The sequence below is a fragment of the Ylistrum balloti genome, unplaced genomic scaffold (assembly GCF_031769215.1).
Source record: "Ylistrum balloti isolate Yb309-2 unplaced genomic scaffold, AGI_CSIRO_Ybal_v1 Utg369814, whole genome shotgun sequence".
Taxonomy (NCBI): domain Eukaryota; kingdom Metazoa; phylum Mollusca; class Bivalvia; order Pectinida; family Pectinidae; genus Ylistrum; species Ylistrum balloti.
The window spans coordinates 1,073-73,161 of record NW_026781985.1 but is presented as its reverse complement, the minus strand read 5'-3'; the positions used below and the strand labels follow the sequence as shown (position 1 = coordinate 73,161).

Below are 72,089 nucleotides of genomic sequence, written 5' to 3'. Positions count from 1 at the left end.
ATAGTGAATTAATCCACTGAAACATTGTACTACGAAGCCATGGCATTTTTTATGGATGAAATCTCAAGTCAAATGACGTCACATATAATAGTATTCACCTTCGGGACATTTGGACGCAAATCGCCAGTACCAACAGGCTTTACATGCGTTAAGTATCTTTTTAATGTGTATTTTCCCTGCGTTTGATTATGACCTGAGAAATTGATGAAGGAAAAATCACCAACAATGTTTATAAGGAGAAGTTGGTTAAAGAAATGAAATTATGCAAATGGACATGCATAGTATGAAGTGTAATGCAGCGAATTCAAATAAGGTCCCGAGGTAGAATGAAGAAGTTGTAGTCCCAGATATATATATTAAACAGAGATTTGATTTTATTATTGAAACTAAATTATGTATTTCGTCAAGCAACATTTTACATTTATTAAAATGATGTGTTTTAATTGTTTTACGATAAGAAGAAACTTTAAAAAAGAATTCGTTAAAAAAACAAAACGCTTCTTCTATATTAGTTTAATCTCACTGAAATTTCAATTAAAAACTTTAAATGAATGCTTTTTCAGTTAGAAATAAGATATCCCACATCCGGTAATTGTGTTGTATTTCCGGATGTTCGTGATGCATTTCCGGTGCGCTAAATTTGCTTACTAGAAACAACATTTTATTTTTTTTCTCCGAAATCATTGTTCCATAACAATAACTTAGACAGAGCAATGTTGTTGTTTATATTTTTACACAGAGTTTTTCAGACGTGTATTCAAAGTTTTCATTTATATATTTAAACATGAAAGACAAATTTATAATATGTAGTAATCGTGTATCACAACCTCCACTCTTTGTAATTGGAAAGTTAAGTTTTTGTAGGTAGTCGAGTTATGTCCCCATTAATTGATTTCGGTGCTACATTGATGCATGGGAAAATCTTTAATAGCAAGTCGATATTATTTGGAGCTTTCAGTGTCTCTAACGCCTATTGGATGCTAAGTCCTTGAGTCTATGAAATGTACGTGTTCATTTTCCTGAATTCTGCGATATGAAATAGTCGATGATGTCATTGGCATAAAATGTGTGTTTGTGGAATAATTTCAATGCGTTTGTGAAAACAAATGGAATAAATTAAGAGAGTTATAACTTCATATTTCGCAATAGTAATATCATGGGGAAATTTCCGGTAATTTTCGGAAATCTGTTCATTTCCGAAGATTGCCTGAAATTCTCCTTGCTGTTACCATTGCACATTTTCATGCTCCACTTCCCTCCCCTGGTGTGAATTTGTGATTCTAATACTTAAGTTTTATTTTTCCCGTGTGATCAATTTTTGCTTGATTTGGCGATCGAAACACATTTGCAAAAACTGATCACAGCGAATTAAGATGGAGTAAATAACAAATATTTTAGGATCGTAAATTTGTTTCGCTACAAATATGTTGTAATGCAGAAGATTAGCAAACAATCTGCAGGCGAGAGAAAGGTAGTTCAAAACGTATGTCAGGAGTAGATAATAGTTTCAGATATTTTTCAAATACAGTCTAATTTTTCTTATTGGCTAGATACCTGAATAGTACGTTAATGTGTCAAAAAGTTATGTGATTGTTAGTTACAAATACGAGATAATTTTTACACTATATAAAAATAAATCAGAACACCATCATTTTATAATTTTTAATAAAAAATTCTGACATGTGTATATCTTACAGAAGTTTTAGGTTTTTCATTTTCGTGCCTTAAGAATAACGAACTGCTTGGTTTGATTTTATTCAAAGTCCAATGATATTTGTATCCACCGAACATTGTTTTTGTAAACAGATTTTATTTAGCTAGTATTTGCCAGCTGTGATATTGATACGATGTCACAAAGCAGTATTATAAATCTGTAGACATTTCGCTGTATACAGAGATGTGAATAAACTCCTTTTAAAACAAATATAGGACTCTTTCAATTGTTCCCAACAACAAAGAATTTTTTGGTGAAAAACACATTCGCGATATCAACTAAATGCATTTCTGATTTTTTGATTAAAACACTAAATATACCATAATACGTACACATAAATTATTTACATGTAATTTTACTCAAATCATATATAGAAGAAAATTAAAATTTCACTAAATTATCGTTTATACCAATACTTTAACATGTCAGAAGAAAAAAAAATCTTCCATAACTTAGTCCTCTGTAATTTAAAAAAAAACCAAATGAATAAATAAATAAATACGGTCCACAGGATTGAGCCCAGCTACTTTCAATAGTTAGGTCGTGACGAAGGGAGATAACTCTTGTTGCCTGCTAGGAATTTGGAAAGCTATGTCGGATTAAAACTACTTTCATTGACTTAAATTGGCCTTCATCAATGTACATGCATGAACCAGCATTTAAACAGATGTATGTTCTGTGGATTGTGTAGAGAAAAATGCATAATTCAAAGAAAACATAGACGTTCTATAATATATTTACTTCAACGGCAGGCACTTCACTTCAACATGGCAACACAAAACTTCGGTTAAATACTTTGATAAATGGGAAAATATCAATGTTGTTACAAAATTAATGCACGTTTTAAAGAAGTGAAATATCTGAAAAAAAAATATTAAATTAACAAATCATGCATTAATGGTCACAAAGCATTATCTTCGAATCATATCCTTTGTACTGTAAAAAAAATGGGTTCAGACACCTTGGAAAAGCACAGACGACGCAGACGCAATCAGTAAAATTGATATAGTAAACAACCGATACTAGCTATCACTCCGAACTTTGGTGTGCATTGATTTTCAGTATAAATACACCAAGTTGTAACAATAACACCCAAACTATACATTCAAATCACAACAAACGGTCAGGAAAGTAAGTGTCTGTCCAATCACATTCGTTTTCTATCAAACAACCCGTATTTATAAGCTTAGTAAGAAAAAAATGTTAAGATGATGGACTTATTACCGGGCAATGAAATATAGGCCTGAGGGAGAAAATTAGGGAATGGGATTGTTAAAGTGCAATCGAATATATGTCCGAAGGGGCAAATAAGTGGATGTTTTTGTTAAAGGGCCATAGTATATAGGCCTGAGGGAGAAAATAAGGGAATGGGCTTGCTAAAGGGCGATGGAAAATATGCACAAATGGGCAAATAAGGGGATGAACTTGTTAAAGGGCAATGGAATACATGCCCGAAGGGGCAAATAAGGGAATGGACTTGTTAAAGGGTAACGGAATATTTGCCCGAAGGGGCTAATAAGGGAATGTATTTGTTAAAAGGCAATATAATATAGGTCTGAGGGTAAAAATAAAGGAAGCGGCTAATTACACGACAATGGAATATATGGATATGTTTGTTTTAACAAACGAGTTTATTGTCTGACTTTTTTTATACTACGATTCTTACATGTCAGAGTTACTTCCCTTTCACTTCGCGATAAGCTTGACAGCCAACGGAGCCGAAAATTACACGATAGGGAGACGTTTTTATCTGACATAAAGTTTCTATCAAGAGTGAAACGCTACATTATTTGATCAGGAATGACCGTGTATAATTATAACGACAAGAAAATTACAGTTATGTAATATTGGGATGACATTGTTAACAACTTCATTATATCTTAACAAGGCATGTACAACTGAGAGTCTATAATTAGACCAGCACGTGATCAGCCATACGGATATGTAAAGTCGGCCCTTTGACTGTGAATTTTCCATCAATAAATAACGATCATTTTCATCTTGTAATTGATATAGAGAAATAATGAATGAATTCCATTTAAGATGTTATGTTATGAATTAGCCCACAGTTTTTTTATCCTCTGTTGTAGATATTTCTAGCATGAAAAGAAACAATAACACCGACCTTGACCTAACTCTATCTAAAAAAATATATTGGTAACCCAGTTTTTCGACGCTCGAAAAATACCGATATTATTTTGTGATGAATTTCTACATACGTTTTGTGTATTATAATTATATAATTATAATTTTCCTATTTCTGCGTTTAATTGTCCTTTTGTTTTGCTTTTTTGGTTTTTTCTTTTTTCTTGAATGCTGACATGTTATATCTAGCGTTAAAACTGCTCTTTAAATCTTATTAATAAATGTATCTTCGTCTTAAACAAAGCTCCGGTTCCATTCCGCACTTGAACATTCACACCTATCTATTGTCAACTATCCGTCTATCTGAGTTTTTTTTTAACACTCCTGAATTTCGCCATATCACATTTGCTAACGTAAATTGTCACACGTGTTCCTCAAATGTTGTGAAATAAAGTTTGACAATTTGCAGAGTTAGAATATATAAAGAATACTGTTAAGAATACGATTATCTCTGCTGAATAAATTTACGATTTTGTATTACACAAGATTGTCGGTCTCTAATTTCAGGGATGGTCTTACAAACGTCATTAAAACAAATTATCCACAGATTACGTCACACAATACATGCCTGGTGTAGATTAGCAGCTGTGTAGTGTCAGTTGTCACGTGCATTGACCGGAAATTCATTGTAGGAGAACTATTCAGCCTGACACGCGACGTGCCCTTTTGGGGACGTAAATTCCAGCACGTTTACAACTCGATCTGAAGCCATCTATTGCACCATACACATCTCCGCGCACTCTGAAGATCGATCACGTCTCATACCTATCATTCATGTGTAAAGAGTAAACATGTGTTTTCTAAATCAAAGTAACTAAATACATAATGGAAGAAATATATATTGAAATATGGTAATTCAAATCGAAGTCTCCGTCTATTAAACTATATGTATACATACACACACTCATATAGATATATAACTAAAAAAAGATAAAAGCTTGGTGTATCGTATATATAGAAAATCAAAACATTAACATGGCAAGTAAAATCGTATGAAATGGCTAACGTTTTCCGGCCTTGTGGAAACGCCTGAAGACGGCCACCAGGCCGGAAAACGTTAGCGATTTCATACGATTTTACATGCCATGTTAATGTTTTGATTTTCAATATATACATATGTATATACACTTATGTATGTGTGTATATATATATATTTCAAGTGATTCATTTGTAAACACCATATCGTATAAATTATCACTCTTTTCATTTTCACCAGAATATCTTTAAATCATATTTCTTTTGATATATCTGTTGTATTTTGTTGAATTTTACTTTGGGGAGACACCTGACTCAATTTGCTCCCTTATCTTATTCATTTAGGTAGTAACCGCTACTACATCGAGACCCTGTCTGTTGACAGTGCGATAAACCCATCAAACGAACAAGCAAAATATTCCACTTCCTCAAAATAAGTGTCGGGATAACATATTACAACCAAGAGAAAAACTAAATATAATAATGCCACGTCCTCAAGATAAGTGCCGGGAAAACATCATCACAACCAAGGTACAAAGTAAATGGACTCATGTCAAGTCCTCAAAAATAGTGCCGAGATAACATTATCACAACCAAGAGACAAAGTAAATAAATATTGGGATGACGTCATCAAAGCCAAACCGACAAACTAAGGAGAATCTTATCGCATAAAGGAACACAAAAATATCACAACGAAATCATGATGGCCACCAACACAAAAAATAATCTGTTCCTAGGGAGATATTTTGTTCAATATTTGACGTCCTGGTGAACTTATCAGACATATGAAAATGATTAAATTTATTGAATTGTTGGTTAGTGATATCCCCATTAAGATCTGACCTTTCTTTCTCGATCAATTTTGATTTTCTCAGGCTTCTCCAATTCTTCAATGCATGATTGAAGGACAAATGATTGTATGATGCAGTTTAATGCATAATTTGACTGTATGGAATTGCCCAAGTGTGTTGAACGGAGATATTCATAATATCATTTATACATTGAGTCCGTTCACCCTTCCCATGTCCATGAATACTAATTAATCAATTAAAACGTTAAATAGGTTGTGATAATGACATCTTCATAGGACAATGTCTTTCGATAACGTAAACAAACAAACAAACAAACAAACAAACAAACAAACGAACAAACGAACAAACATTGCCTTTTAACATTGTGTACTTGCGCGGATACAAGATTTCAAGCTATAATGTGATTTGTCAAAAATGTGTGTTTTTTTTCATTGAAAGTTTACATTCATTTCGACCTTGAATTGAGCTATGTATTAAAATGCGTGCAGTACTAGGTAGAATGTTTTCCATTATTCAGAAAACTGCCACATCTTAAATGCTTCCTTGTCAACCACTTTGTAAATGTCAAACGAACCAGTATTAATATCGTTATGATTACTATTGTGGCCATAACGTAATTATCAAAATGTTTGCTATGAGCAACCAAACATTACTTAAATCAAATGCCAGAGTTGGAACTACCGATCTTCGCAAAAATGTCAATATTATCTCTGTAGTGGTTGTTTGCAGACTCGTGCCACTCTGGGTATTAATTACCCTGGGCCGTCACTCGTACAGTCCAACTCCCCCGCGTTGACATTTAAAATGACACGAAACACGATACGGAAAGATTTTCACGTTTTTTTCTCGGAATAATTTTTTCTGGTGTTTCACGTGGTATTTTGTCATTGATAATTTTGTCATAATTCGTCTGTTTCTCTGGAATACTTTTTTGTCCTGTTCATATTTATCATAAAGTGTGCCAAACCGTTGAAATATATGTAATTGTGGAAAAATCTTAAATGAAATACAAGTTTTTAATTGTTTGGAAGTCTACACGGGATATTTTCGCTCTTGTATCATTATACACAAATTCACACTTGTCCCTTTCGACCTCTGTGACAATCTCTCCCAGAGTGCATTGCGGTACCCCAATAACACCTCTGTAAACGGCTCCGGCCATTTCAAGATTCTTGAAAAACATATTTGAGTTCAAAATAAAGTATTTCATCATTTTCCTGTTTTGTTATTTGTATTGTTATTTTGAAATTAGATGTCTCTTGATCTGGAAAATGACTACATTAATTCATATTGTTAAAACGTAATGTATTATATCTCGGAAGGTCAAATTTGAGTAACCAATCACCAACAGTCGCGTTTAAATTTTGTACTTTTACTTTTCATATAATATAACGACGTCTTCTTTAGATACATGATGATATACTGTTACTTCGTTGGTGCTGTCAGGGATGCCGCATTTGTTGTGCACCACATCAAACTTTGACCTTGGTCGCGAGGTCAACTATTGATAGTCCGTGAGCCTACAGAGATGTAGTGTGACTGTCAAAGAACGACAACTCTGTTAGAGAGTGGTGGATTACAGGTTTTTCAAACGGAGGCAGACATTTCGCTGCGCTATTTTCAAATTATGACGTAACGTCATTGTCCATATTGTCAAATCATAATTGATTTCTGACTGGAACAGCCAATGGAAACGATCATCATCATCATTATCATCATCATCATCATTATACAAACAAAATCAACATTCATGACTTGACGATCATAATCATCATACATTATGATCCCTTTTAGAAATAAATGATAGAAGAATGATAAATCAGTATCTAGATTCAAATAAGACACTTCCATGAATTTATTTCTGTTTGATCAGGAATCGTTTCTACCACGTAAGGCTCCAAACAATATAACTCTTTTTCTTGTAAAGTCAAAATTTGATACCCCAATACACGAGTAAGAAATGTAACCCTTACCTGGAGTTATCGATATATATGGCAGACAGGTAATCGTTTTATATGACTGATCTGATAGGGCACAAGAGTGTGTTTGGTTTACATTATAAGAGAACATGAGACGACAATGTCAGCTGACCTTTTCACAGACTAGCACGAACTGTTGCAGGGGTACCTATTGAAAGGTCGTCGCTTGTTTCTACAACACTTCAATGATATTGTGATGGTTAGGGATAGAGATCTCTTATGTCGCCCACTCACGGCTAGATCAATCGCTTAAACATATTAATCAATACAGGAAATAGGTGTGAAAAAGTGAATAAGTTACCTACTTTCTCTTATCTTATTCATAAATTAAGCATTGTATACGTACCATAAGACGCTACTTTTGTAGTTTAAAAAGATATGAATATGCCACTTAATTAAAAAAAATTAAATGGTGTTTTAGAGCGAATAAATACTCTACCTATTCAATAATACATAGCAGAAGCTATATTGTACAACTGTAAACACGTGATCACTGTCTTCATGCTATTGATTTCTACCTTACAGTCGAACGACAGATTGTGTTCAAAATGAACTAAAATGGTAAATAAATTCAATGCTTTCTGTTTCAGATACCACAAAGATTTTATTAAAAATCATACTCGTAAATTTACATAGTTGGTTGGGTCCGTGATTAGATCGATCGAGCCTTCTGGTCGTGATTGTTTGAGCAAGCAGTGTCTCGATACACGCGTGTTCACGCTGGTGACGTCTTATCTGAACAACATACAGAAGGCCCGTCATACATTTAACATATAACAGGTACAATTTGGTATGAAAAAAATCAGAGTATACAATGTGGATGTTCCTATATTTCTAGAAAAAGGTCGTTATGTAAACAATAAGTATCCTCTCAACAGGAAACATCAATTAAGGATGGACAGAGTTAATGGTCTTTCTTAGTTTGTTCAGATTGGACATGTGGCAACACCTAACATCGTTCAAGGTCACTAGGAACTTGTTTTGGCCAAGAATTCACGAACTCGCAACGGCCATGGTCATTTGAGGTGAGTGGCATTGGAAGTTGTTTTTTGGTCGGTCAGAAGTTTGTATTTGCCGGACGTCCAAGGTCATGCGTGTCAGGTATCTGAGAAGTTGTTTTGGTTAATGGTTAACGTCCTCGGCAGCAGTAAAGGTCAATCGAGGTTAGGACGTTGTTTATTTAAGGGCTTAAACGGCTGTAAATACGTCACACAGGTGAATAACATCGTTCAAAACGAGGCTGAGATTAGACAGGGGATGTACAAAACAGATGTAGCACTTAATGTGCAAATGGAACTTGTCAGTGATGTAAGGGTTCTATTGCTTTTAAATCTGGAAAAAGCGTTCCGAAAATCGAAGTCAGCCGGAATAGGTGTTGTATGTTTAAATATGAAATATGTATAGTGAAATGTGCACTAACCCCGTAATTTCATTACACCTTCATTCTGAACTGCCCACTCTCAAAGTTGATATCGATTGCCGAACATAAGTCGGAAAATAGGCCGGTTTTAACTATAACCGCCTACGTCTGATCAACGTCTCTAAACAAGCCCTCCAATGACTATACACCAGCATTGGACCTTTGATATGACGTCAACAAAGCGCGTAGCACACGCGACATCTTGCTTTGCCTGTAAACATACCTGCTATTCCTGTACCTTTTCTGTTTATGACGAGTATGCAAATTGCTCGCGGTCTTTTTGAGGGGCGGCCTCAGGAATTTCGCATAACATCAGTTTGTCTTTTTAGCGGGACCCACTTTCATAAATTTTTATTTGTTTCGATGTCCCAATCCTGTGTTTTAAATACATACCAACCCTTAAACATGTCTTAATATTAATTTTTCATAATTGTCAAGTGAAAACTTTCCCAGAAACTTTCTAAATCTAGTAAATTTGCCAAAAGATGCGTAAATTGTTTTTTTCAAGCATCGATTACCGCCTGTACAAACAAAGGTTCCGTTTATCCGATTTTCACCTTTGTTTATGAGAACGTAAACTTGTCGGGGTATATATACGACTCTCTCTGGAAATTATATGCATCTATTTCATTTATTTTTATATTTCAATATATTATGACATTTCCTGGTATTTTTTTTATATATGTATTGAATTTGAATTAAATATATTTTATTGAAAATTATTTACAAAAGGATCGGGCACAAGTTATTTCAACTTATAGTTTCCCTTTCATCAATACATTAAAAACAAAAACATCACAATATAAAGTCATCAATAATTTACATAAATATTGGCTAAATATATTTTAAAGAGAATGGAAAGAGAGAGAGGGAGAGAGAGAGAGGCAGAGAGAGAGAGAGAGAGAGAGAGAGAGAGAGAGAGAGAGAGAGAGAGAGAGAGAGAGAGAGAGAGAGAGAGAGAGAGAGAGAGAGAGAGAGAGAGAGAGAGAGAGAGAGAGAGAGGTGTGGTGGGGGTTGGGGTGGGGGTAGGGGGTAGAAGCGGTGACGTCATTGGAAGTAAAATTATAACAGAGTTTCATGATTTAAAACCTGTTGCTACTTTTTATGAAATGTTGGACTCGTAAAAAAAATTTCAGAGTTTGTTTCAGGGGACAGTTGATCATTTCCATTAAGGAGCAGATCTAAGTCACAGTGAACTTGTTAATTCATATCATTTGAGCGTTGGAAAAGGACATTTCTGTGAACATTATAACGATGGCATTCAAAGAAAAAGTGTAAGACATTTTCACACATATTTCCACATACACAACTATGGGTGTCCACAAGGTTCATCCGAAATAAGTCGTAATTAAGGGAACTGCAATTATGTCTAAGCTTTGTATGAATGTTTTATATATGTGCCTTCTCGACTGCTTTGAAAAGTGGGCTTTGATTGGAAGATGTTTATTGCATAGCATGCATTTATTTATTCATTTTATTAATTTATTCTATTGATTTATTTATTCATGTTTTTAATTTTTTTTTCAAATTTCTATATTGTTTTATTGTCCAAAAAATCTCCAAAAATAGACACTGTGGTTTAGTCAGTGAGATTAACATCCGAGTATAAATGTCAAAAAAAGACGATTCAAATACTGCTCCTGTCGCTCTTAGATGAACGAACAGATATTTCTTCGAGAATACAAATCCACTCCTTTTCAATTTAGGAGAAAGCCTTCTCCATGTCGCCAGTATGGTTAGTCCAGTTAAACACTCTAGTAAATATTATGTACCTAATCTTCTATCCCATTGTATACAAACTACTACATGTTGTTATTTGGAGATTTTATATTAGCTCTCAAACCTCTACTTGGCATACTGATAGGGAAAATATGCCAATTACGCTACCACGCCTAGGAAGTACGAACGCAACTGACATTAACATGAGTGTTCTACGTGAACGAGGCGTAGTATAAAGCCACCTCCCTCCCCCAATAGACACACACAAAACGCAATGCTACGAAATATACACACTTTATCATTTCGTTCAACTAATAGTTTCAATTGATTTAACACGTAATATAAATTATAGACGCAGATACAGTACAAAACACCAACACGTCAACAAAATCATAACGCAAATTCAAGCTAGGGCAAAATATGTCTCTCATTTTCAAAAGAAAGAAAGGAAGTACGGCCATCAACAACCCAAACGAAACATTTGGTGTTGAAGTCAACTCCAACAACACAGATGAGTGTTCAAAGACGACGAAGTTTATACAAATATGTTAAATTTTATCAATAGAGGTTAAGTTCTTGTACGGAGATGTAATATGTAAGTAGCCTACATCCAGAACATTATTATCTTATGCTTAAACATGGCGTCATAATACTAATTATAAAAATATTATCAAAAACATCAATAAAGTAACAATATTGAAATTGGACCAATCACATTCTTACAAAGAGTCACATGATATAGAGGAAGTGTTTGTTAATACAAACACTGCCTCTAGATCGTGTGCCTCTGGGCGATTTGGCTAGTTTCTGCATTTCTTCCTTTGTACTATATATTCCCTTCTTCCTTCCTCACCTATCCTCCTTTCTTCTTTACATCCTTCTTTTTTTGTTTCAATGAAAAATATTATGATTCAATATATTGTTACATTGCTTGTAGTTAAGTATTGTTTTATCATTCATGTAATGGAGAGGGCTTAATAAGTTGGAAAAACTTGTGCCCAATCCAATTGTACAAAGTTTTGCAGTAAAATAATTATTAAATCAGACTGGTGCTTCATGAATAACTGTTGAAGTTTAATTCATTATTTGGCTCGACTGTATCTAATTCTTGATATATAATGAAATGTGCTTTTCACTTTTGTGTCTTTTGTACAAGCTATGAAATACACCAAACGTATTTTGCGACAAATTTTATATTTGACTCGAATTTAGAGTGTTCTAGGTCACCTTTGGTTGTGGCTATGAAAGTCTTATCTTTTTATATTGTACAGTCAAATTCTTAAATTGTGGTTGAAATTGCCGGTCTAAGGATTTCCATATATGTCACAAATTAAGACTCACTTTTTCACAGCTATGGTTGGATATGTGTAGTCTGTTGAAGACCCAATATAACAAAAATATAGAAACCCGATAATTCAGGGGTTACGATCACTTTCGCTCTCTGCACCTCTGGAACGAGGCGGACTTGAAGGCACAAGCGAAATAATTTTATTGGTTCCAGGAGAAATAAACTGACCAATCACAGGCTGATATGCTTCTTTTGAAGATTACAAAGGAGCGACACCCAACTCCAAATCCATTAGAAATATACCATTATGCGACCTCGAGATATGTAAGATGTACATCAAAGAACCAAACTAGTCTTTTCGTCTTGTTCACAGACAGTCCAGCTCATGGAACCTCCAATTTTGCCATGACATGTTCCAGGGATGCAGAGAGCGAAAAGGATCGTAACCCCTGGAATATAGAAGACGGAATACATATGACTGGCGTTTTGATAAATTCTCTTTTACGACAATACACGTGCATGTTGTTTTATTACCAAAAACAACTTGTGGGTATTGGTTAATTTCTTGTTTGTTTATCACGATGATATCAATGTTTTGAGTCAAGATTGATTCAGATGTGTTCATGCCAAGTAACCAAGTTCATTGACTCATTATCATAGTCCTTAACGACAGAGTATCATCTCTCAATCCACATGTTGATGTAAATGTGTTTATCATCTTATCAGTTAAAATCACCTGGTGTGTGTGTAAACATCCATACACAAATATCTAACCTTATAACAAACAAGAAGATGAATGTATATTACATATGAGTTTGTTTTCTTTCATTAACCAATGAAAACGGCGCTTTTTCCGCTGCATCAAATTAAGCATATTATTCCAGTCAGATGAAGAGGAAGTATTTGTTCTTTTTGTTTGTTTTTCTGGGATTGTTTTTGTTTGTTTAGTTGGTTTTTTTCATGTTTTTCGTTTCGTTTTTTTTAAGTTTTGTCTCATTCTGCTGTATGGCATTACCTTTTCATCAACGGACACAACTAATAACTTTTTGTAACAGAAAGTCTACCAGAAATTTCCAGTAAATCTTAATTGTGTCGTTAACTCCATAGAAAATATGCTACAAAAGGAACTATTGCGTCTTCCATTTTGTTCATGCAAGAAAACGTCTTTTCATTGTATATACTGTGAATTTATCAATAGATATATCACTTGTATGGCGAATATACGGATATTTTCAATAGTGTTTCACTCTCGTATAAAAGTTAACATCAAAACAAACACCATTCACAGCAGTGAAAAATACTTTCAAAGAGGCTGGAAATATATTATTTATTTCGGAATGTCTGTCGAATGAGATTATTTGTAGACGCTGGCAGCAAAAATGCCCGTCTGTGTGTCGTTTTATTAAAGAACATTTTGCTAAATAATCAAAATAAGTAAATGCATTATCTGTATTGTCACTTTAGGAATCATCAGAATTTCCCTTCAGTGATGACATAGGCATCCCTTGGTTACTATCCAATGTTTTCTAGCACAACACAGTAAATACAGACAAGTGAAAATAATTTGATTTCAAACTCAAATACAATGAAACGAGGGCAAAATATGAACAAAAGAAAGACTTACATAGAGAATCCTGAAAAAGTAAAACGACCAGGTGTTTCAGAAGGCAAGCGTCTTCGACAATGCGACAATGATGAAAGGAATAACAATGATAAAAGAAATAGCGATTATTTCTGTTATGTGTTATATCTGGTAATTTACCATGTACTGATTCACAACATACACTTGATTGGCTTCGTGTTACAGAGGTGATGGTCCGATAACCAGGAGAAACTAGAGAAATGTTTGATTGACACAATTAAGAAATTCACAGAGAAAATAAGACTACTGATTATTGATTGTTGATTATTATGTATGACTAAGTGTTGTTGAGAGAACATTTTAATTCGATTGTCATCGCATGCCTAGTGAATCCCCGTTTTTCTGTTCATTGTTTTATTGAAGACAAGTCAGTGGTCACTATGACGTCACAGACATATTTATATGATAATTTGGCACTGTATGACTTTCTACAGTAGTAAAATGCTATATTTATTCTTTATGAAATGGTTTTACTCACAAAATTATCAATATCTGTTATTTCTGACCTTTGATCTGTGTACTGATTGCTATATTTATAAATAAATGCCCGGATATATTTAGGGAATATTCAGTTTGAAAATTCGATCAAAAGTCGTAATGTAGTCATATTGTGACAGGTTATGTGATGTATACAGTGTGCTTTACGATATTTGTTAAGTTTTGTACAAACTTTTAACTTTTTATTACATCAATCAAATTCAAGGCTGCAGTGCTTATGAACTCGCGGTAAACACGACCCGTTGTCAGGTATTTGGAATATGTATTTGAAGGTTGATAGGTGCACTGGAAGGGGCCAGTATATAGTCACACACACGCGACATGGGGACGCTATCTTTACTGCACTAACAAGGTGTAAAATTACTTGATCGCTTGTACGTCTTATCGCTTATCAAATATAACTAGTGTTTATAGGGCTGTGTGGGTCACTAATGGCTTAAATTATCTCATAACGATTCGTTGAGCACGTGCACAACCATTGCTTAATATGAAACCGATCAAACAAACAAACGTACTAACCTTGACCCTTTAAAATTGTAGATGCAAAATTATCAAAGTCATATGACGCCTTTTTATCAATTTTGATAACATTTATAGATAATTTTTTCTTACTCCAATTGCAAAACTAAATATCAGCTTATGTTGATCTCTCTTGTTGGTCGGGATGGAGGCGCGTGAGAAAACCAGTGTCCGCACGGGGAACCGAACCCCGGACGCCTTGTTGAAAGGCGGATATGTCACACGAATTGAGATGTACAATTACAAACAATGATATGTATGTTTTGGAGTTCTCGCCTTTAAAATTCCTATTTATATGAATGCATCTTTCAAATTTACAACATTTGCCCGGATTTATAATTATAGGGAAATGAAATTTTTGGATCTCGCGTCCATAATCTGAGGTTCTTCATCAAATCAGTGAAAAGAATACTGTAAGTGGGGATTTTGACTGAAAACTTGATGCAAATTTGAAATGGACAACGACTTTTTTCAAAATCTATTTTTCGTGATTTTTATTCTGAATTAGAATAAAAAGCGAATATAAAGTAATTAAAAAATAGCAAACTTTAAAGTCAGTTAATACAGTCGGGTGGTATTTTATATGTGATTCTGTTGTTACAACTAAAGTGATATTGAACATGCAAATTACATTATGACCTCATAGAACGAGGGTAGATTCAAGGACAATTCGAATGACACGGAAAAAAATTCTAATGTTTGCCGACAACTTTAGTCACGTGACAATGATCTATGACGATTTCAAAGGAGGGATTGAAATTGCTTCTCAGGCCCTTCAGTCTGGTTCCGTTCAGTAAAAACGGAGCTGGAAACCATACTCAATTTTCGTTTAAGGTCCTGTCTAGCTAAAATAAAAAAGGGAAAAGAACATTGCGCATAGTTATATCTGAACTTAGTACATGAATCGAACCCACAACTTTACAGACAAACATTAAGATTATCATTGTCTTTATAATGAATTTTGTATTATGCCGAACTAATATTCCAACTCCGGTTTCGTTTACCTTAAGCGGACGAGAACCAGAAATTAGACTCATTCAATATATATGTTTCCTATTTATATACATCGCAAAAGTCAAATGAGCCCGATTTTTTTCTGATTTCGGTACAGAAATCGAACTCTTTCAGACAAACGTTAAGACAACCACGGTCTTAAAGATATTGGTCTTAAACGGAATTGACATTCACACTCCAGTTAAGCTTTATCTTGATCGGAACTGGGGCCTGTTCCGTTTTCCTTAAAAGGACAGGAACTAGGAACTAGTTCAGACTCCCCTTACAAAGATGGAACTACAGTTACCAGCAGAGATAAAACACCTTTGAAATTGTTCTCACGTTTTGTTTTAACAATATTTGATCAAATCAGTATTCGATCTGTCCTTTCTCTCTGCAACCGCTAATATGCACTTCGGCTAATCAGGTGTCAGCAACATTTGATGTGATGATGATGATGACGATGATATACTTTGTGTTGATACCCGTGAAAAATAAATCTAAAAAAATGACCTTGTACGTGTTATATTTTCTTATCTAAGACATGAAAATTTTTATGTTGTAGCGATTTTGCATGGTCTTTAAAACGACCGATTATCATTAAGGAAACGACAATGTCAAGACGAAGTTGAAAAAGGGGTGTTAAACTCACACGAGGTCACCAAATTACCTAGCATACTAACCAAACTAAAGAGATATCGCTATCTCTAGCACATTCTGGGCAGCTGAAGTGTATTATCTATCCCATTCATGTTGGCCATATACATAGTTTGTGACATAGTTACATGATTGCATCAGAAAAAAAACCCAAATGATTTCATATCGATTGGTTGATATTAATGGATTCAGAAAAGGATCACAATCTATAATGTATTTCGTCAAGTTCAACTCATTAGGGTTGTTAAGATAAATTAATACCACTGATTATGGTGATTCAAATGTTTATTAAGGATGAGTAGTAGAACGTGCGATGACGTCAGCATTTTAAAACATAAATATGATTTTCCGTTTTCTCCATTTTTTTTGTAAAACGGAATTTTCTCTTGGTTATCTTAAGCCGTTAGATAAATTTATTTCACTGTAAAATTTTATATTTTCACGAGGCTCAAACTTTTGTGGTTTTTGTTAAAAAAAAAAGAAAAAGTGGCATTTTGGCATTAATATGTCTTAAGTTCATGTGGGGCACACGAACGCGCTGAAGCAGCACTAACGATGTGAACGTTGACACAGAGCAGAATAGGTGGAAAGAATGGAAAGAAAAAAGGAAACAGTTTTTCAAAATGTTGTTTTTAGCGACGTTACGAAAAGGTGATTATTTTCAAGAAAAAAAGTTAGTATTACAAAGTTTTTGTGTTAAAGTTTCTTTTTTAGTGTAATGAGCCGAGAATGATTGTCATGGTAACATGATATGTAAACAAACTACACGCCCAGGAAGTGTCAATTGCCATTTTCCTTTCTTAATACCTCACGTTGAACATCTTATAAAGAATTTCAAATCTGACGCATTCTTTGCAATATTATTGCGACAAAGTACATATTTGGATACTTTGACAGTTTTTAGGTTGTAGTTTCATAATCTTGAAAGTTATCGTCAAACATAATTATAATGACATTAAAGATGTAGATTATAAAAAAGGATAACTGAGATATGTACGCAGGGTTCCCTATCAGTTAAATGTCTATGTACACAGGGTTCCTATCAGGGTTCCTATCAGATAAATGTCTATGTACACAGGGTTCCTATCAGATAAATGTCTATGTACACAGGGTTCCTATCAGAGAAATGTCTATGTACACAAGCTTCTCTATCACAGGAATGTCTATGTACACAGGGTTTTCTATTAGAGAAATATCTATATGCACAGTTTTTAAAATATATTTCTATAAGGGTTTTTGATGCTTTTAATAGTTTCCATCGTGTCTTTCACAAAAAAAAAGTATATGGTGACAAAATAAATGGTCACACTGTACGCTCCATATACAGGGAATGCAAATTGTCATAATCACCCGACATTATTTCGTTGTTGATATCTAATCAGTCATATGGTAGTAAGGACCAGTAACGAATCCAGGAAGGACGAGATAGAAGTATATTGCAGTTTAAAAACAAAATAACTATAAAAAAAGTTGAATTTAAACTAAGATTTGATAATACTTGGAATTACATGGAGTTCTCTGAAAAATTACAAAAATGGTGTCCCGGAAGGGCAAGCGTTCTCCGCCGTGATGACGACAATGCAGTTCATCTTAGGCTTCAACAATATTTAAACACTCGCAGTTTGCTACACAAGTACTTGACTTTCTTATCATATGTAATAGAAAGGAGTAATGCATCCGCTGGGGTTCAAACAAGAGATCCTTCGGTTTCCCGCCGGACGTTCTACTCGCTTGACTGCAGGGAAATTCCTACTAGACGAGGCTAGTAAGGCGACCTGTACTCTCAATGTCTTTACAAATATAATTATAAGATTAACACAATTTGTTAAATCATGTAGCTAGCACTCCTCCTGTTCTATATTTTGAAATTTATTTTGACCCCGTTTGACTGTCCTCATTCGTTTTTAGGGTATCTGTATTTACACTGATACTGACGAGTCCTTGAAAGACGAAACGGCTGTATGATGTTGCTTAATTCATTATTTTATTCAACTTTTTTATTATTGTCATACAAGGCTGAATTCTTGTCAAAACAGGTCACAAAGACCTTACAAAAATCTACAATTTCACTTTTTGATCATCCTCGATACTCCATAGGTTCCTTTCACTTCCGCTCTCTGTACCCTTGGAATGTGCAGAGAGCGAAGGTGATCATTATCCGTGGAGTATTGTGGATGACTTTCTGAAATACTGATTATATTTTGTCTTTATCTAAAAAGACATTTATTGACCACGTCCATCATATACACCCACCAGAACTGGAAATCAGGGACACGGCAAACTCTATATCAACCGCTTACCTCGATTTTGTCATTCATCGAAATCGACAGGGACAGCTTACCATCAAAGTATACGATAAACATGATGATGATATCCTTGTGAACATTCCATTTCCGGGAAGCGTGATCTCTACATCCCGAACATATGGTGTTTTCCATGTCGCAGTTCATCATGCAAGATGTCAGCTTCAGAAAAAATCTCAACACAGGGTTATGAGAATTGAAGGTTGATGAAGGTTTTAGTTCGCCAAAGTGACCTCATTTGAAAACATTCTATGTCCTTGTGCGTTATGGCGTTTGGCGTGTTTGGTGTATGTAAGTGTCATTGGTATATCCTTCGTTGTTTCTTTTTTTCATTTGGGAAGGAAGCATTACTTAAATGGAAGTACACAGATTTAAAATGGCGGGTGATGCCGATGAAGAAGAAGGCACTTTATCATCCCGGAAGATAGGTTTTCTTTATTACTTTTGAACCCGTCGCTAAGAAAACATATTAAAACAATGTTTCTATCTTTATTCAGTATTAACGTTGATCCCATGGTAACGGGGATCCCATGGATTTAGGGTGGTCGCAGGGCAAATTATAGAACCCACTCCACGCCGCGCTTCCGTCTGCGCCAACAAGAGAGATTAATAGAAGCTGATAGCTTGTTTTGCAATTGTTGTAATGTAGATAAATAAATAAAAAAATGAATATCTTATATCTTCAACACGCTTCTATCGAAAAAGGGTAAGTTCAAAAGCTCATAGTGAAAATGCCAAAATCTTAACAATTGTCTGAAATATTCTTGTTCTGATTAAAAAGACTCGACAAAGGCGTGTACAAACGACAGGCATTATTAATAGCGCCTTTCGACATTTAGAATCATACACACCATAGCAAAGTAATGAATTAAACTACATCAAACAATTGTTCCGTCTTCTAAGGAGGAGACCGCGGTGCTAGGGACCTATAGATGTTGAAAGCAACAGGCGCCGTAGGTAATTGAAAATTGTCCGATATTAAACGATTGAAACGTTTCGTGCAATTGATTGCTGATATGAAGGAAAGTTATTGGTATACATTTTCACAGATTCACGATCAGTTCGTCTATGTATCTGAAAATGAATTTCAGTGCTTCAATGAAGACGCTTACTCTTTTGGAACACGTGGTTATATCCTCCTTGTACTTTTTCATGTCTCCCTTGAGAGAATTTTAGTTTGGTTTACGATTCTGTTGACATAGTGATATTTTCTTGTTGTGATTTATGTCGCTTACCCCATTACAATCAAATCAAACTCTGTAAAATGTTTCGTATTACTTCGAAACGACCTTTTTGAAAATCTAATGCAACAGAGAATTAGTTATTTACAGACTTAAAATGTATCGTCCCTGATTACAAGGCTTTAATCCTTACTTTCGTGATTCTTAGATTGTATTTTGTGTTCTTTTTCCAATTCTCTCTTTATGCTTACACTGTTTATTCGTTATAAAATATCATTCTTGCGGTACACGCGACTGGTACTCCTGTCCCGATATCACATATCCTATTGCATAAGCCTTATCCTGATAACAGAGCACGTGGACAGAATCATCTGACCACGCACGAGACATTATAAAATAAAGATTTTCTGTTTGATATCAAGATAGAGTGTTCCCAGTCATATACAGTAGATAATTACCTAGCTTTACGTTAGAAGAATGTTCACAGCCTCTTCCAAATATTTTTATCGGTATTCTAACTTAAAGATCCTTTATATAATGGAATTATATACCAGAATCAAGTTATATAATCATATCGTCGATAGAGGTAACTCGTGTCTATGTGTACAAGGTTTAGTGGTAAGTTCAGTCGTAAACAAATATATAAATTAGATGTAGACACACCCATCAACTGGCGACCAGAGTGGTATTAACTCAAAGATGCCTTGCCCGCCCACGCACAGGCACACCGTTAGAAGTAGGGTTCACTGCTATTGTTACACATCCATAAATCACACAGACAAGGCTTAAAGTCAAATAGATAAATCAATAAATAAACAATTTATTGTTTTAATTTATCGTAAAATTTCTATTCAATTGTTAATACTGGTTTTATGTTACACAAAAGATGTTAATTCCTTAAACGATTTAAATGCATTTCGTCTCGTCATCAGACAAATATACGAATTCCAGGTGGCCACTCCAGGCAATGACGTCACAGTTTTCATACCCCTCCACGCACACCTTTGGAAAGATCTCACTAATGCGACTGCCTTTCCGGTTTTCTCTTCATACCCTATCTATTGTGCCAGTGTAACCTTCCGTCCTCTCTGGCTTGACCTGCACTTTCCTATTGTTGACATAAAAAATCATTATACGTGACGATGCAACCGCAGATAACAACAGAATCTGATTGGACACTTTTATCGTCAATCGTCTATATAATGATCTTGCGCAAAAGAACGTAACAGTATCATTAGCTCAGCGCGTTCCTTGACGGGGGTTGTATAAATCTACAGACCGATTTACCGCTCAGTCAATAATATATACATACAAGGCATACTTATAATCTCTTGTCTTTCCCTGTTCACAATGAGACTTAAGTGGAATGAAACTTTGGTTGTTTGTGTTTTGCTAACGCGGATGACTAGTGCGTTACCAAAGACATTTCGGGAGGCTTTGTACCCTGTGTATGGCGGTGATGATGGATATGTCGTTCGATGTTGCTTCGTTGATATATTTTGTTCAGATATGTGTCTAGAGTCGCCATATTCAAGACGACAAATACCATCATACCAAAAAAGAACTAACAGAAGAGGAAATTCTGCTTTCCATAAAATGAAACAACACAGGATACGTCATGGAAGACAAGGGTCAAGAACGATTTCAGAACAGAGTTTAAAAAGAAACACAGGTGAGGATATTTTTTAATCATACATCAGAATTGAAGTAAAGAGGAAGAAGAAGTTTTGTAAAATCGATATTTATCTCGATACATATTTAGAGGTTTGTTTGGCAATACACTTAATACGCAATAAGACTCTTTCGAAATCCTGCAATATTGATAATTCTCACTTATATCCTAACATGTATCGTAGTTTCAATACTTCGAAATACTTTAGGTCCTACCATCAATGATAGCTCCTAGGACGGTAAAACAGCTTTATTTTTCAGTTATGTAATTATTTGGCTTTTTCGTATAGTCATTATTCAGAAATTTGGAATTCAAATATCCAATTCACGGGTGAGTCCTTTGTATGGCCCTTAAAGTCTATGTTTCTCACCATTGATATAACTTCTTTCTACAATTCTTATGACCACCTTTGATTTCTATCTTCCGCCTCCGAAGTTTCAATCATTTAGGCCCTTAAAGAAACTGACATGTCGTAGAAGGTTGAAGCAGCAAAGTGATGCTTTAGAGTTTATCTTTATTTGGCAATATGGAACCTAATTCTGATATTATTTTCAAACGAGCTAATTACTTTGGTGCCTAATGTTCAATCTATGAAAAAAGAAAATTAGTCCTTAGACATTGCCTTCTTGTACGATGGAGTTTTTCGTTTTTGTTATATTCTCTTTCATCTAGCACTAGAGAGATATTCTACCTTTTAAACGACGTTTATCGGATTAAATCAAGATTCCATGTTCTAACAAGATTCGAAAAGAATAAACGACTTAAGAAAATAATTCCTTTCAAAATATCTAAACAATGAATATCGCAAGTGACCCTTAAGATCTTGCAGGCAAGCAATTTTCTTTCTAACGTTGAAATATAAATCTATGATATCTATAATTGAACGTGTGACAGGAAATGAAACTATCGATGACAAATATTACTGCTTTTTTTCTTTTATTGATTTTTTTTTCACTTAGATCTTTGTTGTAAAATGTGCAAACGATTTATGTTATTCTTCATTCAGGCAATGCCACTTAAAAGACGTCCTTTGTCACCCTATAAATTTAAATATGATATTCAGTAACTTGAAATATTATCTTTATCCTAGTTAGAAAACAATTAAAAAACATTTAATACTTACATTTTATTATTCTATTCGTTTTCCAAAGTAAACATACATGTATAATGACATATAGTTAATTAAGCCGATTATTTGATATGATTTTATCTTTATAAGATTGTATAACGTAACACTATCTTTAGATGCGACTCTGTACTTAAATAGGTGAAAAAAGAACTCCAAAGAATTTTTTTTAGCTAGAAAAGGAATAAAAACGCATAGACGTTCGAATGAAGAATTCGGTGCTACGCAATACACGCTAACCTATCGGAACTGAAATCAGCTTTGCATAAACATTTTTCCATACTATTAATTATCATTTAAAAAGACTATTAAGTTTATCGTCGACGTTAAAAGAGTTTTCTTTCGTAATCACTTCTTTTGATCACACCGAATTATTTTACAGAACCATTTCGATTTGTTTTTAATCCGCATAGCATAACTGATGGTATGCAGTGTTGTATTATCTCACAGAGGTCAGAATATGGAGCAAGTAAACATCTATAAATAATCATTACAAATGGTTTTTAGTTTGCTAGTTTATTTTTAGTTATGACTCTATAAAAGTATCCTAGTGCACATCCTCGTCTAGATTTTGACTTTTCCTTTGACCGCTTTAAATTGCCCCAGTCGCCTACCCTGTGTCAAAATTTAGGCCCTTAACAACACTGAGGAGTCCTAGAAGGATATTCATTGTTTGGCTCAACTATATCTATCTATAAAGTAGTGTTTAAAGGTGTTATTAGTTTTTACAACCATAAGCATATTTTTAAAAATAAAAAAAAAAAAAAAAAAAAGAAAAAGAAAAAAATAAATTAAAAAATAAATATTCAAAACACCGTGATAATCACAAATCCAACTACATAACGCAGTTGCACAAACTGAAAGTTGTAATCATTTCTTGGTTTTGGCGAAAGGGTAAGTGCTGATATTGCAATATCTCTTCATAATCTAAACCGACACAAGTACGATTTATGGTTCATGAGTGACACATATCGTATAACCATTATAAAGTTATAATTGTGACCATAGGAACGACAATGTTTCAGTCATAATGGGTGTTCCAACTGACGGTTTACACTGTCGACAATGAAATATTGATTTCAAATAAAAAATATAGTCGGTATACTACAGACATACTTACATATAAAGTGATTTCATCGATAACTGCCTAAAATGTCAAAATAAAACAATTTACTTAAGATTATTTTAAAAATTCCTATATTTGTTTTAAAAAATTTGAAATCGGCGTATGAAGTTATGTTGCTTAAAACAATGATTTCGATTGAAAATAGTTCATATCTGCCTTTGTATTTATAACGCAAAGCAAATCTAACTCTGGTTAAATTATAAGTTTATTAAGAATGTATTGCAATTGATAAACTCGTAAATATATCGATATAAAGATAAAGCCAACCTCGAGGATAAATACACAATATTTACAACCGGTAGCCTTGACGACGACAACGTCACCAACTCTAGAACACCAAGTTTTATCAGCACTTGAGGACACAAACAAATATCACATGTTTTAATAGGATTTCATAAAAGCATGCAAAATGCGTTTGGAAATTTTACAGAAGAGATACAAAAATTACAAAATGGCATTGCACTTGGAATCGCATAAATCATACCTTCTGTTTCAGAAGTGCAAGTGATTTTCGGTCGTGCCGGCATTAGTCGGAACGTTATTGTCATTACATCTAAGGGGATAAGTAGTTTGATGTTTGCGCGGCAGTAATAAAATAAGGCAGAGATTGAATTGTCCCCGAAATAGTCCAGTTTCTATTCCGGGTACAATGAAGCATTGAAGTATCTAAGGTTAGACGAAAATTTAATACGTACACTATTTAAAGGGAATGTAAAGGTAATTTATTCAGTCTAATATCTAAGTTTGTTGACTGAAGGTGATCCCTCTTGTCAGTCCACCTTCGGTGGGTCACACCTGTTTGATAAGTGTACAAATACTTACCACCCACACGTTTGCACTTTTAGAAAGTAGAATCCTAATCATCTTCTACTTTCAGAGTTTGAACTGATTACGGGATCTACTCAACCATAACCCGTTGTAGTATTCACAAAATTGCATTATAATAAAAATTTCGTCCTTCAAAACACTTATTGCACATCAAATCGCAACCTCTTATTTCATTTATTTTCCAATTTATGCGAATGACTTTTGTGGGTTGAACTTATCTCTAAGCATTCCCGTAGTCATAAAGGTGTCCGGACACCAATCAACAGTCCATACGCATTTTCATCTCCGGATACCATTTCTTAAACCGAATACAATGCATTTTTATTCACTTTCGAAACAGAAGAAAGTAAAGGTCACCCTGCATTAAAATATAATTTGGTAATATACTTTGATTAATGGGAAATATTTACCATCAGCCACACTACATGTAAAATAAGGCTTTCCTAGATAGATTACATCATCAAATGTTGTTTTTTAAGTTTTACATTTATGCATGTTCCCCATTCTAAAATGTTTCAGGTGTTATCTCCAGAAGCCGATGGCACAGACGGAGGACATCATCAAGTTAGGCTAAAGTGACGAGACGAATGAATACTGGCATCCAAGGAAATCGCCAATTTTACAAAGAATCTCATGTACAACTTTGGAAAGTCACTGCACTGGTTGTAGTGTGTGGAAAGTCACTGCACTGGTTGTAGTGTGGAAAGTCACTGCACTGGTTGTAGTGTGTGGAAAGTCACTGCACTGGTTGTAGTGTGGAAAGTCACTGCACTGGTTGTAGTGTGTGGAAAGTCACTGCACTGGTTGTAGTGTGTGGAAAGTCACTGCACTGGTTGCTGTGTGGAAAGTCACTGCACTGGTTGTAGTGTGGAAAGTCACTGCATTGGTTGTAGTGTACAAACCATGTACCATACGAAGAAAAACATATATTAAAGCATTTTATGGAATTTTGTGTATGAAACTGGCTCAACGTAGAGAAACTTTTCAATATGCAATGCATTGCATTTACATCTATAACCTATTCCGTGTCGGATTGTTGTCTGGACTTTCTTTGAACAGGACAAACAGGATTTCCGAATAAATAAAATGACATATGTATCATTTTGAATGTGCAACACATATGCTTGGGCGAACACACATATTTCGTTATGAGACCTTAATCACATGACCTGCATGTCTGTTGTCATTTTTGTCCGTTTTGTGTATAACCTAACTGAGTAATGTCTTGCCTACTTTAAACTGCAGGTTGGCAACAAGTCCCTACTGCATTATGTGAATTCATATTGAATCGGCTATCTACGTAGAAAAAAATGGTAAAAAGCCGTGAATCTCGACAAAAAGCGACATTCCTTTTTTTCTTCTTCTCAAAAGTATTTATTAATTTATTTATTCTTAATTTCATGATATGATTTTAAAATCATATTGAAATAGTGCAGATAATTCTGACATAGATTTATGTCAGATTTGTAGAATATCATCTGTAGTCAAGTGCCATATATGTATATAAAAACATTTCAAAATAGACAGTTTTATAATTTGTTTCAATGAAGACCAATTGTCTGTTATTCTTTTTATCTTGTCAACAAATAAGATTTGTCAAATTTCCGTTGAATACGCACGCGCGAAACTGACAATTTATGTATTGTTTATAGACAAGTGCCATTGGGTAAATGGATTGTTATATTTGTGTTGCTTTCAAAATGTTGTCAATATTTTTATATTGTTGTTGTTGTCACCTTTAAAGACGGATATGTTGAAATATCACATTAAAACGTCGGAATCGAAACAAAGTGCTGTTTTGTTTGTTTATGATACTGCTTTATGATTTCATCAAAATTCTTTCGTTTTATTGCCATTTCCAACAGCAGTTCTTAAACATTTGAATTCTTTGCTTACTGCCAAAACAAATCTCTTAAATGTAAGTTTATTATTATCATCGTCAACGAAGGTTGCTGTTCATGTTTGACCAATATGTGGTTACCCCAATAAATATATTTCGATGTACGTACAGACCTTTCTAATAATAAGCATCAACCAACATTACATTTCCCTCGTACAAAAACGTTTGTCTTCCTTATCCTTTTCCAGAGAAGGAAATAATAGCTTACCATTCGTTAGTATGATAATTATTCACATTGTCAATTAATGATAAGGATATGGACCTTCCTCTTTGGTATTGGATTATTAAAAATAATCGGATCAATCAAAGTGTAAAAAGTAGGTTACAGTAAATCTCGAGAACAAAAGAAAAATGAACAGTGAAAGAGGTATATGTATATGGTTGAGAACTACACTGGCGAGAATACTTCAAAAAATTGGCTTAAAGCTGAAATGAAATATACCAGGGATGAAAACATGAGGATCATGAGTTTGGTGGTTTGATGATTCAACAAGTAAGTGTATACTATTGGAACTGGCTTTGCGCCTCATTTCACTGGCTTTTTCACGATAATCCTATTGTGACTTTTCCATTTTTACCTACAACAACCCTGCTTCTCCAACAGTGTACAACATTGGTCTTCAACAGATGGACGTTGTTTATGACACATTCTTTTTCTTTGTTCGTTATGAAATTGATGTACTTGAGCTTGGTAATATGACTGGTGGTGTTTTAAACGTAATTGGTTCTTATTCGAGGACAACATTGTTGACTAGGATTGGGACCAAGATTTTTCATGTCGGGTGTCATCGATGGAGCAGAATACGCTTACCTTTCCCAAACACTTGATTTTTAATAAACTTTTACAGGGTGTTCTTGAAAATCCTTTTGACCTAATTAACCCTCGTCATATTAATTCTGAGTTTTCATTCAGATTACCTTGTTTGTGACGGCAAACTGTAATCTACACGGGACGGTGTTTCGAATATAAAGTGACAGACTGTTGATGTCGGGTTTTTGTGAAGGCACACTGTAGTCTACACGGGACGGGGTTTAGAATAGAAAGTGACAGATTGTTGATGTCGCGTTTTTGTGACGGCACACTGTAACCTACACGGGACGGGCTTTTTTAGAATATAAAATGACAGACTGTTGACATGGTGTTTTTGTGACGGCACATCGTAATCTACACGGGACGGGGTTTAGAATATAAAGTGACAGATTGTTGATGTCGCGTCTTGTGACGACACACGGTAGATTTCAAGTGACTAGCCATTTTACAGTGATTTACGACGTCTAATTCCTTTTCATATGTATTTTTATTTTGAAATTATTACAGCAAAAGATGACATATTAAATATTCCATTCTTGAATATATGTAAAAACAATATTTTCCCCATCTTTCATAACAGTGAAAGCTTTATGCATTTTAACTACCAAATATCAAGTATATCCTTATACATATAAATGAAACAGAGCAGAAACATGATTTCAAGAGTTGATTTGGCAAGAATATGAAAAGAGGATTGGATTGAGATGGAATGAGAAGGGACATACTGATATTTATTCTTCCAAGAGATGTAGAATAATCCTTCTGTTTCATATTTCAATTAATGATTTAAGCTTTACAATTTTTTTATCATTGTTAATTCTGGGAGTTCGGTGTAGGTCCACAATAAACTCAATACAATACCTAAAACCGGAAATTGAGTAATATCTGATTGCATATTCCACTTTGAAAAGTACATATCATTTTTGCCATCCTAGAAATAGGGGATGTGTACTCGGCGCCAATGAAAACGCAACACTAAAATTTTGGACATAACATATTCTTCACAACAAGGATTAGATTCTTATTCTGCTGTATTTAGCCACAACACAATGTACTACAAAACTAACGAAATAATGGTCGAGTAATATCAACTCCTTGTCGTACCACAGGGCATTGTCGTAAAAGCATGAGTTTGCACGTCGGCGCTCTAAAGTACGTTATATCCTTGCTCAGTCACTACTAGTGAACACTGTAGTTACAGGCAGACATTTTTCCGTCATCAATTTTTAAAATTGTCATCATTATTTGCTACAAATGCCTCGACTGACAAACAATGAAAGACACGAAGCTCGGGGTATGCTGGCAGGAGGGCTTTCTCAGAGGGAAGTTGCCAGGAGAATGGGTTGTTCTGCTTCCACAATCAATCGACTGGCAGAACGAGTGCGACAAACCGGATCCGTGATAGATCGACCTCGTCCGGGGCGACAGAGAGTGACGACGCCAAACCAGGACCGTTACATTCGACTAAGTCACCTGCGAGATCGTTTTCAAACTACGACAAGAACGGCTAGACAGACGATAGGAAGTCATGGCAGACGTTTGTCAGCTAGTACTGTGCGCCGTCGCCTTCGCACAGCCGGATTGGCGTCGCGCCGTCCATTTAGAGGAAACGAATTGACTCAAATTCGCCGTCAAAATCGTCTAAATTGGACAAGACAGCGCCGAGGATAGACCCAACGTCGGTGGGCTGGCGTCCTGTTCACCGACGAATCGAGATTCCGCCTCAGAGGAAATGACGGTAGAATTCGAGTGTGGCGACGTCGAGGTGAAAGGTTTTTGGACTGCTGTGTAACGGAAACGGATAGGTGGGGCGGGGGCAGTGTGATGGTGTGGGGAGGTATCTCTTTTGCATACCGTACCCCTCTAGTAATTATTGACGGCAATCTAACAGCACAGCGCTACATCAATGAGGTCTCAACTCCTACTGTTGTTCCATTCTTTGCTGGACACCCAAACGTAGCGTTATTACAACAGGACAACGCACGACCACATACCGCTCGTATCACTACAGACTACCTTCAACATCAGAACATCGCAACCCTTCCGTGGCCCGCGTTTTCCCCGGATCTTAGTCCGATCGAGCATCTTTGGGACCAATTGGGTAGGGCTGTGAGAGAGCGACCACAACAGCCCCAGACGCGTCGGCAGCTTGAAATCGCTCTTCAGGAAGAGTGGAGGAACATTCCTCAAATCAAAATTCAACGCCTTATTCGGTCAATGCCTCGAAGATGCCGCGCTTGTGTCGCTGCAAATGGTGGCCACATTAGATATTGAACGTGGTAATTTTGATTTTGGGGGTATGGACATTAGTCACCGGAAATCAAAGTATTCCCATGATGTAGTGCTGATTGCATTGAGTGAATTTTGTTATGGACATAATCAAATTTTAGGTATTTTATTAAATATTGTATTCAAAACTATAACTGATAAATTTTAACAGTAATTTAAAGGTGTTGCGTTTTCATTGACGCCGAGTATATAAAGTGTTATTGTGATATTAAGCGAAGGAAGTTTATTGGTGTAGTCTATAAAATGCTGTGAAGGGTAAGCGTGGTCTACAGCCAAACTGTTGGAGCGTGGAACACGTCTTATTGTACCAACTCAGTGTTGACTGAAGAGTTACAAGTTTATTTATTCCAAATGCAATACAGCATATAGGATATAAATATACATAATTAATTGTTTCAAATTCTTAAGTAATGTACAAGATGGCGATAATTCTATTCGAAAACATAATTATGTACAGACGTTTCATTCATTACAGCATAACAGAAATATTGTATCAAATATTCGAAAACAGACAACATAGCAATAAACATGACGTTATGAAATTTGGTAACACAAATTCAACACCACTACAGTAATTAAATTATCCAAAAATACACGAAGGGTTGATTTAAAGTATTTTTTCTGTATGCAATTAACGAACATTAAAAGTTTATTACATTTAATCCAACAACAGTAATTTTTCAGAAATTGTTCCAACATAACAACAATTATTGACCGAGGAGAGTTTTTTCTTTCAGTTGTAGCATGCAAAAGATATTTACCAAGTTTGTTTAAAACCTTCACACTTTTACAGGAAAATAATTCTGTTAGTTTATAGACACTTGGATGGCGATAATAGTACTTTTTAATGTACCTACTTCTTAAATCAGAATATGTAGGACAAAGAAGTACAAAATGTATTTCATCCTCCATATCATTTTGATCACAAAATTTTCTGACTTCTGGGAATGTTATTATAACGACCTGATTTAATGTAAAGATTGTGTCCTTGCATGCGAAATTGACTCAGTAATTGTTTTAATCTAACATTAATGGGCTTACTAAGGCAAAACTGAATACCAAATATATCCACAAGATGTTTGTACAGATAACATTTGGAAGATGCATCAAAAGCATTGTGTAACTCTTGAATAAATACGTCATGCACACGTTGTGTGTACATTTGCAAAAAAGTATTCTCATTAAATACATTTTGGTTTAACCAGATATGATTAAATCCCAAATTACATAGTTCATGTTCAATTTGATAAACCTAACTAAATTCACAATAAGGTTTTCTGACATTCAATTCAACTAAAGCATCGTAACAAGATTTCAAAACACAGTTGCTAGTATTTAAAATTTTCAACCAATATTTCATTATAGCTATCATTCGTTGCACATATAATATAGAATAGAATATCTCCTAGTTTCAAAGTAAACCATCGAAGTATGAACAGTTTTATTAACATTTGATAAGTCTTTGAGAAAAAGAAGATTGCTCTTTTCAATTTGTGGCGATGTAATATTACCTTATACTTCACATCCATAATTCAATATACATGCAACGTATGTATCGAATAATGAAATTTTTGTTTGCGTATTAAGGGTAAAATCTTTCATTTACTTTTTAAATAATTAAAAACTAAACCAAGAAAACAAGATTTTGGACTGGGATCACGTGATGTACCAGCTGTAAGACCGGTGAAAGATGTAATTTTCGACTATTTATGGTTTTTCGGATTATGTGACTGGCCACTTGTCTTGCTGCATCGTATATAAGGTACTGGTTAATGCAACTCTCAACGTAATAACGGCGCTTAATATGATAATTATTACAATAAACGTTGCAACGGCTAAGCTTAATGTTTTAAAGTTATTTTTATTACATTAAACGGGGCAACTGTTACGTTTGATGTAATAATGCTGCGCCTAAGGTCTTTAGTGTAATAAAGTCCGAAATGAAAGGGAACATATTGAGTCTTCTATTTTGTATTGTTATGTCATTTTGGGTATTATTAGGGCCCCACATCGAGATGCGGAAGCCCTATAGGAATCACCCTGTCCGTCTGTTCGTCCCGCCGTCTGTCCATCTGGACAGTTGGATGTACGGACGTCAGCACTTTTGTTTTCCGATGATAGCTTCAGATTAGATTAATAATTAGAATGCCATCAAACCTTGCATGTGGCTAAAATGCCAGTTACCTCACTTTTTTATGCATACACATTATGATGATCTCCGTTAGCCGTGTCATATCAAAGACGTTTAAAATGGCACTTGCAGCTTTCCGCCTTAAAACATTAATACTGCAAGGAGCAAGGAACTGAACGGCCTGGATCTTGACGAGGAGCATTATTTGGTTGATTGTCCGATCAACACATTGCAGGTCATTTACGGATATGCCAGTTTAAGTTGCAGAGGAAGACCCTTGAATATCTGCATAGAACCACCAATCTCCAGCAAGTAACTGCCAAATTTCGACCACAAGGAAAGGAAATCCCTAAAAATTATTATCTTCTCTGAACGGATTTCGAACTCAAAACCTAGGAGGTGATAGGCTACAGCGATCACGGGGCGCAACGACTTAGACCGTTCGGACACCGACATCCCGGCCTCTCCAAATCGACGTGCAGTGTACTTCCGTAACAGTATAAAAATGTTACATTAGCGGTAATATAAATACAACAACCACAACGCTTAGTGTAATAATTTATTTTGTATTACTTCAAGCGTAACAATTGCAACTCTTAGTGTAATAAAAATAGGTTTATTACATTTAGCGTAACGGTCGCAACGCTTAATGTAACAATTATTACATTAGCGCCGTTATTACATTAAGAGTTGCGTCACTGGTGATTGACATTGTTGAATTTCATTATTATTGACTATACCAAAATTGTGATATTTCAAGATATAAATTATGTTGCGTCACTGGTGATTGACATTGTTGAATTTCATTATTATTGACTATACCAAAATTGTGATATTTCAAGATATAAATTATGTCTTCTGACGACAAAAGAGGTGAACAGGTGTCCAATGTCACGGGTGGGTGCTCCGCCGGTATGACTGCCCAGATGTACCCGTCAGTGGACAAATCTGCTACATTACACCTGGTCAAGCCAAATTGTTTACTACACATGTAGTAGGCGCTTATCTATCAAAGCGCACGTTAAACTCACCTAAAATGAATCAGAGGCCCCCTTTAAAAGTCTTATGGAAAACTCACCTGAAAATACGGCCCTTCTCGCAAGTAACTGAAAGCTTCTTAGCTTCAATTCCAAACCCTGTGTTTATTAACAAAATGGCAAATGCACTTATTATTCCTGTCGCCGAAACCGTAGCTGCTTTACTAAATAACTTGGTAATTCAGAAATTTCATCCCGTATTCGAGAAAAAGATTAACGAAATTATTGCAAACGATTCCAAAATAAGAGAGATTGTTGAATCTGAAACCAAACTTGAAGTGACTCACGACTTTGAAACCAAAGTCTGCCAGTCTGTCAAGAAAGAGTTCGATTCCTTCCATGATCAACTACGAAACCAGCGTACTGAGATTTCTCAGCTGACAGCTAAGATATCCGAGTAAGAGTCCGTCAGTCGAAATACAACCAGTCGTTAGAAAGTCATGACCAATACTCCCGACGCACGTGCCTAAAATTCTTAAATGTGCCTGCTCCTCAATTATTTATAATTTAAACCATTGTATATCAATCTGCATCAGGACTGAGTTGATTACCCTCACCTTAAATATGTATATATTCATGCTCTCTGTTACTTTACCTTTCCTTTCTATCTCAATATTCCTGAACTTATCGAATTCTTTCCTAAACTTTGTTCCATTGCTTCCTTTATTAGTTTCTTTGCGTCCAAACTCACTTTCTTCTCTCTTAACCAACCCCTACTATCACCTTTCCTCACAAACTTCTACTTCCTACCATTTATGTTATATTGTTACTCGGATGATGTATTGTTTTATGCTCGAAAAAGCACCACTAGACGCCATCATATTGTCAAAAATAATCATTTTTACCCTCCCTAATGGGATGTATTGATTCTTGGAGGTGCGCTGTTGGTGCTTTTTATTGTAGAACACATTGTAGATTTGTTAGTAAACGTCTTGGAATCTTGAACAAACCGGATTCCTTTGTCAGTGTATTCAAAATAGCAATAAATTCTACTATTGTGTTCGCCTTTTTATGTTTGTTTGCAAGCGTTAGATAAAAAATGTAGTTATAATTATATTGTTGAATTTTTTGTTATTGTGCAATATAAATCAAATTACCAGTCCTTCTTCGAACACTAAACACAAACGAATCTTTTACTTTAAAGGTAAATTCTACAAGCATGACAAACTTAATTAATCTGTTAAATGTTTTTCTCTTTTCTTGGTTTCGAAATTTGATTTATTCCGAGATTTTAATATTACTGTTATTGGTGTATATGGATGTTGAAACCAATCCTGGCCCGAGTTTTGATGAGCTTTCAGACTTTCACCTAAATATCAGAAGTGTTAGGAATAAGTTAGATAACATTGAAGATGTAGCTGAAGAATACGATATTGTTTGCCTTACTGAAAGTCATTTTGATGACCAAATGTGTATAGATGATCTACATATACCAGATTTTCATGCTCCGTTCAAGTTAGATATACATTTTGCTGGTGGTGATTATTGTCTATGTAAACGATCTATTAAAAGTGAAACGCTTATTTGATTTAGAATATCCAGGTGATGAAGTAATCTGGTTACAAGTTGTCTTAAATCATATCAATTTTATTATTTGTACTGTATACCGGCCCGAAAGTTCAGTCATATCACTATGGGAAAACCTTCAGGCGTCTATTTACAATGACTTTGATATTTCTCCAAATTTAATTATTACTGGGGATTTTAATGTTGATTTACTAACTGTTTACACCAGGTCATATTTTTGTAGATATCATTAGTTCTTTCAGTTTCTCAAATGTTTATACATGGACCTACGCATATAGATCTAACTATGTCTAGTCTACTCGATCCAATTATTTGGAGTGATTCCTCATACAGCATTAATCCTTTTGTCATTGATATAGATAGAACTGTCAGTGATCATGAAGGTTGTACTGTCAGTATAAAAATACCATGTACTTTTAAATATGTATATAAACGCAAGATTTGGTTGTATAAAAGAGCAGATTTCGCTAAGTTAAATAATCTTAACTCTAAGTATGCTTGGAGTAGTTCAAATGCTGACTCAGTAGATAGGACGTGCGAAACTTTTACCAATGTTGTTATTAATTTTGCAAAACAGTGTATACCTACTAAAGAAGTTGTAATTAGGCCAAACGACAAACCCTGGATGACATGAGATTTGAGAAAAAATATTAGATTTCGAAACCGATTACATAAGATAGCGAGAATATCGCAACTTCCTCGGGATTTACAAAATTTAAAAAAATCAGCGTAATAAGATAAATAACAGGAAGAAATATACTCGTCTTAATTTTTACGACAATGTCCATGGCATCATTGATAATTATTTCTGTTCGGATCCCAACGCGTATTGGAGGTTGATAAAGAGAATGATGAAATCTGGTGGTGCATCACAACCTATCCCTACCCTAGTAGATCCTGTTACCGAAAATATAATTACTAGTGATGAAGATAAGTCTAATTTGTTAAATGATTACTTTTGTGGTGTAACTCGTATTGATGATAGCAATTCTCAGGTTCCTGATGTTCCATCAAAAACAAATTCCAATTTCAATTCAATTAGACTAAGCCACAGTGAAATTAGAGATGTAACAACAATATTGAAACTCGATAAAGCCTCGGACCATGATGAAATCAGTCATCACTTGTTGAAGAATGTTTGTAACACTATTTGTAAACCTCTTGAGAGTTTATTTAATATGTCACTCTCTTTATGTGTTTATCCTAAATTGTGGAAACTAGCAAAAGTTATGCCTTTATTTAAGGAAGGTGATAAGCATTTTCCGTCAAATTATCGTCCAGTTTCTCTGTTGTCTACTGTTGTTAAGGTTTTTGAACGTCTTTAAGTACATCTATAACAACTTTATTGAAAATTCGCTGTTTTATAAATATCAGTCTGGTTTTCGACTAGGACGTTCGACAGTATATCACTTATAGAAATGTATCATAATCTCTGCTTATCGCTTGAACAAAGAAAACATACTTGTATTGTATTCTGTGATATTTCCAAAACCTTTGTTCGTGTCTTGCACAAGGGTTTACTATCAAAACTGAAATCCTAGGGAATAGGAGGGGAATTACTGGCTTGGTTAAATGATTACTTACATCAAAGGAAACAAATTGTATGTGTTCATGATTCTTCTTCGAAAATGGGCTCTATTGATGCAGGGGTTCCACAAGGTTCAATCCTTGGTTCTTTATTGTTTTTGATATATATAAATGATATAGCAGATATTTTTGATTCTGCATCTCGTATTTTCGCTGATGACACCCTACTCCAATATTCTTCTTCCTCTTGTCTTGAAATTGAAACTACTCTAAATAAAGATCTCGAATACCTTAGTACGTGGGCTAAAACTTGGTTGATAACTGTCAATCCTGCTAAAACAGATGTGCTACTTATCTCAAATAGAAACGACATTGATGGGTTATTGGAACTTGAATTTGATGGAAGCTTCTTAGACTTTACAGATATACATAAATATTTAGGTGTTATTCTTAACTCAGTTCTCAAATGGGGAGACCATATAGAAGCAGTATATACTTCGGTCATGAAAAAAATGTCATGGGAAAATTGAAATTTATATTAAAACGAGATGCTCTATTGAGAATTTTCCGAACATTTATTTTACCTGTTTTCGAATATGGATGTGAATAATTGCACTAATTCTGAATCGGAAAACGTTAGAAAAAGCTCAACTTGAAGAAGCCAGAATTATCACAGGTCTTCCATCTTATACAAGTAACCAATCTGTATACTTTGAAACAGGTTTAGAAACTCTATCGACTAGAAGAAAGAGAAGAAAACTTGAGCTTTTGTATAAGATACGTAATAATCAAATTCCGGATTATCTTTCCTCTTTACTTCCCTCCTCTATCCAAGACGATGTTCGATATCCTTTAAGAAACACAAACGATTACAGAGTACCATGTAGTAGATTAACTTTACCTAGCTCCTCTTTCTTTCCGTCAACCATTCGTTCTTGGAATTCTCTTGAAAACTCTGTAAGATCATCGGGTTCTTAAGTATTTTCAAAAGTTCACTTTAACCTAGTAATCAAATTTCTCTTCATTCTCACTTTGGCATCGGCGACCGCAAACTTGATATTATCCACACGAAGCTTAGAAACCAGTGTAGTTCTTTAAATTACGACTTACTCCGTTTGAGCCTTGTGGAAACCCCTAGCTGTGCACATGTGGACATATTTGTGAGAATGCCTATCATTTTTTCTTTGTATGTAGTCGTTTTTATACTGAAAGAAATATTCTCGTAACGACTTAGATTTGCTGGTTCCTTGTGATTTAGATTTTCTTTTATTTGTCGCATGATACAAACTATGAAATCTTCTTGTGTTCATCACTTTTTAAAGTCCAGTAGCAGGTTTTGAGTACAACGTTTCATGTCATTTTCAATATTTAAATCCTATGTAACTGATTTATCCCCCCTCTCTCTCGTCTTCTCCATCCTTTTCCTTCTCTCTCTCCCTCTCCCTTACTTCCCCACTCTCTTTCTAGAAATAGTCATTTGTTGTTGATTTGAAATACGTATTGTCATAATTGTATTATGTACATTGTATTTATTTGTTTGTATTTTGGAGAGGGCGTTTTATAAGTTGAAATAACTTGTGCCCAATCCACTTACAACTTTGTTGAAAAAATTATGTTTAAACTAAAACAAAATTTATCAACTATTTCGATAGATTTACCATTAAAAGTCCAACTTTCAAGAGGCAAAAGTCGTTTTCCTTTTCTAAAGACAACAATCTTTGTTTTGTCTGTATTGACATTTAAATTCCATTTTTCAGAGTACGTTTGTAATTTATCTAACATATGCTGAAGATCGGTAGCGTCCTCAGAAAAGAAAACTGTATCATCCGCGTACATTAGCATAAAAAGGTCAATTGTAATACATAACTTTGACAGAATTTATAAATTCATTTTCCATATCATTTACAAATAATGAAAGCAGCATCGACGACAAAGATTCACCTTGTGATAAAACGATATGTATATCAGACATGGCGAACAATTTACCATTTAATTTCACACATGAACGTACATGGTTATAAATTTATTTGATTACGTTAAGTAATCGTCCTCTTATACCGCTTTTCCATAGTTTATACCACAAAATCTGGTGTGATACACTATCAAAAGCCTTGTTATAATCAATCAAAGCACAACAAAGCCTTCTATTTTGTTCTATTGAATTGATAATTAAAGCATGCAGTGAAAAAATTGCGTCTCTTGTACCAAGCCAAGGTTTAAAACCAAACTGAGCATCAGAAACAATATTTTCTCGTGTACTCCATTTTAATAGACTATTATTTAACAATGACGTGAATGGTTTGGCTAAATGGCTAATTAATGTAATTCCCCTGTAATTATTATCATTATTTTTATCACCCTTTTTATGTAAAGGAATAATAATGCCCTGAGCCCCAAGACTCCGGAAAATATTCTATTTGTAACATTGTATTAAATAACCTTCATAGAATATGTGAAAATATCTCTTTATATTCAATAAAATATTCATTAAGAATCATATCAATACCAGCAGATTTATCCCGAGATAACCTCTTAATTACAGTCAATAATTCATTGATGTCAAAATCTACATTCAGTTCAGGATACACACAATCAGTATTTTTGTCTTTCATAACATTATTGTCATCAGCGTCATCTGCCAAATCTTTAACATACTTGAAAAATTCAGATAAATGTATATCACCAGTCTTACATGACTTAAGACTCGAAAAATTGCGATAAAACTCTTTAAGGTTATTATGTTTCAACAAATCAAGCATGTTCCATTCCATCCTTAAATATTCACGCTTCAATTTCCTTTCACAAACCTTATAACGTTTTTAGCCTCTGTTAGCCTTACTCTACTGACCAATGACCGATCACCATTAAACACCGATAATGCACTTTTAAAGTTTTTGTACAACGATCTACAATTGGTATTAAACCAGGGCTTATCTGGTCCTCTGTTTATAGTAGTAACAATATGGCAAGGACATGAACAATTTAATACTTTTCTATTAGTAAGACAAAATTTATCAAATAAAGAACGAGTGGTTTCTACAAAACCTTCTAAACATGTATCAATGCAATCTTTGGTGTCAGTAAGCCCGTCGATTGAGCTTTCAATCAAGTTTCTAGCATCGTAAATATCGTTCTTCACTTTGCTACTAGCTTCATCCGACCACACTACACTTGTTACTGTAGAATACGTATCATTAACAGAACAGCAATAAGTGAATGTTTTCCGAGAGCACACAATTCAATACCAGATATATTGGTGCATGGCCAGAATGCTCATTAAAACAACCTACTTCAAAACAGTTAATAGCTGAAAATGACGATCTGTCCGTCAATGCATAGTCTATGACACTGGTACCATTAGAATAACAAAATGTTAATTTACCATCTAGATCACCTGTTGTTCGACCATTAAGAACCTGAACACCCGTTGACTTACATAACTGTAGCAAATTTCGTGCTACCGTGTTCAACGTAATCGTAATCCACATATTACCAATATGTCATCGAAAGTAACCTAGACAATCCTAGTAAACTATGGAAATTTGTAAGGGATCTTGCTCCAAAAAAGAATATTTCAACACCAGGCATGGTCCTAAACGGAAATTGTGAAACATTTGACAAATGTGAAATAGCTGAAACTTTTAACCATTATTTCTCTACTATTGCTAGTAAATTAACAGAATCCCTTTTTAAAGTTTCGTCAAATTTTGTGAAACTTACTGAGTTGGTGAAAGAAAAACTTGATAATGACTGCATATTTTCTATCCCACTAATTACTGATATATTTGTCCAAAACTTTCTTAAAGGTCTTGACGAGCATAAGTCCATCGGTCTAGATGGAATTAATTTAAAAGTACTCAAATTATCAAATGCTCATGTTTCTAGGCCTCTTACATATATTTGTAACCTGTATATAAAGTCTGGTAAGTTCCCTAGTGATTGGAAACTTCCAAAAGTTTTACCAATTCATAAAAGTGGGTATAAATCAGATGTGTCCAGTTTTAGACCCATATCTGTCTTAAATGCATTATCTAAGATTCTTGAGAGGCATGTGCACTGTGTATTTTTACAAATATCTATGTGAAAATAACCTGTTGGTGTCCTCTAAATGGTTTTAGAAAAGATCACTCCTGTGAAACTGCCTCCTTGAATATTGTTAACTCATGGACACAGGAAGTTGATTAAGGTAATATAAATGGTGTTGTATTTTTAGACTTTAGAAAGGCGTTTGACTGCGTAGATCATCATATTTTAATCCAAAAGTTGAAACTCTACCAGTGCAATGATAAAGCGGTGAGCTGGTTTAATCCTATCTCACCAATAGACTACAAAAAATAAGTATTTCATGTGAACTGTCCCAAAGGATGACTATTACGCATGGAGTCCCTCAGGGATCTATATTGGGGCCTCTTTAATTTCTAACTTTTATAAATGATCTTCCCTTAGGAATACAGCCACCAGATTCATTAAAAATACTGTATTTTATTAACAAGAGGACCATATGGAAGATTAGCCGTCGGCTAAATATGTAATCCTTAGAAAATAAAGTTTTATCATTATAACTTCTGGTAAAAAGGCATCAGAGTTGGATTTCTCAACCTGTGTTTTCAGTTCGTCAATATCGACATCATATTTATCCGTTTTAACCTTCATAGTGTCAAACAACTGACTTATGCAACACACCTCTGTACTGTGCTGTAACTCACGGGCTTGACAGGTTAAGGTTGCGAATTTGTCTTCCATTTCACCCACACGCGATGACAAAGAGTAAGAGACTGCTGTACTTTGTCAGTAACCTGCTCTTCAATGTGTTTAAGTCTGTTGTCCATACGCATCATCATACTGATTATGTCCGCATTACTAATTTCAGTCGATCCTTTGCTCCTGGTGTCGCCGTATAGTACTGTGCGTGTCGATTCTAGAACTGACGAGGTGCTTATATCAGTGTACGTATGGGTGTTCGTAGTACTCTCGTTATAGTACATACAACGTACTTGCTAAAATGAACTAGAGCGTGACAAATCGCCAATCGTAATCGATATTAACACCTGAGTTTACGTGTGGTATATGTATACCGCACTGGAGTCGCATATATATTATATAGCGTACAGTTACCGGCAGCAAAAACTATGAATTCTCAGCAAATACACAATATAGTTCTATTCCAAAACTACCTGCAGTACCGAAAAGCCATCACCCGACAATGACGTGATTAGGACACATCTCTGGCGTCAAACAAACTAGTTCACTGACCATTTACGTTCGAATGAATTTCTGATGTCCACTGTGGTCGCCGCCATCTTGTCATACCATGAGTTTCTTGACACACCATTGCTCAACACCTTCGGGACGAGCTGGCATGAGACATTCTATAAGCGAACAGTCAACTCGTCCTCTAACGATCACAACACTGTCTTTAGCACTAACATATGTATTTGAATCTATACATTCGTATGCGACATATACGCTCAGTGTCTAGAGTGCAAAACACCTAGATTTTTGTAAAACATTTTTGATGTTTTAATCACCATCATACATACAACAACTCTGGATGGTTTTTTGTCCGCTATAAAGGGCGAAGGGATTAGAGAGACACCTAAATTTACACTACCGCTCTCGATTTAGATTTATAACTTTGTATTTGTTTTGTGTTCTATGTATGTGATGTAATTTATGTAATATTTGTGTCTTGATGAAGGGGCAGGTTGCCTCGAAAATATGACAATTCGCATGTCCGTACTGTCGCTATTACTTCATTGATCATATATATCTATACATATACGTTACATCCGTGTTTATTATTCTAATTCAGTTAAAACATTATAAAAGGTTAGCGCATTTCTTTACAATATTTTAAACCTAAAACCTGTCAACAATAAATGTTATTTGTACCATCATGCATTATATGGTAAAACCTGTAAGGGAACTCTAAAACAACATATCAACTATGTCGGTGATTTGCTTTAAGATTATCTACAATATCCATACGTATTCCACCAATCATATGGAGTCCAACATTGACGTATTTCTCCTCAACACGCCAATTTCTCATGAATGCAATTAGATCAATTTGTATGTTCCAAGAATGCGTGTTACGCCGAGAAGATATGGTAAGTATTATTTGAGTAATGCCTGCATTGGTGTTCCATGAATTACATATATATAAAACGATTTTTTAAGTACCATTGACGCATAACTGAGAGAAATATGAATTTATTTGCAATGTTGGCAGAATTGATACATAATAAAGCATTACAAAGCAAATACAACAATCTGAACGTAAAGGAGATACAACATTTACACATGACAGATGTAAAACTAAAAATTATTTTTGCTTGGCGGAAATTTATTTGATGCTTTTCCACATCTTGTTAAGAACTTTCATGAGACATTTTATTACCTCTTTTTTAAACACCTTTTTCTAACAAAATATTATACAAAGCATTACATTGTTTTCAAACATTAATAGTTGTAGTACAAAAGTATCGTTGCCCCAGTTAATAGCTTCTCATAAAATTACGATTTCTTTCAAATGAAGTCGACACTATGGCCTACATACTGTGAACATTTCAATAATCATAGTTACTTGGAATCGGACTTTTCATACTGTTAACTTGAATAACTAATTCATCATGGAAACATGACTATAGTTAAAAATGTTTTCTTCAAAATATGACCGACATTTTCGGGATTGAAAAAAGAACATGTATGGAAACATGTCAGAGATGTTGTAGAAACACTATTAGAAAGAGCTCTTAACACATCGTTTGTGTGTATACCACAGTTAACGGGAACGAGTTTACCGGTATCAGTGTGTATACCACAGTTAACGGGAACGAGTTCACCGGTATCAGTGTGTATACCACAGTGTGTATACGTCAGTTAACGGGAACGAGTTCACCGGTATCAGTGTGTATACCACAGTTAACGGGAACGAGTTCACCGGTATCAGTGTGTATACCACAGTTAACGGGAACGAGTTCATCGGTATCAGTGTGTATACCACAGTTAACGGGAACGAGTTCACCGGTAACAGTGTGTATACCACAGTTAACGGGAACGAGTTCACCGGTATCAGTGTGTATACCACAGTGTGTATACCTCAGTTAACGGGAACGAGTTCACCGGTATCAGTATGTATACCACAGTTAACGGGAACGAGTTCACCGGTATCAGTGTGTATACCACAGTTAACGGGAACGAGTTCATCGGTATCAGTGTGTATACCACAGTTAACGGGAACGAGTTCACCGGTATCAGTGTGTATACCACAGTTAACGGGAACGAGTTTACCGGTATCAGTGTGTATACCACAGTTAACGGGAACGAGTTTACCGGTATCAGTGTGTATACCACAGTTAACGGGAACGAGTTTACTGGTATCAGTTTGCAGGAAGAAAATCTGATAGTCATTTCATCAAAAACAACAAAGAAAATAACAATCGGTCAATAGAGATATGATCAAAACTAAGATTCAATGAAACTAGGACAAAATATGAACAGGTGAAATATTTACACTAAGACTCTTGAAAAAGTACAAGGAGAATAAGACCAAATGGACTACACCCACAATCTAAAGCCGACTAAGTAATGTCAAGATGTCAAGAACTAGGTACACAACAACGAACCAAACACAAGTACAAAAGCAGTGGTCAACATGATAATAATAATAAAATCATGGATATGAGGACGTCTTATTTTGTGGGTTTTTTTTTAAATATCTCATTTATTTATTCCAAATAAAACACAAATAATGCGATGGATTTCTAATAACATGGTTATGATTATGATAGATATATGTAGATGTAGATATATATGAAAAAAAAGCAACATGGTCTTAATACATCGTAATAAATTGCCTATTTCAACCATACATATTCATACATTTTTTACAGCTGGATTTATCGTCCAAAACTTATTTTGAGACGGGGTCTACGTGTAGTGACTGGTGACTACCTAACTGAACAATATCAAGGAGGCTCGTCGCATATCATCCAAAGCAATAAGGGTAAAGTATCTTGCCCAAGAATACAACCACGACAATACAAACCGGTCAGATTCCCAGAGCTTCCTGTGAAACATGGCCTAAAATTGATAGTGAACATACGTCGATACATTAACGGATTGAATAATCATGGCCCCCATTACAATTTAGTTCAAATATTTTATAATTATCATCATTTCAAAAGACATCAACGTCAAAAATATATACTGTTATTATATATAACTTATAGTATCATAAAATATGTCTAAAGACTAGGACACAATAATGACACTGGAACGTGTCATGGCAAAAGTTGAAGGCACAATCGAAGTAATTTGATTGGAGAAAAAACTGACCAATCACAGGTTGATACGCTCCTTTTGAAAATTACAAAGGAGCGTATCAGCGACTGCTCCGTAAGGCAGTAAAATAATATATGATTAGGAAAAGAATATAAACTGAAACAAAATCCACTCTATATAGTAGTATGGTACATATGATATTTTTCCTAAAATGTATCGATCTACTGATGTGCAAAGTTTATGTAAAATGTGATAATTAGTGTTTTTACACACTTTAATTATATATTTATTTGTTGTCGATTTCGAAAACTTGCTCTTAGGTATAAGTCCGGGAGAAATCAGTGTCATCAACGTATTCTGTACTTTATACAATTTGTTTAATCGAATAAAAACCTACAACAGTCTATAAACTATTTCAAAAATACAATATGCAGATATCGTTATTTCCATCGATAAAATGTACTTAATTTGATATAAACATTTAAATGTCTTACGGAGGTGTTCATATTTAGCCATTGATTCCTAAACAGTGAAACCTCACCTAACGACCACCTAAAAATTACGACCACCCCGCTGTTACGGGCACTTTTTCAGTCCCGTGTGAAACTGCATGTCAGACATGCTTTAGTAGCGATCTATTGTTTGTTAATTATATTTTGATAGATCGGTAGGTATGCTGTTAAACACCTTAGAAGCCATGTATACCCAAAGGTGAATTATGTTATCTTTTCGGCCGATATTCCTTTGCGCACACGTTGTCGAGGTTTTGTTTTTTTTGTAGCGACATTACACTCTCGACATGGCTTCAACAATCAAACAAACATGTATCTAAACGAATTTTTTGACGACATATTTTCATTGTCACAAAACTTAACACGTAATGACGACGGCACGTATACGAAACGACCTATCGCGATCGCTAAAAAGGACTTGTGGAAGAGGGGGCTGTCCAGATCCGTAGCTCTTCGCAACAGTGTACACTGGACTCTTTTTAAGTTAAAAGACAAATGTGTTGTACTGAGTGATACACTGACAGAGTTATTGTGTTTGCGAATTTATGTGAAACATGAAGCGTTGAATGACTTTATAGTGACTTCATTCATGTTGTTACAAATGTGTTTCACTGCGTAATACATTGACTGAGTTATAGTGTTTGTAAATTTATGTGAAAAAAAATGAAAAAAAGGTTTAATTCCTATTGAATTTAAAATTGATTGTTTTTTCGTTTATTCAATATTTACTATGGTCTTACTTTTGTCAATTCACCAATTTTATCTGTTTTACAAGCATTTCATAAAATTCAACAATTTATATACAGTTTAGTTATTATTGTTGCATAATATTACTTAATCATATATGTACAGTCTTTATTTTAAACAGAGTTACGGTTCTTTGCGGTCAATCTGATCCATCTCACTATTAAGACCACCTCGCTATTAAGACCAATTTTGTCCAGTCCCCAAAGTGGTCTTAACAGCGAGGTTTCACTGCAACCCAAAAATCTTTTAGTGTGAACAAGACACATGCTTACTTCAACTGTTCAAATCAAACTAAAACCATATGGCCTCCTTTTTATTCGCTTCTTAAAGAGTATTCATCAAACCATATTAAATAGCAGTCAACCGTCTGAACAACGACTGAATCTGATAAAACAAGACAACTCGGCCAAGGGTACAAGACACACCACTTCATCAAGATAATCCCATATGTCAAATACAAATGAACTGATTTTCAGTGACAGATACTTTAGGAGACAGGGCCATGACAAAAACAGAGGAGAACGGAAGGACGGAAGGATGGATGGACACAAGACAAATTTGATCTACAGTATCCCCGGTTCCCGGTGGATAGGTAGTAAAACAAGCCTAAAAGTATGTTGTTGACGTAACATATTTTGCCAGGCCTTTGACTGAATATTCTACTCGGTAATTCTCTACGTCATTATATTTATAACAGAACTGTGGCAGGCTTCACTTGAGTAAATGTAATAAACACATTGATAACATATATGCATATCTGTGGAGTATTTCCTTTGATCTTCTGGTAACATGATTCTTGTATCATTTAATCAACCTCCGCGATCCTCTGGAACCGTGACTTTCTACAAGAAGACAATGTCAGCGTAATCAGTTTTGTTTTCAGCACCATGAATGACAATCTTGCCCTCTCCATCACTGCCTGCCTTCTTGCTAAAGACGACCTCGACATATGTTAGCCCCTCTGTGTTAAGTGCCTACAACAACGAAAAGTTGATTAGAAAGAAAAATATATATCTGTTAACAGAATCTTCATTCAAGTTGATGAAACGTGGACAACATGTGAACAACGGGGAGCTATGAAACCTTAAAAAAGAACAATTCATGTGGTGTTCCAAGAGAGCAAGCGTCTTCTGCTACATCGACGACACCAGTAGTGCAAGTTTTCCATGAAATAATAATACCTTACAAACAAGGGCCAACTTCCTTAGATCAGATCTGACGTACTCTGAAAGTATTGCATTCCTAAAAAAACTCCAAAGGTGAAATCATACAATTGTTGCTTTTTTGTTCACAAAATACAGATTGTTGAAAGTTATAGATGAGCTTGGTGGGTTCATTGATAAATAATCGATTTGATTCTGAACGAGTTTGATGCTCCTTATTTTGCCTGTTCTGTTAGTTCCGTTATTGTATACCTTGTTCTCATTTAGAATGTAACATTACTTTCTTGGATTGACCAAAGTTTACATGGTGGATGTCTTCGATGAAACAAAAGACGCTTACTCTTACAGAACACCTGGTCTTATTCTCCTTGTAGTGTTTTAGGGCCTCCATGTAAATATATCTTTTGATCATATTTTGCCCTAGGTCTATTGAACTTGAGTTTGGGGCATGCTTATGTTGACATGTTGGTATTTTCTTGTTGTTTGTGGACTGCTAATGCTGTTTGTACAATGATCATCATTTTCCAGAACTCTTGGAAAGAAGTGTACTGAGTATATATTCCATGCCTTAGAAACCATACACTTACCCTTGAGGGTCCTGGAGCTTGATCGGTCACTTTACCATCTGGATTAACAAAATATATTAGGATAATTTCAGTTAACAACATGATTTAGCGAACGCTGGTCTATAAACAACTTTAAATTCGCGAATGATGAACTAATAGAGACTAGAACTCTTCAAGACTCTGATATCAGTAACTGGACAAATAATCGCGAGGGAATCAAATTCGCGATTGACTCTCCTCGCGCATCATCGCGAAAATAAATCCCACCCTAAATATGTTATGTACAGTACCGGAAGAAACAAGTTTTTGATGACGACCCCTACCAGCAAAAATATTGAAATTCATCGATAAGATTAAAAAAAACCTTTTCATAAATGACTGCGGATTGGTTAAAAAACCTGTCATTGGTCCAGTTATATTAGATGTTACATTGAAGCAGGTAGAATCATCACACGCGAGGCGAATGTAACGGTCCAAAACATAGTTAGGCCTCTTACGAGTAAATACACAGAATGAAATAACCCGAGCTCCCATTTTTGACGCATGAATTGTCAATGTGTGCGCTTGTCTTCAGGTTACGAGGGTAAATCAATCGTCGTATTCACCTGAAAACAGGGTCAATGCTTGTTAATTCAGTTGGTTTACACCACATCTTCTTTGTGTAATTTACTCTAACTTGAGCCATTTATACCAAAATATTAGTGTGATTTGATAAATTTTCTCGTCAATAAATATTTTCAAAAGGGCTTTTCTTGTTGTTAATTCAACGTAAAACTATTCGACGTCAAAACATGTGGAAATATACCCCGATGACGTTGAACAATGATTTATTTTATATTTGAATTGTTATTTCCTTATTTGGTGTCTGGTCAAAAACATAACAAACAAAAAACAAACAACCCGACAAACAAAACAAAAATGATAAAAAAAACCAATAATAAGATGGCTTCCAGTTAAATATTGCATATATTTCACATGTATAAAAGAACATATCATATTTGTTCTCGGCATTTTACCGTAATCATGAGATATGTGTGATATTAAACTGAAAATCATTAATATCTTGCCTATATAAGATGGCATAAAATATATCAAGGGCATTTCTCAGAGACAAATGGTACAGTAAGTCAAATCGCTGAGATTAGAGAACGTGGTCTTACTATTGAATAGTATACTATTTATAGTTTTAAAGAAATTACATCTTAATAGTATAGGGTTGGGGAATACATTAGTGTGCTTGTCTTACCTGAGATGCTGGTTCTTGAAACCATGCTGTGTGCACCCCTTTTCTCGGAAGTTGTGGCGCCACCTATTGTACAATGTAGATAAAACACAATAAGACGTACGTAAGGTCAAACTGATCTCTGCTCGTGTTAGAATATAAAAAGGTTATATTTGTGGGAGGAACGGTGTTCTGGTAAACGATAGAATAACATTATTTTGCTTGGAATGGTTATTATACCTATGTTGCAGATTCTTTTCTTGGTAATTTCAAAATATATTATATTCATGATTTCTTTTTCCGCAAGAATGTTTCGATATCGACATGGCTACAAGGAAGTCTTATAAGCCTACACGTCTTATAAAAAGCGATTTCCCTAACAAAAAGAATAAAAACCGATAAGAGTTTTGATTGACTGAGAGTAACCTCCCTTTGAAACAGTAAGCAGCTTGTAATTCAATCCTGCATTTATGATAGCAGGAATATCATATAACTACCACATTTCAGCTTTATTTAGAACGGCTTTCAAGAATATGTTTCATGAAAATTACTTTGCATTAGTCGCAGTTTTATTCCCAAGAATGTTTAACGCGACTGTGTAAAGATTGAATTTTAACAGGTGAATAAAGCCATATACAGAGGATATCACATGAGCTTCCATTTACATATCATGTATAGTAAACCAGATTTCTAATCTGGCAAAGTGAAATTAAAAATGTGAAAAATGAAAAATTCTGTCTATAACAAGAAATATAACATTGACGTGATTAATAAATTGATAATTTGGTAGTTATTGACAAATTATTCAACTCGATTAGAGTGAGAAGTAAAAATTGATTCAAATAATCAAAACAAACACGTTTACGGATTTTACCTGAATTGCGAGCTGGTTTCTGTACCATTGCATAAAGGCTGTTTGGTTCAGCACCAATGGCGTCTGCTAAAACGATGAGAGGGTAGCGGTCGTAATTGGGACAAGTAAAGGGGACAGATTGTCAGTACATTCTTGAGAAGTACATGTAATGAAGTCAGCTAAATTTTGAAGGCAGGTGGGACTTAAAGGGAAGTGACATTAAGCGAGATAGATAGATGGTACACTCTAGATAAGTAATGAAAACAGGTAAACGTTGAGGCAGGTACCAGGTAGTAATTATCGGGATGTGACATTAAGTGAGATAAACAGATGTAAGCTCTAAAGAGGCAGTGAAGACAGGTAGACGTTGAGACAGGTACCTCGTGGTAGTTATAGGGAAGTGACATTAAGCGAGATAGAGAGATGGAACGCTCTAAAGAGGTACTGAAGACAGGTAGACGTTGAGGCAGGTATAGGGAAGTGACACTAAGCGAAATAGACTTATGGTACGCTAGATACTAGTTATATGGAGGTACCTGATCAAAGATTTGTGCTTTACTATAGACAGGTCGAAAAGATGGGTAGCATTCCGAGGATATTTGAAAGGTTTCCTGTTTTTTTTTTATCTTTTGTATTTGTTGCGTACGACATAATTCATAACTTTTTATGAGTGCGAAAAAAAATCTACATATTCGGCAATTTGACAGAAATGTATAATTAATCAACAGGAAAACATCCAATTTTCTTTGTCGGTACAACTTTAGATTGACAAATTCCAAATAGATGATCCAAGACAGGTACCATGATAATATGTTTGACGACAAGACATTCTCATTCTGACTTGGTCACTATACGTAGTATCACTTAGTTTATCTGCATGGGATCTGGGCTTCAGTATAACAAAGTACAATATCACATTGGAAAATGGAATTTCCATTTCATATCAGATGTAGGAATTCAGATGATTTAGTTTCTAATTTTGTAAAGATAAAAACTTAACTCTCTGTTTCTTTCTTTGGTGACGTCACAATCCATATGACAGCATAACACTGTGACATCACAAATGAAACAATGGCAACATCAAATAGCTATAATTTAAAATGATATCGGCGTAGTTAAGGGATAGCTACTATCAGCTTGTTAAGGATTGGAAGTAACAAGAATAAGAATTACAATAAATTATTTAAATAAAGAAAAGAACATTCTTGTGTATTTCAGATTAATTCAATGGACCATCAGATATGCACTTACCGGACTTGCGAGACGGTTCATTTACCATTCCATCAACGTTGTTCGGTCCAGTAGATATGGCTTCATCTAAAATGATGAGAAATATTTTATCTTGAAGAAGCGAATTTATGTCTGAGGTCGTAATAAACAGTAGGTAAAAATATACTCATCGACATTGCTACATTTTTATTTTAGAATATGCTGGGTATGCGAGATAGGGATTGTCCTCTGAGAGGCCAAAAGGTCATCACAGCTGACACAAACCCGTCAAATAAATAACTCAATCGAGATATACAGTACGCCATAAAGATTTAGACTGAATAACTGAAAAATGCAGACAGATGGAATGAGATAAGATTTGAGATAGACCGATGGTACGCACTAGAGAGGTGATTAAGATAGAGAGATGCTGTATGTTGGTAGAGGTTATGGTAATGTTAGAAAAGATATAAGATAGACATATTGTTCGCTTTAGAGAGGTAATGTAGACAGGTTGAATATTTCGCTATTGCAGGTGTGTGTTTACTATAGCCAGATAGAGGAGTTAGGTACTATACGGAGGATATTTCATTGTTTCCTGTTTAATATCTATATTTCTAGCGTATCACATAATACATAGATTCTAGAGTATGACATAATACATAGATTCTAGAGTATGACATAATACATACATTTTAGAGTATGACATAATACATAAATTTTAGAGTATGACATAATACATACATTCTAGCGTATGGCATAATACATAAATTCTAGAGTATGACACAATACATACATTCTAGAGTATGAAACAATACATACATTTTAGAGTATGACATAATACATACATTTTAGATTATGACAATACATAGATTCTAGAGTATGACATAATACAAACATTCTAGAGTATGACATAATACATACATTCTAGAGTATGACATAATACATACATTCTAGAGTATGACATAATACATACATTTTAGAGTATGACATAATACATAGATTCTAGAGTATGACATAATACATACATTTTAGAGTATGACATAATACAAACATTTCTACGAGCGTGAGAAAGACATCGATATATTTTGTGGTATGAGTAAAATGTATAAACATTCAACGGGAAAACGTTTAATTTCCTTTTTCATTTCATATGTGAATTGGAAATGATAAAAGTTGATCCAAGTTTAAAGTAAATTTATATCAGAAGTAAGGACGGGTACCACGATAATATGTTTGACGACAAGACATTCTCATTCTGATTTGGTCACTATACGTAGTATCACTTTGCTAATCTGCATGGGATCTGAGCTTAAGTATACCAAAGTGTGTTGTGTAGACATATAATGAAATTGGTAATCGGCAATTATAGACAGGAAATAGTTATAAGTAGATTGTAGTTAGAGAAAAAACAGTAGGTATAGACAGTTGGTAGATTGTAGACATGTGGTGGTTATAGACAGGTGGTAGATTGTAGACATGTGGTGGTTATAGACAGGTGGTAGATTGTAGACATGTGGTGGCTATAGACAGGTGGTAGATTGTAGACATGTGGTGGTTATAGACAGGTGGTAGATTGTAGACATGTGGTGGTTATAGACAGGTGGTAGATTGTAGACATGGTGATTGTAGACATGTGGTGGTCATAGACAGGTGGTAGATTGTAGACATGTGGTGGTTATAGACAGGTGGTAGATTGTAGACATGTGGTGGCTATAGACAGGTGGTAGATTGTAGACACGTGGTGGTTATAGACAGGTGGTAGATTGTAGACATGTGGTGGTTATAGACAGGTGGTAGATTGTAGACATGTGGTTATAGACAGGTGGTGGATTGTAGATATCTGGTGGTTATAGACAGGTGGTAGATTGTAGACATGTGGTTATAGACAGGTGGTGGATTGTAGACATGTGGTTATAGACAGGTGGTAGATTGTAGACATGTGGTAGTTATAGACAGGTGGTGGATTGTAGACATGTGGTTATAGACAGGTGGTAGATTGTAGACATGTGGTGGTTATAGACAGGTGGTAGATTGTAGACATATGGTGGTTATAGACAGGTGGTAGATTGTAGACATATGGTGGTTATAGACAGGTGGTAGATTGTAGACATGTGGTGGTTATAGACAGGTGGTAGATTGTAGATATCTGGTGGTTATAGACAGGTGGTAGATTGTAGACATGTGGTGGTTATAGACAGGTGGTAGATTGTAGATATCTGGTGGTTATAGACAGGTGGTAGATTGTAGACATGTGGTTATAGACAGGTGGTAGATTGTAGACATGTGGTGGTTATAGACAGGTGGTAGATTGTAGACATATGGTGGTTATAGACAGGTGGTAGATTGTAGACATGTGGTGGTTATAGACAGGTGGTAGATTATAGACATGTGGTGGTTATAGACAGGTGATATATTGTAGACATGTGGTAGTTATAGACAGGTGGTAGATTATAGACATGTGGTGGCTATAGAAAGGTGATAGATTGTAGACATGTGGTGACTATAGACAGGTGGAAGATTGTAGACATGTGGTGGTTATAGACAGGTGGTAGATTATAGACATGTGGTGGTTATAGACATGTGATAGATTGTAGACACGTGGTGGTTATAGACAGGTTGTAGATTGTAGACACGTGGTGGTTATAGACAGGTGGTAGATTGTAGACATGTGGTGGTTATAGAAAGGTGATAGATTGTAGACATGTGGTGGCTATAGACAGGTAGTATATTGAAGACATGTGGTAGTTATAGATAGGTGGTAGATTATAGACAGGTGGTAGATTGTAGACATGTGGTAGTTATAGACAGGTGATAGATTGTAGACATGTGGTGGTTATAGAAAGGTGGTAAATTGTAGACATGTGGTGGCTATAGACAGGTGGTAGATTGTAGACATGTGGTGGTTATAGACAGGTGATAGATTGTAGACACGTGGTGGTTATAGACAGGTGGTAGATTGTAGACGTGTGGTGGTTATAAACAGGTGGTACACTGTTGAGATGTGGTTATAGATGGGTGTAGAAATAGGTGGTACAGGTAGGTAGTAGATATAGACAGGTGGTACAGGTAGGTTGTAGATATAGACAGGTAGGTTGTAGACATAGACAGGTGGTATAGGTAGGTTGTAGATATAGACAGGTAGGTTGTAGATGTAGATAGGTGGTACAGGTAGGTTGTAGATATAGACAGGTGGTACAGGTAGGTTGTAGATATAGATAAGTGGTACAGGTAGGTTGTAGATATAGATAGGTAGTACAGGTAGGTTGTAGATATAGATAAGTGGTACAGGTAGGTTGTAGATATAGATAAGTGGTACAGGTAGGTTGTAGATATAGATAAGTGGTAGAGGTAGGTTGTAGATATAGACAGGTAGGTTGTAGATATAGGTAAGTGGTACAGGTAAGTTGTAGATATAGATAAGTGGTAGAGGTAGGTTGTAGATATAGACAGGTAGGTTGTAGATATAGGTAAGTGGTACAGGTAGGTTGTAGATATAGACAGGTAGGTTGTAGATATAGGTAAGTGGTACAGGTAGGTTGTAGATATAGATAAGATATAGGTAAGTGGTACAGGTAGTTGTAGATATAGATAAGTGGTATATTGTAGATATAGACAGGTAGGTTGTAGATATAGGTAAGTGGTACAGGTAGGTTGTAGATATAGACAGGTAGGTTGTAGATATAGGTAAGTGGTACAGGTAGGTTGTAGATATAGATAGATGGTACACGTACGTTTTATACATAATCGATGAGATGAGAATTAGTACTATGTCTATTTGTGTAAGTAATAGATAAAGAATGTAATACTACCTCTGCTTTTAGGCCTAACCACATTGGCATATACGTCATTCACAGGCCGCGATTGTTCAGACTCTGTAAATAAAATTAATAAAAGTTATGTTACCTAGTATATACTATCAGTTAATGTTTACTTTCGGTTAATCAATGGTTAATTGATTTTGTCTTATCCCTGTTAAGTATTAAATACATGTAGTTAATTTAACCATTGAACAACCATAAGATTGCATTCATTGTATTATGAATGCAATATAGGTGACAAATTCATAACAATGCGTATTTTTGTTTTCAGATTTGCCACTTTTTATTACGATATCACGTTTCATAGAGTAGACTTTCTTAAAACAGTACCAGTAGAAGATTAGAGTGTGACGTTTCACGGTCGCCTTCATCAGATAAGTGACCATCTCGTCACACTATTTTGACCTTAGTGTACATAGGATCACGGTACAGCCGAAAAAGTTGCCATAAGATTTTCTTACCATCTCGGACACTACATACGTCAGTGCTAGAACATTCAAAACTGGTCATTGATGGAGGTGATCGTGTATTTATCGAAACAACACACTTTAATTTTCTACTGGTTATGTTGTAAGAACTTCTATCTTATTATCATTACCAAGCTGAAGAAAATATTCCAAACTACATAAATCTATCAACCAGGTACAGTTTATATAGATTCCCAGCATTTATCTAACATAACTGTTCATTAGTTTCACTACGATTCAGCCCTTTTTATTTTTCACTCAAGAATAGGAATGTCGAAACCTATCTTCGAGGTAAATATATGTTCAGTTAACCCTTTAATATGAGGCGTGCTAAATGTTAAAAGAGTAAAAATAAGCTTGGTCGATATGCAATAAGGTTGTTATACAATGGTGTCTTAACGTAACTGTATCAATAATCAACACTGATTTAATGGGAGATCAGTATTCTACATGTAAACACGTACTTACAAATACCAGGCACGTCACACTTTATTCGAAATTTTGGTGCAAGTAATAAAAACAAGTATTGAAGCACTTAAAAAATAAGAAAACACTACTAACCTGTTCCGTGGATGGAAATGAAGGCATCAGCAGGTTGCTGTGGCAACCCTTGAAGGCCTTGAGGTGCTGTCAATCAAAAGTTCTAAAATCAGCAATGAAAGTTTACAAAAAGTTTCAACGATAAAGGAACACTACTCAACAGGGTTTTGAGGGGCGTAGAGAGCGAAAGTGATTGTAAATCGTTAGAAACTATTGCGTTCTTAGCAATGCCAAGACTGACTGGTTTGTTGAACGAGTATGTGTCATAATATGTTCAAATTAGGATATTGAAAAACGACACTTATAATTCATTTCTATTCGTGACAGACAGACAGACAACCAGACAACCAGACAGACGTCGTTACAGTACAATTAATAATCATATATAGTCAACGGGACATAACTCCCCCTCAAATTTAATGACATTGAACGGCTGGATAGCTGTAAACAGAACTTCCGACTTCGTCATTTGTCAAAAATGTCTTTACCAACAAGTTATTCTTTCGAGTTTCATGTAGAAATTAAAGCATATTGAACGTCTTAAATAATTAAAAAAAAACCGTAACAGATATGTATATGTATAATGCTGTGAAACACATGTTGCTTAAACATTTTCTTGTCAAAATTATATAGATGAATTAATTGATATCCAAATTTGAAAAAAAGCAACCCATCACGAAAAAAAAAATCTCATTTCATGTATATTTGATTACTAGTTTAACGCTCGGGAACCTTCGTTACTTTCCGTAAACTCGAAACTATATCTTTTTTAACTCGAACTCCGCCGAATGATCATGATTTTGCTCGAAGCTTTCACATCATCAACAAGACCAACCCCTGGTTATTATCCAAATATTATATGCATATAATAAAACATTATCAGTTAAATTTAGTTGTGAAAGTTCCTGAAATTTACTTGAACTGATGTTTAATCTACTTGCGTTAAGCCATGAATCAGGCAGTTTGAAATTGCAGATTAATGTGTTTCTTGTTGAGCAAATTATCGACACTTCGAGGCAGTGTCCAATTAATGTTGATCAAATTAAGGGGAGCAACTATGCCAAAAGAATTAAATACGACCGGCACTGTCTTATAATACTGTAAGAAAAATTTTATTGGCACCGAAAATGTATGGTATAAGTAGGAACCAATTATGTATTTCATACACACACACAATTGATATGATAGTCTTGACAAGACAGAAGCCATTACAAGTATGCTATCGATTTTTCTTAAGCAAACATCTATATCTAGACATTTAATATTGTCCAATATTGAAAAACAAACTCGGGATACGATCACAAGCGTTTCATTGAGTAAGACAGCGAGTACACGAAAGGACATCCTCAATATTCCAGTGCTACTATCAATTTCGCCCTCTGAATCCCTGGAACATGCCATGGCAAAAATGAAGACACCGGAAAAGTAATTTGATTGACTCCAGGAGAAAAATAACTTGAAGATTACAAACGAGCGACTTCAAAACCATTACAATATAAGTCATGTGACTTCGAGAATCGTTCGATGTACATCAAAGGACCAAACTATCCTTTTCTTCTTGTCCACAAGGTATCGCACATGCAACCTTCAAATTTTGCCATGACATGTTTCAGGGGTACTGAGAGTAAAAGTGATCGTAATCACTGGAGTATCGAGGATGACGAAAGGAAAGAAAAGTGTCAAATTGAATAGGCCAAGCCGTGAGATTAAGGTTAAAGTGAGTATTCTATAATGACTTTTCGAATACACAACATAAACTGTCTGGACAATGTATAAATACATAACTAGAAAATACTAGAACGTCATGATACAATGATAGCTATATAGTTGTTGTTTTGTTACACAATGTACATATGACATTTCCAAATTAGATTAAGATCAATGCAGAATTTGAATATTTCTTTTAAACAGAGAAAACCGTTCAGAGGTTTGGTACCACCATATATCATTACTTACCTATATCCTGTTGCTCATATGAAGCATTGTGCACGCCATGGAATGTCTCAGCGGATCTCTGACTGACATTACGTTTTCTTTCTGTAGTAGAGATGGTACTCATTATATGTTGTGCAATATTTAATCCTACAAATATTTTCTTTTTACAAGAAACTTCCGAAATAGTGCATCTAGAGATATAAAAAATAAATGTAAAGAAAATATTAAATTAAGTTCAAAACATTTTTATATAAGCAGAATAATAGAAAAGACTTATGGTGTTGTATGATGTAGATTGATTATTCAGGATTCTTGTTGTACAAAAAGTCTGTTCCCCCCTCCCCCCAATTCACAACTAGTCCATGATACCAAATGTCAAAAGAGACAATAAACTGAAACACAGAAAACCGAAGAAAAATATATCTATCTACATTTCCCTTGCCAATGATTCAATTCATTCGAAAAATGGTTCGGTTCAGAATATCCAAATGGTCATGACATTTTTTAATGAAATTACCAGATGTACTCAAAAACATATATCGACTTAAACATATGCCTGTCTTGAAAATAAAGTTTTTTATGTTATCGACTGATATTTGCTTACTATGACAGAAAATGTGCCAGAATTTAGGCCCTAAGTGTTCCTAGGACGAAACAGTTGTATGGTGAAGTATCACTGACAAGTCCTCGAAGGACGAAACAGCTATATGGTGAAGTATCACAAACAAGTCCTCGAAGGACGAAACAACTATATGGTGAAGTATCACAGACAAGTCCTCGAAGGACGAAACAGCTATATGGTGAAGTATCACTGACAAGTCCTCGAAGGACGAAACAGCTATATGGTGAAGTATCACAGACAAGTCCTCGAAGGACGAAACAGCTATATGGTGAAGTATCACTGATAAGTCCTCGAAGGACGAAACAGCTATATGGTGAAGTATCACAGACAAGTCCTCGAAGGACGAAGCAGCTGTTTTGGAAAGTATCACAGACAAGTCCTCGAAGGACGAAACAGCTGTTTCGTAAACTATCACTGACAAGTCCTCATCAGTGTAAAATCATGCCCGGGATGGATGCACGATTGTCAAGCCCCGGGTACATACAAAACATTTACCAAAGATGACCAAAACAAGTTAGACAATGAGTACCGATTGATTATTCACAAACACCGACATCGTTTTGATATGCAATTCACCACAAATTAAATAGAAGCATTAAAAATGAGAACATTTAACATTTGATCCAAGTTCTCTTTTCTAAATGTCCGTGCCGATTAATAGTGTAATTTCCAAAGGCATGATAATTAACAAAGATAAGGTTTCCAGTAGAGTTATAAAAATGTCTTACCTTTGTTGTGTTTTCGCTTTAAGATGACGATGACAGTCACAATGATGAGAATGAGAACTATCACCACACTAATCCATACAGCGGGGTGAATGGCACCTTGAGCAAGCGACGTTCCTAAAAATACATTGTTTAAATTCTATATTTGAATGATAATATTTCGGAATCGTATTCATGTTAAAAAGAATAGGCCGCTTATGTTTTTTGCAATTTTCACCCAGATGTCATATATTTCAAAACTCAGAACGTCATATAAAACGCCACTCTTTTAGAAAAGAAGAGAACTTATTGGTTACAAAGTATATGAAAACGCAAAATCAATCATTTTACATTGATTTTTTTTCTCTATTTAATTATGCCCTACCTCCGTGGGTTTCATATATCCTAAAGTGCCCACGATAAAAAAGTTAAACAATTATGTTTGAAAACAAAACATAACGAGATTAACTATACTGTACCAGCATCTAGGGTGTTGATAGAAAACTCGTACAGAAATCTCCCCTGTGAGTTGGTTACGGTCAACGTGTAGTATCCCAGGTCAGAATTGGTTATGTTTTCGATACTGTACGTATATTTTGTGCTGTAATAGTCGTATCTCGTCGACTGCATTGATAAATTCCTCTCCACAGCTGGACCATTTCCGTCTCTTTCATGTTGGAGGTAAGCGAGTGGGGAAGGTGACGCCTCAACGGACATACTACTTGTCCAGGCGTCTCCCATGCGTACAATGTAAGTGGAATTTAGCAGGTCCTTTCGGGGTACTTCTGGAGGGACTATACCAACAGTAGATTGAGACATATAGCAATTGAGTAATCTGATTGAATCTGAACAGAAGTATATTTCCTTTCGTATTGTCTGTGATCATGTACAGAACATATTAAAAAATAATGGTGATATTTTACATTTATTTGAAACAAAACGATAATTGAAAAATATCCACATTTATACATAGTCTACCTCTATGTTAAAAAAATAGTTTTGGAGACCATAATTTTAGCAAATATTTCAAGAGACATATTCAATGTACCAAAATATTGAATGTGCCCGCGTCATCAACATGTTTACTATATTATCATAATCAATGTGTTTTTTTCGTAAACTTATTAGGCGTATTCAACGTGAATCCATCGATTTTTCGTATGCATTATGTACATGTTGCATCATTCGAAAGGTCAAACTGCTAATCTCGCCTAAGTTCTTGGAAACATATGAAACAAAATGTGATACAGAATGATAAAATGGCCATTGTGTACGCATGGAAAATCATGAATGTCCGAGTCATAGGATTCTTAAATGCGTCAAAACTGAATATATTAAATTTTTCACTGTGATATTATTTTCAAAGTCATTAACATATTCAACACATCCACACGATGAAAAAACTGCATACACACAATTATCATGATACAAGAACTGATTCTTACGAAGTGTTGAATCTCTGAATCTCACCTGACAAAATCTGCTGCTTTGGTCCAGTTGGTTGGATTGTGGTTTATTATACTGATCAATAAGATGTGCTTGCCTTGTTATTTCATGTTGTTGTCGATTTCTCATATAGTGATGTAAATGTGTTATTGTAATAAAAACATAAATCATTGTGTCTACTTTATAAAAAGTTCTACTTACAGAGAGATAGCACAGTCACATTTGTTGTCTGAGTTCCCTGGCTATTATTAGCTGCACACGTGTAGTTTCCGTCCCTTGACCTTAACATGTTAAGCAAGGACAATCTATCTCCCTGCCAGACACGACCAGTTCTATCATGGTACCATGATATCTCACAGGCGGGATTACATCCAGCTGTACACCGGATATCCGGTATCTTACTACCCTCCTTCTTTGTATAGTGGGTTTCAGTCGGTGCAAGTCTTATGTCAGATCCACCATCTATAGGCAAAGACATTTTTGTAACCACATTTTTTTCTAATATCATGCTTCCGAGGCTTATTGTCATAAATGACCAATATTTCTTGTAAACATCTGTCGGCTTACCCTTAAAAGTACTGATTTCATTTTATTGTCTCAGTTGTTGTTTCCTACAAGACATTTATATAACAGAAGCTGACTTTCCATTTTTGAAGAGACCATTTATTTTTCGTATTCTTGATTACATTATTTACATTAAGTATGTTTCTAGACTTACATTGATGATATTATCATGGTCTTGTAGATTACATTATTTACATTAATTATGTTTCTAGACTTACATTGATGATATCGTACTTATCATTTATAATGTACAGATTTTTATACTTACAAATTACATTTATCTTCAGGGAAGTGGATATCTCCGAATATTCATTCGATGCTGTACAAGTATAGACACCATGATCAGTCCTGGTTGCCTTTGTAATGTTTAAATTTGTTCCACGTCTCCCATCTCTGTTGAAATTTGGTCCTGTCCAGATGATATCACAGGAAGGGGAGCAATCTGCCCGACATCGTATATTCACATTTGTTCCTTCTAGTACTGACAGATCACCATTTCTGGACAATGTCATCGATTTTGGACCATCTGAGTGAAGTAAAAAATGAACCGAATAACGTTAAGACTTTAAAACAAATCATCGGCAACATAAATAGTCACAAGTTCTGAATTTATGATTTCATTGTTGAAATATCAAGCATATGTTTGAATTTCAATCAGAAAAAAAATCAAATCTATCAGATTTTCACCAAAATGTAATTACATGTTACCACAATGTACTTACATATTACCAAAATGTACTTACTTATTACCAAATTGTACTTACATATCTCCAAATGTATTTACATATCACTAAAATATATTTTCATATTACCACAATGTACTTACATATGAACAAAAATGTACTGACATATTACCACATTGTACTTGCATATTATCAAAATGTTTTTACATATCACCAAAGTGTAATAATATGTTACCAAAATATACTTACCTATCTCCAATTGTATTTACATATCGCTAAAATATATTTTCATATTACAACAATGTACTTACATATGGACAAAAATGTACTGACATATTACCACATTGTACTTGCATATTATCATTACTTACATAAAGTTTTCACTGTGATTGACGTTGTACTTTTTGTATTTACACCCCGAGCCGTACAGGTATATGTGCCATCTTTGCTGCTATTTGAGCTACCGAGAGAGAGCGTGGTGTCATTACTGACTGGGAGGTTGTTCCTGGTCCAGGAGAAATGACACGCTGGATTACAATCGGCTGAGCAGTTGATGTCGTTTATTACGATACCTTCCAGTATGTTGTATCTCCGTGTTGTAGGTTCCAAACTAATATCGTCGGGTCCGTCTTAAAACATATTCATGTATAGAGAATGTACTAAATCTAGTTATACATAATTCATATAAACGAAGTAGAGAAAATGATCGAATTCTCGAATTTCATTTAAACTACTCAAACACGAGTCTTCTAATCTCATTCAAAACAGCTAAAACTCGAATATACTAATCTAAACTGAACTGCTAAAACACCAAAACTCGTCTCTCATAAAACCTGGTAAAACTCAGCTATCATAAAACCTGGTAAAACTCGACTTTCATCCAGATTGGTGAAACTCAACTATCATATAACCTGGTAAAGCTCGACTTTCTTCAAGATTGGTGAAACTCAACTATCATAAAACCTGGTTAAACTTGACTTTCATCCAGATTGGTGAAACTCAACTATGATCAAACCTGGTTAAACTCGACTTTCATCAAGATTGGCGAAACTCAACTATGATCAAACCTGGTAAAACTCGACTTTCATCAAGATTGGTGAAACTCAACTATGATCAAACCTGGTTAAACTCGTCTCTCTTAAAAACTGGTAAATCTCGACTTTCATCAAAACTGGTAAAACTCGACTTTCATCAAACCTGGTTAAACTCGACTTTCATCAAACCTGGTTAAATTCGACTTTCATCAAACCTGGTTAAATTCGACTTTCATAAAAACTGGTAAAACTCGATTCTCATCAATACTGATAAAACTCGTTTCTCATAAAAACTGGTAAAACTCGATTCTCATCAATACTGATAAAACTCGATTCTCATAAAAACTGGTGAAACTCGAATCTCATCAAAATTGGTAAAACTCGAATCTCATCAAAACTACTAACACATGTCTCTCATCTTAATTGGTAAAACTCGTCTCTCATCAGAACTGGTAAAACTAACTTTGGACTAATCTAAAGAAATATACTTTCTTTATGAACTAATTCTTTAAACTGAACATGCATAATTCAAATAATCGATGTTGCGAAAATTCGACCAAGAAAAAGAAATATTAGCTCAAAACGTTACAAATAATATCCACTTAACTGTTTAAAGAAAAAATCAGACTAAACTCCATTTCTAATCAACATTTTGAGATTTCTATGCTCTATGGAATTTTCGGTTTACCATTATCAACTCACATTCGACATTTATCTTCAAAGAAGTGGATTTGTTGCCGTAATCGTTAGATGCACTACAGTGATAAACACCGCTGTCGGTCTTACTTAAACGTTCAATGCTTAAAATATTTGCACGTCTATATGCTTGGTTAATATTCCCTCCAGTCCAGTAAAAGGCACAGGATGGGGAACAATCTGCCTGACATCGTGCCGAAAAATGTTGTCCTTTTCTTAGAGACTGATGACCAGATAGCGTAAGTGTTACGGATTGAGGTCCATCTTCAAAATGAAAAATGACATTTTCAATACGAAAGTTTAGTATAATCATCTGCTGTCGTATCATATTATGTATACCCCAATAAATTGTTAATGTGTGATAGACAAATCACAAATATGTAAAAAATGAATGAAATTTGTTTATCTTTCTACAATCGTGTACTATATAACAGAAAACAACATGTGTTTCTTTTGTCCTCTAGAAAATAATAACTGAAATGTGCAACCAATGTCATGTTTATACCGAAATTCAATCGTGATCCAAGAGATGACAGAACAATCTCAGTTGTCAGTAACTAATAAATGGTACGGTGTTACATGAATAACTCTCAGTTCACAGTAAACTATACTCTTACTAGGATAACTCACAGTTCACAGTGAATAATACCTTAACTAGGATAACACACAGTTCATAGTAAGCTAAAATCTTACTAGGATAACATACAGTTCACAGTAAACTATATATAATCTTACTAGGATAACTCATAGTTCAGAGTAAATATACCCTTACTAGGATAACTCATAGTTCACAGTAAACTATACACTTACTAGGATAACTCACAGTTCACAGTAAATAATACCTTTACTAGGATAGCTCACATTTCACAATTAAGTATACTCTTACTAGGATAACACACAGTTCACAGTAAACTATACTCTTAATAGGATAACACACAGTTCACAGTAAACTATACTCTTACTAGGATTACACACAGTTCACAGTAAACTATACTCTAACTAGGATAACACACAGTTCACAGTAAACTATACTCTAACTAGGATAACACACAGTTCACAGTAAACTATACTCTTACTAGGATAACTCACAGTTCACAGTAAACTATATTCTAACTAGGGTAACACACAGTTCACAGTAAACTATACTCTTACTAGGATTACACACAGTTCACAGTAAACTATACTCTTACTAGGATAACTTACTGCTCGCACTTACAGTTCACGGTGACGTAGAAGGATATCGATTCACTCTGTACCTCATTGCTGATTGTGCATATGTATTTCCCAGTGTCGTCCTTTGAGATATTTTTGTTGAAGATTTTGTCTTTCTTCTTTCTACCATTAGGTAAAGTCCACACAACTTCACATTTACCTCGACAGTCATCTGATACACATGTTCTTTCTGGGAGAAAATCTCCTATCTGTTTCGAAATATTTTCTTTGCTTGGTTTGATTGTGACGGCAAATGGGTTATCTGTAACCATAACATTAGTACGTCAAAGATGGGAAACATTCCTTACCTGATATTCTACTGACCAGATGTTTTAATTGATAGTGTTAATTTTTCTGTTTAATCGCCACATAAGACGGCTTGTTTCATATTAAACATCAACATTATTTGACAGTTATCACGTGTACGGAACAACATAGACATCATAAAGGCGATTGCGCACGATGCATATTTCGTTTGATAAACGACCGTAGCTTAACTGTGATGCTTAAAGTAAAACTTCTTATGAAAATGATATTCAATATTTCGTTATTACTATTATTTAGTAACTGTAACTAAAGAAGACTTTCTATATACGCTAGCTTCATGCCGTTGTGAATATCTATATTAAGAATGTCCTATTGAAACCAGGAAGGAATGAAGCATTCTACATCTGACACCGTGTAAGATCCGATCCCCTTTTTAACTTCGTCAAGATGCGCTTTATCGGAGGTGTGCCAAGGTGCCCAGCACTCAACCCTGTGATGTGTTTTGATACTACAAATTATAAGCGAGTCTACGTCACATATATATGATCGACCCCAACACCTCGTAGATAAAAAAAGGGCACCGACGTAGTTTTCAACTTACGTGTTCTGTTATTTTCACTTCTATAAACTGTTATAGATATTCAAATGTAAATACTGCGATGTATACACATTTCTCGAGATGTTATAATTAATATCACAACATTTGAAGCGTTATGGGATTGTCTGTGACGTCACAATGGGCGACGCTTCACACTACTGACTGTTCACTTTCTTGTTTGAATTTGGCAGACTTTAACTATTGTCAATGTAAGTGTAAAATACTTTCGGTCCTAGAGTAAAATATTAGTCTAAGGGTCAAATACTGTCAGTCTAAGGGTTACGAAATAAATTAATCATCTATATATTTTGGGTCAATCCCCTTACAAATTCACATAACATCAGCACCGCTTTGTATTATACGTGGGAACCACTAAAGTTTGGCTTTGATTGTTTAGGAAAATTTAGAATAATGAAACTTATATGTGTTGGCAGTTTAATCATTGGAGTGCTAGAGGGTCGTATGTGCTCCTCTATCAATGTTTTGTCATTACAATACTATTAATTATGTCATATGCTTAATGACGTCATTATATGTATGGACATAGGAACCGTACAGCGCTCATTGATTCGTGTTTACTCGCTTATTTGGATGTATTGTTAAGCTCCAAGAATAAATCTGATGCTATTTAAAATAAAAAAGAAGCAATTCGCTGGCCGTGGTCATCAAGCCATGTTTTCATTATTTTCTCAATGCACAAATTTACATTTAAATGTAAAAACTACCCTCCACCAAGTTCTATATGTAGATAGCATACTGTTTTATGGTAGTAGGGTTTGGGGTGGTGTAAGGATTACATTTATTGACGTTACAAAAAAAAGATACTATGGAACTCTAGGCTGGTTTTGCAGGAGACGGTTTAGTAAGGGCACGGTGTGTTGAAATGAGCGGACATTGTTGGTTAGATCCGGATGTGATATTAGTCAGATCAATTTTTTCTGAAAATTACATGTATACATGCCTAATGTGCGCTTCATAAGCAAAGTGTATAAAGTTTATAAATTGAAAAGGATACACGTAATGATGATAAGTGACGAGTATATATTACACGAGTATAGTTCCATAAGAGATCACCGTGTCCCTACCGACTTTAAACTGACGGATTATTTGTATCGATGATCGATACAATATAAAACAATATTTAGTAGTATTTAACGCCTGTAACAGAATATCTATAACTTTCATGAGTGCGAAACAAGGATGAAAAATATTGATGTATTATATCATAAGAGTAAAATATATATATTTTACGGAAAACCATTAAATTTTCATTTTGTTACATTTTAAAAGGAAAAACTGAATCCGAACATACAATAAAGTTGTATTCAAAAAAATGTTTGGGAGCTTTTTGAGATCAGATAGTTTGACATTACATTATAATGACAATAAGACGACACCATATTGAATAAGCTGCTTTACAGTTTTATGTTTTCTACCATCTTATGCCGTTATCTGTGTCCGTGTCAGAATCGCTGACTAAAATTATTCTTTAAGCTAAATTAGAGAAATGTATCGGAATTGTTAGATGAAAATCCCGTAGTTAATGCATTTCAATTTAATTTTCTGTGATTTATAAATATGTTTTTGCTCATAAGTAGCAATAGGATTGGGCACAAGTTTTACAACTAATATCGGTGTCGGTTGCGTGTCAAGCGAAATAGCTGATGTACTGCCCACAAGCCCAAAACTCTCAACTTGTCAATAATACTGCAAAATCCGATATTTTCGTGGGCCTCAGATTTGCGTGTTATTTTTTATGGAAAAACTATTTCGTGGATAAATATTGCGCAATGATTATATACCAGTTTTAATGTTTATGGAATTCGTTAAGTAATTAGCGGTACGTACCGACGATTTCAACGAAAATTAATCTCAGAAGAAAGTTGATGATTTTACAATAAAACAATTTGGTAACTACTACTTACACACTGTTAAGGTGATTGGAGAACCAGTTAAGTTTAGAGGTGACCTGGAGTAGGTTTCACCTTTTGATTTCAGCCCTCTACATGTATAGGTACCAGTGTCCTTTACATTTGTATCACGTATGGTCAATGAAGGCCTTCTGTAGGAAGATCCAGAATATTTTGTATTCCGCGGACTGACAGAGCTGAACACCTGAGCTTGTCGCCCCTCTTTGGTCCAGTGTACGTTAGATAGGTATATTGGTGGCGAAATCGAACATTCAAGTGTGATGGTAAGTCCCGCTAAAACAGAGTATGTAGTCTTTGGCACCCTCACTACAATGAAAAAAAATCAAACGATAAAGTTTATAAGGACGAATTTAATTTTTTGCCGAAATGAGTTTCAGGCTTCAAGATAAGATGTACTATATTACATCATGCAAACAATATATTGAATCTGTGGTCTGATTAGATTATCAGATAGAGTCGACTCGTCTTCTCTTGAGCTTGAAAAAAATGTACATAATTTGTCTGGAAGCTACCGGTAATTCGTTGATATTGCCTAAAGCAAACAATAAATGTAGTCCATGCCTGTTCCAGCTAACAAATGTTTGTAAAATTAAATATTTAAAGAGTTTGAAAGCCATGCACAATTCCTTCAATGGTTTATGCCAAATAATTGATTAAATTTCTCACATAACCGCTTCTTTTCTTCTGGGACCCATCACTGATGCTAGTGGGCTTTAGGTTTGATGTTTAAGTGACGCATAAATAGAATAAAAATCAGTCTTATTCAAATATGTAATTATAGACGGGTAACAAGCAGTTATTGTGGAAAAAATCCACCAGCAATAGCACCTTTTTATGTAAATGATTAATATCTAAAATGTATGATAAACAAAACATGGATGTCGATTGTCCAAACAATGAGCTTTGCACCTCTTTCGAAGAAGAGTTCTTTTTATATTACTGCCGACAAAAACAAAAGTCGATGGTAGATACGTAAGACAGTAGAAGTTGACTGCAAAAATCCATACTTTAAAGGTAATATTTATTTTGCGCTTATTGCGTACAAAGTATCACGCTAAAATGTGATTGCGCTGACTGCGGTTTCTGTGTTTGGAATATACAGCGATTATATTAGCGATGAAGCTGCGTCATGGAGACGTATTCTTCTTAGTAACGTTAAGGGCTTAAAATGTGAAAATCTGGAAGAGTTCCAACATGGTATAGAAAGAAACTTTTACACTGTGACTACATACAGATATTATGTTTAGGGTAGTTATGGATACCCTGTCATGTTAAGCTCGTGAAGTACACGAAGTTAGTTTAAACATATTTATTGCCAAGAGATAGACAAGGGATCAGGTACAAGTTATTGAAACTTATCGACGCCTTCGCCTAATATACATTTGAGATAACATTACAATACTAACAATACAAATATACAGTTATTGTTAAAATTTGACATCAAAATATCTTGCTGGATTAAATATAGTTTAAACAGATCTAAAAAAGTTTGAATTAAGGTCCAAGAAAACTTGAGAATTGCCAAGCAATTGAATTTCTATATCTAACCCAACGTTTCAATTAGTTTAATTCTAGGTTAACTCTAAAAAGATCTTAATTGAGGGAACTGCACTGGTGTTAGAGCTTAGAATGCATTATATTAAACTGAATTTGAATGAATTAATACAGTGCTGGGATCGAACTGAATTTCCTAAGTTATTAGTTATTCCATCATTAAAGAGTAGAAGGTAGAAAAGAAGAGTTAGGAAGAGACAGTCTGAAAGGAGGAATCCTATACTTATTATTGTTACGTAATTCGTAACGATTTTCGCCACATAAAGACAGCAAAAACCCATTGAGGCATTCAGGTGTTAATTTATTATGCATCTTATAAACTAGTTGCGAAGTTTTCTAATTTTTCTGAAATTAGATAAGTTTTTAAGACCAGCTTCGTAGTATAAAGTATTAATAGGGATATATGAAGACAGTCCTAATATAATGCGAGCAGCTTTACTTTGTTTTTTTCTACCTTTTCTAGTTCAAAAATAGTGCAACCCGCCCTCAACTCACAAGCATATTCTAAAACAAGAAAAATAAATGTCTTTTAATTTTTTCAAAGAGCATCCCTACTTAATAAATATTTCAACTTCCGTAAAACATTGATTTTTTTCATAGCCGAAGTGCAAATTCCATTAACATGACACCCCCCGCCCCCAACACGCTTTGCATTCGAATTGAGTAACACATAAATGTTTATGATAATCTTTCAAATTTAAGACTTTCCCATCAAATTCTATGTCTATAAGAAATAAAAGTTGTCCAATAATAGAGCCTTGCGGAATCCCTGCCTCAATGCCCTTCAGACAGAAGAATATGAACTATTTAAAAAAAACCTGTTGATATTTATGAGATGAATAATTTCCAGACATATAAGCAATTCACCTGAAATTCCGTACGTTTTTAATTTCGCCAAATGACCTCTATGCCAGACCCTATCATAGACTTTGGATATGTCAAAGAATACAACACATGCATGTTTTTTCTGAGTGCAATACGAATTTGGTGATAAATGTTAATGAGTTGATACACTGCAAAATTGCCCAGTGAATAAAACGAGACTGATTTTTGTAAAACAAAGAATTTTCTATGAAATAGTTGTACAACAGTTTAAAAAGCACTCAAAATCTTTACCAACAGTGGACAGCACACGGAAATAGGTACATAATTTCGAAGGAGAATGTCTTGTCATCCTTTTTAAACAATGACATAATATTAGGTAAATTCCATTTGTTTGGATAAATCCCTGCTGTTAAGGAAATATCAAATAATATAACGTAATACAAACAGTGTGTGCAGTATTGCCTTATTCCATCTTCATCCGAAGTCTTGTAGAGCTTCAATATCTGTAGAACATCGCGTATTTCAGTCGAATTTAATCTAATTGAGTTAATTTGTCAGTTTTAAGCTCAATAATTGGAACATTTGTTTTACCGTCTTCTACTCTAGAAGTATTACAAAAATTATCTTCATCTCTACAAAGTATGTCATTAGTAACATAATCTATATGACGTGAGAGTTGTCGGCCCTTGGATAATATGGACGGTGTTGACAGATTAGCTCCAATGGAAATGTGAATTCTGTGTATTTCGGGGTCAGGTTTGGTATAGACTTATGGTTGTATGATGCATTGAAAAACCTTTTTGGTTATACCCTATGCCGTGCATGTGATATGTCTCATCCCAGCTGAATAACATTTTATTGGAAGTGCTTATTGTGTCGTGTATACATTCCTGTGTTCATCGGACCGTGAACGTAACATGTATGTGAACGTTTACATTGAAATGATCTGATTCTTGACTGTTTTATGATGCATTGAATAACTTCTTTGGTTAAATACCCTATACCGTACATGTGATATGTCTCACTCCAGCTGAATAACATTTTATTGAAAGTGCTTTATTGTGTCGGGTATACATTCCTGTGTTCATCGAACCGTGACCGTAACATGTATGTGAACGTGTACATTGAAATGAAGTGATATTTGACTGTTTTACTTGTACTCAATGTCATTCAGGAACTATACCATTCCCGTTTCTCAGTCAAAAAGAGCATTATCCTCATCATCAACACCATCCCCTATCACCAGAGACAATAAAAAACAAAAACATTTACCATCCACATCAACCCCGTTATCCGATAGTGTGTTTGGATTCAATTTATCATCCCCGATGGCTACTACATCCCCAACCCTCCAGCAGGGAATCCAACATCCCCTGCCAGGCCTTCTACCTCCGCTACCCAGTCCGCTACCCAGTTTTTCTTGACGACAGCTGTCCGATTTCCAATGACCTGCAGGCTGCAAAATGTCCAACATGCTGTTCATGGCACCTCTGGTAGAGAAAGTGGCCAGACTGGAGGCTGAAAACGAAATTATCGTACATTGACGTCCAGAGGACCTCACAATGTGGTGTCGATCCCCCCTCAGGCGCTGGAGCGATCTCATCGAGTTGGTAAACCGGAAACTTCCGCAGACGCTAAATTTACAGTCGGGTTTCGTTCCAAAGATCCCTACAAAGGCATTTCCGTAAACGAGGACCTCACTAAATATCGTGGTCGCTTAGCCATTCCTTGCGAGGAACCTAGTAAAGAGTAGCCAGATATCGCAGACTTGGACAACAAACGGTAAGATTTTGATTAAAGACAAATCTTCCAAAATCTTTCAAATCCGGCGGGAATCTGAACTTGAACCCTTCGGTCACAATATGTGATATCACCTAGTTGGGGTCAGCGTCGCTGGGCTGACACTCCGACGGTGATATGTGTCTTATATCAACACAGGACCTATGTGCCTTTTCTTAAGTCCACGTCTCGATTTCGACTGTCAGTTTCCTCGGGACGCATTTTAGCTTATACATGTTCAACTTTGTAGCCATTTATACATTTGTCTTTTCAGCAATAGCATGAAACTTGTATTCACAAATTTTATTCTATATAGATCTTCTAATTGAGAATATATTAACACAATGTATGCAAATCGAGTATATAATTCAAGCTTACATCAGAATTTGTTCAATACTTTTGTGGTTCTCAGGATGTGCTCACGGCTTATTGAACTAATGAAGTTATTTTTTTTTGTTAAACTCATAAATCCGCTATCCTATCCATGTAGTCATCTACATGTATTAATAGATTTTTTCTTTCTCCCTTTGCAAGCGCACCTTGAAAATATTTGTTCGTGTGTTCCTATCCATTACTGTATGTTCGTTAGTCTGATTTATCTATATCCTCAATTATTTTGCTCATCATACAGGTGTAACAAAATTTACGCGTGCTCATAAACATTCTTGATACTCAAACTTCGTATCCAAATATACACATATTACTTATCTTTTCAACCAACAGAGCTCCTGGGATGTACCTCTAGCTCGTAAGTCTAAAAGTTCGTCATTCTGTACACGTTACATAAATACTGATACTTTTTCTGCTGATATATTATTGATAATTGTACGTTAAAAGCTTTATTGTTAAAACATAAACTTGTATAAAGACACATCTCTCGCCTCGTATACCCAGGGATGCCCATTTACGTATTTTGTTAATATATTTCGCATCTGTGATGCGGTAATAAAAAAAAACATAAGATCATCATGAAATTATCTCAGTCTGTAAATATTTCGTGTAATCATGAACAGTCCGAAACGACTAGAAATGTT

General features: G+C 34.9%; 1 protein-coding gene across 1 annotated transcript; it reads right to left on the bottom strand.

Moving 5' to 3' along the window:
- Positions 1-47,681: 47,681 nt before the first annotated feature.
- On the bottom strand, positions 47,682-70,750 carry LOC132544908 (hemicentin-1-like). Its single transcript, XM_060208562.1, has 16 exons — positions 70,549-70,750; positions 68,947-68,955; positions 66,892-67,203; positions 64,106-64,363; positions 62,896-63,153; positions 61,531-61,788; positions 60,745-61,002; positions 60,114-60,374; positions 58,946-59,260; positions 58,491-58,604; positions 57,162-57,242; positions 55,227-55,292; positions 54,190-54,252; positions 50,420-50,485; positions 49,190-49,255; positions 47,682-47,698 (listed from the first exon to the last, which is right to left on the bottom strand). Exons 1-16 carry the CDS (start codon positions 70,748-70,750, stop codon positions 47,682-47,684), a joined length of 2,604 nt encoding a protein of 867 aa, XP_060064545.1.
- Between the last annotated feature and the right edge of the window lie 1,339 nt (positions 70,751-72,089).

Coding starts and splice junctions, on each gene's coding strand:
- LOC132544908 (XM_060208562.1), bottom strand. CDS start 70,750: ATGTTGGACATTTTGCAGCCTGCAGGTCATTGGAAATCGGACAGCTGT. Junction 63,154..64,105: donor CTTCTACGTCACCGTGAACT/GTAAGTGCGAGC, acceptor TTCATTTTGAAG/ATGGACCTCAATCCGTAACA. Junction 60,375..60,744: donor CCTGAAGATAAATGTAATTT/GTAAGTATAAAA, acceptor CTTTGCCTATAG/ATGGTGGATCTGACATAAGA.